The sequence below is a fragment of the Salmo trutta genome, chromosome 12, assembly GCF_901001165.1.
Source record: "Salmo trutta chromosome 12, fSalTru1.1, whole genome shotgun sequence".
Lineage (NCBI taxonomy): Eukaryota > Metazoa > Chordata > Actinopteri > Salmoniformes > Salmonidae > Salmo > Salmo trutta.
In genome coordinates this window covers 3,560,284-3,632,372 of record NC_042968.1, presented here as the reverse complement: position 1 = coordinate 3,632,372, position 72,089 = coordinate 3,560,284, and the positions used below count along the sequence as shown (strand labels likewise).

Genomic DNA, 72,089 nt, shown 5'->3' with positions numbered 1-72,089 from the left:
CAGACGCTCTTATCCAGAGCGACTTAGAGATTGGTGCATTCACCTTATGATATCCAGTGGAACAACCACTTTACAATAGTATATCTATATCTTTTTTGGGTGGGGAGGGTGAGGGATAGAAGGATTACTTTATCCTATCCCAGGTATTCCTTAAAGAGGTGGGGTTTCAGGTGTCTCCGGAAGGTGGTGATTGACTCCGCTGTCCTGGCGTCGTGAGGGAGCTTGTTCCACCATTGGGGTGCAGTGAACAGTTTTGACTGGGCTGAGCAGGAACTGTGCTTCCGCAGAGGTAGGGAGGCGAGCAGGCCAGAGGTGGATGAATGCAGTGCCCCTCTTTGGGTGTAGGGACTGATCAGAGCCTGAAGGTACAGAGGTGCCGTTCCCTTCACAGCTCCGTAGGCAAGCACCATGGTCTTGTAGCAGATGCGAGCTTCAACTGGAAGCCAGTGGAGTGTGCGGAGGAGCGGGGTGACGTGAGAGAACTTGGGAAGGTTGAACACCAGATGGGCTGCGGCGTTCTGGATGACTTGTAGGGGTTTAATGGCACAGGCAGGGAGCCCCGACAACAACGAGTTGCAGTAATCCAGACGGGAGATGACAAGTGCCTGGATTAGGACCTGCGCCGCTTCCTGTGTAAGGCAGGGTCGTACTCTGCGAATGTTGTAGAGCATGAACCTACAGGATCGGGTCACCGCCTTGATGTTAGCGGAGAACGACAGGGTGTTGTCCAGGGTCCCGGCAAGGCTCTTAGCACTCTGGGAGGAGGACACAATGGAGTTGTCAACCGTGATGGCGAGATCATGGAACGGGCAGTCCTTCCCCGGGAGGAAGAACAGCTCCGTCTTGCCGAGGTTCAGCTTGAGGTGCTGATCCGTCATCCACACTGATATGTCTGCCAGACATGCAGAGATGCGATTAGCCACCTGGTTATCAGAAGGGGGAAAGGAGAAGATGAATTGTGTGTCATCTGCATAGCAATGATAGGAGAGACCATGTGAGGATATGACAGAGCCAAGTGACTTGGTGTATAGCGAGAATAGGAGAGGGCCTAGAACTGAGCCCTGGGGGACACCAGTGGTGAGAGCACGTGGTGCGGAGACGGATTCTTGCCACGCCACCTGGTAGGAGCGACCTGACAGGTAGGACGCAATCCAAGAGTGAGCCGCGCCGGAGATGCCCACCTCGGAGAGGGTGGAGAGGAGGATCTGATGGTTCACCGTATCAAAGGCAGCAGATAGGTCTAGAAGGATGAGAGCAGAGGAGAGAGAGTTAGCTTTAGCAGTGCGGAGAGCCTCCGTGACACAGAGAAGAGCAGTCTCAGTTGAATGACCAGTCTTGAAACCTGACTGATTTGGATCAAGAAGGTCATTCTGAGAGAGATAGCAAGAGAGCTGGCCAAGGACGGCACGCTCAAGAGTTTTGGAGAGAAAAGAAAGAAGGGATACTGGTCTGTAGTTGTTGACATGGGAGGGATCGAGTGTAGGTTTTTTGAGAAGGGGTGCAACTCTCGCTCTCTTGAAGACAGAAGGGACGTAGCCAGCGGTCAAGGATGAGTTGATGAGCGAGGTGAGGTAAGGGAGAAGGTCTCCGGAAATGGTCTGGAGAAGAGAGGAGGGGATAGGGTCAAGCGGGTAGGTTGTTGGGCGGCCGGCCGTCACAAGTAGCAAGATTTAATCTGGAGAGAGAGGGGAGAAAGAAGTCAAAGCATAGGGTAGGGCAATGTGAGCAGGACCAGCGGTGTCGTTTGACTTAACAAATGAGGATCGGATGTCGTCAACCTTCTTTTCAAAATGGCTGACGAAGTCATCCGCAGAGAGGGAGGAGGAGGGGGGAGGAGGATTCAGGAGGGAGGAAAAGGTGGCAAAGAGCTTCCTAGGGTTAGAGGCAGATGCTTGGAATTTAGAGTGGTAGAAAGTGGCTTTAGCAGCAGAAACAGAGGAAGAAAATGTGGAGAGGAGGGAGTGAAATGATGCCAGGTCCGCAGGGAGGCTAGTTTTCCTCCATTTCCGCTCGGCTGCCCGGAGCCCTGTTCTGTGAACTCGCAATGAGTCGTCAAGCCACGGAGCAGGAGGGGAGGACAGGGGACATAGAGAGTCAAAGGATGCAGAAAGGCAGGAGAGGAGGGTTGAGGAGGCAGAATCAGGAGATTGGTTGGAGAAGGATTGAGCAGAGGGAAGAGATGATCCCTTACCTTTGATTATCTTCATCCTTAGGCACTTCCAGGTCCACAACAAATGTATTTTCGTTCGAAAAAGTTAATCCTTTATGTTCCATTAGCTTGTTGTTGTTAGCGCGTTCTGAAGGCTGCACCAAAAGTTCCGATGTGCGCGGGGCTACTCTTTCAACAAAATGCATTTTTTTCTTATTTAGGTTCGTTCAAACATGTCAAACGTTGTATAACATAAATCTTTAGGGCGTTTTTCAACTAGAGCTCCAATAAGATTCGAGGGGGACGATTGCATTGTGTTTCAAAACGTTTCGAAAGGGGAGGGTAGCTAGGGGCGCCGGCGTCATAATGGTGATGGCCCTCTCCGTGTGACCACGTTCCACAGCGTGTCATTCTGTCAGTTTTTACAGTAGAAGGCTCAAATCACTTTGTAAAGACTGGGGACATCTAGTGGAAGCAATAGGAAGTGCTCAATGAACCATAGCTCACGGTGTGATTAATAGGCAACGTGATGAAGTTGAGTCCGCAATTCAGAATTCCACTTCCTGTTTCGATCTGTCTCGGGGTTTTGACTGCCATATGAGTTCTGTTATACTCACAGACACCATTCAAACAGTTTTAGAAACTTTAGGGTGTTTTCTATCCACAATTATTAATTATATGCATATCCTAGCTTCTGGGTTTGAGTAGTAGGCCGTTTAAAATCGGCACAATTTTTTTTCAAAAATCGCTGTAGTGCCCCCTATCCTAGGGGAATGCCAAGAGGTTAACCTGTTGGGGATAGGGGGCAGTATTTGCACGGCCGGATAAAAAACGTACCCGATTTAATCTGGTTACTACTCCTGCCCAGTAACTAGAATATGCATATAATTGTTTGATTTGGATAGAAAACACCCAAAAGTTTCTAAAACTGTTTGAATGGTGTCTGTGAGTATAACAGAACTCATATGGCAGTCAAAACCCTGAGACAAATCCTGACAGGAAACTGAAATCTGATGTGTGGATATCACTTCAAACATTTGCCATTGAAACACACAGGGGCTTGTGAATCATTTAGCACTTCCTATGGCTTCCACTAGATGTCCCCAGTCTTTACAAAGTGGTTTGAGTCTTCTATGGTAGTAACTGAGCCAAAGAGAGGCTGTTGATATTGGTCACAGGGGATGGGCCATTACCATTGTGACGTCGGCGCCCATGGGTACTCTCGCTTTTCGAAACGTTTTGAAAAACAATGCAACCGTCCCAATGGAATATTATTGAAGCCCTGGTTGAAAAAGCCCCTAAAGATTTATGTTATACAACGTTTGACATGTTTGATCGAACTTAAATATATATTTTTTGCTCATTCCTGACGACAAGTCAGACGCACACGGTACATTTTCACTAGCCTTCGGAGCGCGCTAACACTATTGGGACATAAATTATTAACTTTTTTGAACAAAACTACATTTGTTATGGACCTGGGATTCCTAGAAGTGCCTTCTGATAAAGATAATCAAAGGTAAGGGATTATTTACAATAGTATTTTTGATGGTTGATCGTTCCAAGATGGCTCCAACATTTATAGCCTAGACTTTTTTTCTTTATTGCAAAGTGTGATTTCCCAGTAAAGTTATTTTTAAATCTGGCAAAGCGATGGCATTCAAGACATGTTAATCTATAAGTCTTTGAATGACAATATTACATTTTAGCAATGTTTTCGAATAGTAATTTTGTAAATTGTAGCGCTAATTCACCGGAAGCATTTGAGGGAAAAGATTTTCTGAACGTCATGCGCCGATGTAAAATGCTGTTTTTATATATAAATATGAACTTTATCGAACAAAAAATGCATGTGTTGTGTAACATGATGTCCTAGGAGTGTCATCTGATGAAGGTTGTCAAAGGTTAGTGCTGCATTTAGCTGTGTTTTGGGTATTTATGATGCATGCTAGTTGCTTTGAAAATGGCTGTGTGATTATTTCTGGCTGGTTACTCTAACATAATCTAATGTTTTGCTTTTGCTGTAAAGCCTTTTTCAAATCGGACAACGTGGTTCGATTCAGGAGAGGTGTATCTATAAAACGGTGTAAAATAGTCATATGTTTGAGAAATTGAAGTTAATAGCATTTATGAGGTTTTGCATTTAGCGCGACGCGATTCCACTGGCTGTTGATTAGGGTGGGACGCACTGGCCCAGACAGGTTAACTAACATTGAACCTGCAGATTCATGCAAGGTAGTAACATTATGAGTTGGGATTATGATTGATTGTTTCGCTAGCTAGCTACATGTCTAAAGAAAAGACTCCACTATTCAAGTAACTACACTACCGTACTCATTCAAGAGTTGTTCTTTATTGTTACTATTTTTTACATTGTAGAATAATAGTGAAGACATCAAAACTATGAAATAACACATATGGGATCATGTAGTAACCAAAAAAGAAATTAAACAAATCAAAACATATTTTATATTTCACATTCTTCAAATAGCCACCTTTTGCCTTGATGACAACATTGTACACTTTTGGCATTCTCTCAATGAGCTTCCAGGAAGTCACATGGAATGCATGTCAATTAATAGGTGTGCTTTGTTAGGTGTTAAATGTGTAATTTCTTTCCATCTTAATGCGTTTGAGCCAATCAGTTGTGTTGTGACAAGGTAGGGAGGTATACAGAAGTCAGCCCTATTTGGTAAAAGACCAAGTCCTTATTATGGCAAGGACAGCTCAAATAAGAAAAGAGAAGAGAAACGGCAGTCCATCATTACTTTAAGACATGAAGGTCAGTCAATACGGAACATTTCAAAACCTTTAAAAGTATCTTCAAGTGCAGTCGCAAAAACCATCAAGCACTATGATGAAACTGTCACTCTTGAGGAATGGATGACCCAGAGTTACCTCTAATGCAGAGGATAAGTTCATTAGAGTTAACAGCCTCAGAAATTGCAGCCCATATAAATTATTCACAGAGTTCAAGTAACAGACACATCTCAACATCAACCGTTCAGAGGAGACTATGTGAATCAGGCCTTCGTGGTCAAATTGCTGCAAAGAAACCACTACTAAAGGACACCAATAATAATAATAACACTTGCTTGGGCCAAGAAACTCGAGCAATGGACATTAGACCGGTGAAAATGTGTCCTTTGGTCTGATGAGTCCAAATTTGAGATTTTTGGTTCCAACCGCCGTGTCTTTGTGAGACGCGGTGTGGGTGAACGGATGATCTCCGCATGTGTGTTTCCCACAGTGAAGCATGGAGGATGAGGTGTGATAGTGTGGGGGTGCTTTGCTGGTGACACTGTCTGTGATTTATTTGGAATTCGAGGCACACTTAACCAGCATTGCTACCACAGCATTCTGTGACGATACGCAATCCCATCTGGTTTGGGTTTAGTGGGACTATCATTTGTTTTTAAACAGGACAGGCCGTGTAAGGGCTATTTTAGCAAGGAGAGCGATGAGGTGCTGCATCAGATGACCTGGCCGCCACAATCCCCAAACCTCAACCAACCAAATTGAGATGGTTTGGGATGAGTTGGATCGCAGAGTGAAGGAAAAGCAGCCAACAAGTGCTCAGCATATGTGGGAACTCCTTCAAGACTGTTGGAAAAGCATTCCAGTTGAAGCTGGTTGAGAGAATGGCAACAGTGTGCAAAGCTGTGATCAAGGCAAAGGGTGGCTATTTGAAGAATCTATTTTGATTTGTTTAACACCTTTTTGTTTACTACATGATTCCATAGTTTTGATGTCTTCACTATTATTCTACAATGTAGAAAATAGTCAAAATGAAGAAAAATCCTTGAATGAGTAGGTATTCTAAAACTTTTGACCGGTAGTGTATTTCAATAGAATGTTTATGATGTTACTGCGACAACTGTCAATAGACGTAGCTGGTAAATTCACTCTGGCTATCTAATGTGGTAGCTAATTTCTGTATTACCAAATGAGGAGAGACAAACTTCACACACACACCAGTCAGAGTTATACTTAAACTACAATTTTAATTATAAGAGCTTTGTATTAGCACTTGACTTTCAACAATTCACCATTTCTAATGACATGTTGAGAGTGTTAACACAATGGCTACTGAGATCTTTATAGCAAGATCCACCCCCTTTTGACATGACAAACCACAGATAGTTAGGAACGGTTCACAAAGAAAGACTGTTTACTTTAGAGGAGTATCCACAGCCAGATAGCATTCGCTATAAATTATCGTTCAGTTTGGTCCCTAAGACAAGGTTTCTAATCTCGTCCCTGGTACTTCATAGTACAAAAACACCAACTCATCCAATGGTATATATCAATTGTCAACTCTAAATACTCCCATCTCATGCAAACCCCCTCTTGACCCCACTCCTGGACAAGCTCACTGGGGGGAGTGAGCCTCTAGACCATATACTATCACAGGATAAGTGCAAGATCTAAGAGAGGACATACAATGGTCCCAGACACTGCCACAAACCTCCCCACAACATAGAAAAGGAGGGAGTGACTTGCTCACAGACATTGTGGAGACAAGTAATTGGTTCCCCATTAATCACGCCATCCCTTCACATGGTTTAAGAATAGGTAAAGACACATTCACATATGAAGACAATGTTTCATTCTGTCCTCCTCTCTTGCTGATATTCTGCATAGCAACAGAGACATGTAAAAAACAAGTCTGACCTCTCCCCTCTCTGGGCCCCAAGTGACTGAGCCCCAGCTAAGGGAAACGTGCAACTGAAAGACACCAGAGTCCAGATGACACTTTCTAATGATAAGCATATTATACTAATAAAACATCTTAATTATCTATGTTACCCAACTAATTCTGATTCATCCACCACACTACTCCGATTTTAGAGCACTCTAGTCTGAGTGTACCAGAGTGCAGAATAACTGATGAATTTATGAACACTCAACACCCGTTGAATATGGCCGGTGTCAGTAAACGTTGGCAAAAAAAGCGTAATTAAATTGTTGTCAGCAGCACAGTTGCATCACCAACACTAGATAACATAAAAACAGCCCAACCACCTCTGCTAGGGTGAGTAAAATGAGCGGTTCTCTCATTTGTGTCTGGAATTAGCTAGTAAGCTAGCCAATGTTAGCCAGTTAGCTTGGGTGCTTGATGGCTGTTGTTAGGTCAGAACGCTTAGATCAACCGTACTACTCGGCCAGAGCATCCAGTATATGCTTTGAACGCTCCGAGAGTGGAATACTCCGAATTTACAAAGATGGACAATTTGACAATTCTCTGAGGTTACGAACGCCCAGAGCACACTCTGGCACTCAAGATTAAATTCACGAACACACCTGTAGTCTAAGCCAGCCTTTAGTCTTGAAATGTTTTGTTGTTAAGTACATAGCCTCACATGTGAATCTTTAAAGAGATGGGTGGGGCTAAAGCTTAAGAGGGTGTGAATGATGCCGAATGGGTGTAGACAAAGAAGAGCTCTCCAGTAGGTACCAAAACTTTCAATGGGCATATTCTCAAAAGTGAGGTTACAAGTTTTTCAACTTTGAAAGCATAATTACTTGTTCCTCAATTACTACTTGTTCCTCAATTGTAGTGTATGATATACCATTTTCTTTCTCCCGAGTCTCTACTTTTATCCAATGCAAAAAACACAATTTCAAATGTTGCTACATAAGACCGAATCGAGCCGGTCGGTCACATTTGTTGGGGGACTCATCGCATACGCTGCTGCTACTGTTTTTTCTATCCTGTTGTCTAGTCACTTTATTCCTAGTTATATGTACATATTTACCTTGTACCCCTGCACATCGACTCGGTACTGGTACCCCGTGTATATATACTCATTGTGTATTTAATATTGCTTATTATGTGTTATAATAGAAAAGTTATTTCTCTATTTTCTTCCTCTCTGCATTGTTGGGAAGGGCTGTAACTATACATTTCACTATTCGTTTACACTCGTTGTTTACGAAGCATGTGACAAATAACATTTGATGTGTTGACGTCATTTCACAGGATTTGTTTTTGGACAGAAGCCAATTATCGGATGTAGCCAAATATATTATTCATCAATTGTTTTAAGCATTAAATGACCTGGTATGATGGTGCATTGATCAGTTATACAGTTGAAAGATGTTATTTTTGTGTTTACCCAAAGTCTAACTTTAAGCAGAATAAGTAGTAATTCATGTCCTCTACTGTATGTTCAATTTATATATATTATCATATCATCAGCTTCATCGACTGAGTAAGGCCTCACACACTAGCGATGCTTTCCATGCAGAGTTAACGGATGAGTATGCACTGTGTTTTGAGTGTTGGTAGTGCATTGTTTAATGCAACCTCATGAAACTGATGCGCCAACCACTCGCCCCTTCCCCATTGAAATACACTGAATTGTCTCCGTCAATTTATGCTGCGTTGCTCAGTGTGAAAGAGCCTTAAGACCATATATTTGTAGGAAAGGAGCCATAATGAGCCATGATTTTACATATCAGGTACCTTTGCCATGCCCTGTGTGTGGAGTAACACTACCAAGTAATATTAAAAGTCATCCTTGAGTAAGTAACCACTCGCTCCGGTTCATTTAACTCCTTGATTGAAAGAGGGGAAATGATGATCCTGTGTTTTGTTTTTTTGATGTTAGCGTGCTCTGCCGGCACAGTATTTGACACATTTTGACAGTAGATGGTGCTATTTTGAGGTTTTACTGTCAACTAGCAGCTGTGTTTGATGTGAAGGACATTTTTTAAATAAACACTTTATAAATATGTTTATTTAAAATGAAATATATACAGTTTTGCTGTGATTTCATGTACAAAACAATCATAAAAATTGCAATAATTTAATAATAAAAACAAAAGATGAAGTAAATTTTACACAAAGGAGCAATGACAGGAGTAAAACTTAAGACATAGTCCAACCAACATAACTGGTTCTTTGTTGATAATGTTGAAACAGTTTAAACGGTTTAATTTAATCAGAATCTAGAAAAGTACCATAGCTGCATTTAAACAATGCTGCACTCAAGTGGTCTGGTGAAACCATTTGTGACTGGTGTAGCCTCAGAACGAGTACAGAGTTAAATTCTAACAGGCAGTTGTACAATTTTCTGGAACACACTAACCAATTTCCAGTAGTTCACATACCTGTTCTGTAGAAAGATGTGAATATAATGTACCATTTTACTGGAGATGGTGAAAGTGTGATGATTTAGGACATTTACATCTGGTGTCGGTGCACACAAAATTTACGCACTCTAAAAATAAACACTAAGATAATGTAAGCAACACTAAAGATTACACTAACACAGCCATGGAGCGTTAAGCACTTATGCTCATGAACACCATTGTAATACAACTGGGGCCATATTAGCAACTATTTTTTTTCCTCGTGAAGAAAGTACTGATATGCTCTAACAAGGTCACCTGGTATCCATATCGGATCCATGCTGTGTTCAGCACATTGGAAACAACATTCAAGAGTCAGAATGTAGAGGAGTGTGGATTCAATATGGATAGCAGGCAAATAACAAAATGAAAGGTAACATGTCAGACTCAACTGAATTTTAGTCTTACAGTATGACTGATCTTCTGGGAAGGGGAAAAAAACGCTAGTTGTGAGTAAATGGTATGGGCATCCTTAATATTGCACAACACTTATATAATATGCAGAGTAAGGTTTTTGTGCGGGGGGAGGGGGGAGCAATCGCTGTGGATGAACACGGAGGAAAACAGTGAACACTGACATTGCTGCCTCCTTGTCTCATGACTAACCTTATGCTAAGGGAGCGTCACGTGTTAACCTTGACCGCCCACATGAGTTACATTTCAGGCATTCACACCAGCACGAGCCCCCAAGAGTAAATACAGGCAGCAAGGCCATGTCCTGGACAATGCAGAGTGGGTGGCTACTGATGGGCACTTTTCCAATGTTTACATGGCAAATACGAAAGGTCTCTCAAAAGGGAGACAGTAAATAAAAAGGGAGGAGAGATTACGTGAGAAAATGAATATTGTGACTGGGGAAATTCCTTACGAAGACCGATTCAACATTCAAAAGAGGCAAGGTACCATAACATTTTTACAAAAGAATTACAGAGAAAAAGCCATGAGACAAAGTGAGAGAGTAAAAAAAATAAAAAATGTACACTAGGAAAGCAGACTCTAAACTCAAGGTGGTTCTGTGCCGTGGCGCAGAACTAGCGTGTAAGAACGCATCGCATGAATACAATGAAGGGGGCACTTATGGATATCCCACCTTTTGACTGAAATGTCGAATGGAACACTAATCCCTATTTTACACGCAAGTCTACTCTGCATTGGTTCAAAAAAAGACTTCAAGGTTTCACTTTCCAGGTTGGATTTAATTGGTTCAGGAAGTTCTCAAAATGTTATTCATGTTCAGAATTTGACCCCTAAAAGATGCAGTCAAACAAACATCAATCTCAGACATTAAAAGTAAACATGGGTTTCACTTAGTGAAACAAAGAAATGATAAGAAAACAAAGGGAGAGGGAAAATTGCACGCAAACCCACTCAACCTCTTCAAGGACAAGGGCTTGGCTCAGGTGGTCAACATTGATCTGCATTGAAATGGTTTTTACACTGCACTCATCAGTTGATGAAATTGTGCAATGAGAGACATTTACGCCAGTATGCAATTAAAGTGGGCCAATGCGCAATTGAAATGGTTGCAAAGCAGTCAACCCACCACTGTTTTGGAAAAAAGCTGAGGGAGGGGGCTGTAGAAATGTAACCACTCTTAAATTCATAGACAGAGCTATGGATACAAGGACGAACCATCCATGATATAACATAGTTTTAGCCATGTTTTGAGGCTAAAGTGTTTGTTTACATTTACTGTTTACAAACACTAGAGTAAAACAAGTTAGGGATGGGGTACGACAGCTGTTATTTAAAGTTATATTCTTCAAGAATCAATGAGTATGCACTGTGTACAAAACATGCTCTTTCAATGACAGACTGACAAGGTGAAACCAGGGGAAAGCCATGATCCCTTATTGAAGTCACCTGTTAAATCCACTTCAATCAGTGTAGATGAAGGGAGGAGACACGTTCAAGAAAGACTTTTAAGCCTCGAGACAATTGAGACACGGATTGTGTGTGTGCGCTCCATTCAGAGGACAAATGGGCAAGACAAAATATTTAAGTGCCTTTGAACCGTGTATGGTAGTAGGTGCCAAGCGCACCGGTTTGAGTGTGTCAAGAACTGCAACGCTGCTGGGTTTCAACAGTTTCCCATGTGTATCAAGAATGGTCCACCATCCAAAGGACATCCAGCCAACTTGACAACTGTGGGAAGCATTGGAGTCAACATGGGCCAGCATCCCTGTGGAACGCTTTCGGCAGCTTGTAGTGCCCCGACGAATTGAGGCTGTTCTGAGAGCAAAAAAGGGGTGCAACTCAATATTGGGAAGATGTTTCTAATGTTTTGTACACTCAGTGTATATCATTAATGTATAAGTCCAAAAATGTATGTAGCAACTGTGGATTGCCCCTTTAACAAAAGGGCTGCTTTTTCCTTCATTGTATAAATATTACAAAAAAACACCAATATGGTGAATATAAATCAAAGAAGCCAGGAGCAATCCTCTGAAAAATGTATTCACCCTTGCTATTTCCTATTAACCTTTGAGCAAAAGACTAAGGCGTCATCTCAAATTGATTGAAAAACTCAATCTTGTTTCAAACAAATGTAAGACGACCATATCTTCTGAAAACAGTAGTGAATTAATGTAGGACAACTTTATCTATACGTCCATAGGTGTCACTCCATTTAGTCTATAACCAGAAGGAGTTAATAAGTTCATAAACTCATTGTTTAAAGTAGACACTCAACCAACCAGAGGTTGGCACATTATTTGATCGTTTGAGGGAAGACTGTTCATCTTTTTTAATCACTCTGGTGCAATTTTCAAAAGCATCTATCACACTTTCAAAATTCTTGGCACAAAAATCTAAACATTTCATAAAAATGTTTGTTTCAAAACTAAGTGCATTTACAAACAAATTCACAGTCACTTGTCCACTCCAAGTATCTGCTTTTCATTACTTTTTATATGATTTTCTTGTAATTTCTTAATTTAACTATAACCGAATTAACATGCTCAAAACTGAAGACTACTGAAACAAAATTGTATAGTGCCTAGTTACTACATTGTCCATTGTCATCCTTCATCAGCCACTATTCTTCAATACGATTTATTATTCCTTCGATTCAGCACTTCAAAAATATCCGTTTTGAAAATGGTATAATGTATTTTCTGCTATTGGATTAAATGTTAGTTAAAATGACTAAACGGTGAGCCTGTTATTATCTGATGTATTGGTGACTAAGCAAAATGTTGTCATGGTATTTGAGAAAAAATAGCATGAAAGACTCCAGGACTCGGCGATGAAAGATGTGTTCAACTCCAATGAAAGGTTTTGAAGATAAGACACGGGCAATATACCACTTACATCTGAAAAAATGCACCAGAGTGATAGACATAAAACCTGTAATGTTCATTTCACAGTCTTTCATTTTAACAGAATATTAAAAGATTTCTCCTTCATTAGATCAAAGTTCAACGAGAATGTGGCTATGCCTTAAATTGTAAAAAAAAAAAATGTGTCATAGCAATGACATGAAGGATTATTCCATGTCTAGTTCAGTTCCTCAGGACTCTGTGTTGTCCTCCTTTGAATATTCCTCCACAAGCTTCTCATAAGAGTGGTCATGTTCTGATCCATCGCTGGTGAACACGGACTCTTCTGATTCAGAGCCCTGCTCCTCTTTGGAGTCAGTCTCTACATTTTCGTCGCACGTGGTGATTGACAGCTTGGCTTTAGCATCGTCATCCTCATCCTCCAGGTTGTTGTTAAGGACGTTCTCCTCATCAATAAAAGTGATGTTCGCATTCTGGAAGATCAGGGACTGGTACTCTTTGGAGTCCCACAGCCGTCGGCCACCCATACCGCAGCCTCCACCACCGCCCAGGCTGCCAACTCCGCTCTCCTGGTCCACCTCTTTGTCCAGTTGGTTCTCGTACATCCTCTCCTGGTCCCCGTCCAAATCACCCTCCCCATGGTCCTCTGTGAGCAGCATCCCATTTTCCGAGCCCAGGAGGTAGTTCTTGGACTTCGAGAAGGCCACGGTGACGCGGTCACTGAAGCTGTAGCGCCGCTTCTGCCGCGGTGAGCGGTCCAGGCTGAGGATAGTGTTGCCGTTGCAGGTAACCGTGTCAATGCAGCTCTGGGAGCGGTTCGCCTCCTTGGCCTTGTTACTGGCGTCATTACTGTCACAGTGGTCCCCGCCACCATCTTTCTTGACACCAATCTGTTTGATGAGGTCGTTGTAGCCTTCCTGCTTCTTGGACAGGAAGCTGAAGATGTTGACGTCGTTGGCGGTGGGCGGCAGGTGGAGGGCCTTGTGGCTCTCCTTGTAGTGCCTCAGCTCGTCAAGGGAGAGCTTGCGCCGCTTGCGTCGTTTCTTCAGAGCCTTGTGGGCCTCCACGACCATGCGCACCTTCCAGTTGAAAAACAGGGAGAGCCAGGCCAGACCCAGGTAAATCCACACCTCCACAAAGTAACGGTACAGAGTTGGGTAGTCTGCATTTGGATCCACGCCTGAATAAAGAAAAGCAGGAAGGGAAAGTTTGAGTATGTACAAATGTCAATGTCCAATTTTTCGAAAAAGGTACACTGCCGTTCAAAAGTCTGGGGTCACTTAGAAACGTCCTTGTTATTGAAAGAAAAGCAAATTTTTTGTCCATTAAAATAACATCAAATTGATCAGAAATACAGTGTAGGCATTGTTAATGTTGTAAATGACTATTGTAGCTGGAAAATGCAGATCTTTTAAAGGAATATCTACAGTTGAAGTCGGAAGTTTACATACACTTAGATTGGGAGTCATTAAAACTCGTTTTTCAACCCCTCCACAAATTTCTTGTTAACAAACTATAGTTTTGGCAAGTCAGTTAGGACATCTACTTTGTGCATGACAAGTAATTTTTCCAACAATTGTTTACAGACTGATTATTTCACTTATAATTCACAATTCCAGTAGGTCAGAAGTTTACATACACTAAGTTGACTGTGCCTTTAAACAGCTTAGAAAATTACGGAAAATGATGCCATGGCTATAGATGCTTCTGATAGGCTAATTGACATAATTTGAGTCAATTGGAGGTGTACCTCTGGATGTACTTCAAGGCATACCTTCAAACTCAGTGCCTCTTCGCTTGACATCATAGGAAAATCAAAAGAAATCAGCCAAGACCTCAGAAAAAATTGTACACCTCCACAAGTCTGGTTCATCCTTGGGAGCAATTTCCAAATGCCTGAAGGTACCAAGTTCATCTGTACAAACAATAGTACGCAAGTATAAACACCATGGGACCACGCAGCCATCATACTGCTCAGGAAGGAGAGACGTTCTGTTTCCTAGAGATGAACGTACTTTGGCATGAAAAGTGCACATCAATCCCAGAACAACAGCAAAGGTCCTTGTGAAGATGCTGGAGGAAATAGGTACAAAAGTATCTACATCCACAGTAAAATGAGTCCTATATCGACATAACCTGAAAGGCCGCTCAGCAAAGAAGAAGGCACTGCTCCAAAACCGCCATAAAAAAGCCAGACTATGGTTTGCAACTGCACATGGGCCCAAATATCGTACTTTTTGGAGAAATGTCCTCTGATCTGATGAAATAAAAATAGAACTGTTTGGCCATAATGACCATTGTTATGCTTGGAGGAAAAAGGGGGAGGCTTGCAAGCCGAAGAACACCATCCCAACCGTGAAGCACGGGGGTGGCAGCATCATGTTGTGGGGGTGCTTTGCTGGAGGAGGGCCTGGTGCACTTCACAAAATAGATGGCTTCATGAGGTAGGAAAATTATGTGGATATATTGAAGCAACATCTCAAGACATCAGTCAGGAAGTTAAAGCTTGGTTGCAAATAGGTCTTCCAAATGAACAATGACCACAAGCATACTTCCAAAGTTGTGGCAAAATGGCTTAAGGACAACAAAATCAAGGTATTGGAGTGGCCATCACAAAGCTCTGACCTCAATCCTATAGAAAATGTGTGTGCAGAACTGAGAAAGCGTGTGAGAGCAAGGAGGCCTACAAACCTGACTCAGTTATACCAGCTCTGTCAGGAGGAATGGGCCAACATTCACCCAACTTATTGTGGGAAACTTGTGGAAGACTACCTGAAACGTTTGACCCAAGTTAAACAATATAAAGGCAATGCTACCAAATACTAATTGAGTGTATGTAAACTTCAGACCCACTAGGAATGTGATGAAAGAAATAAAAGCTGAAATAAATAATTTCTCTCTACTATTATTCTGACATTTCACATTCCTAAAATAAAGTGGTGATCCAAACTGACCTAAGACAGGGAAATTTTAATAGGATTAAATGTCAGGAATTGTGAAAACCTGAGTTTAAATGTATTTGGCTAAGGTGCATGTAAACCTCTGACCTCAACTGTACATAAGCGTACAGAGGCCCATTATCAGCAACCATCACTCCTGTGTTCCAATGGCATGTTGTGTTAGCTAATCCAAGTTTATCATTTTAGAAGGCTAATTGATCATCAGAAAACCCTTTTGCAATTATGTTAGCATAGCTGAAAACTGTTGTGCTAATTAAAGAAGCAATACAACTGGCCTTATTTAGACTAGTGGAGTATCTGGAGCATCAGCATTTGTGGGTTCGATTACAGGCTCAAAATGGCCAGAAACAAAGACCTTTCTTCTGAAACGCATCAGTCTATTCTTATTCTGAGAAATGAAGGCTATTCCATGCGAGAAATTGCCAAGAAACTGACAATCTAGTGCAACGCTGTGTACTACTCCATTCACAAAACAGAGCAAACTGTCTCTAACCAGAATAGAAAGCGGAGTGGGAGGCCCCGGTGCACAACTGAGCAAGAGGAGAAGTACATCAGAGTGGCTAGTTTGAGAAACAGATGCCTCACAAGTCCTCAACTGGCAGCTTCATTAAATAGTACCCGCAAAACACCAGTCTCAACGTCAACAGTGAATAGGCGATTCCAGAATGCTGGCCTTCTAGGCAGAGTTCCTCTGTCCAGTGTGTGTGTTCTTTTGCCCATCTTAATCTTTTATTTTTATTGGCCAGTCTGAGATATGGCTTTTTCTTTTCAACTCCGCAACTCTTGTTTGGTAAATTTTTTTAGGCGAGCAGTCGCAAATAGATATTTTTTATGGCATGTAACACCAGTCTGATTTGCACCCGTCTCAGTGGACTAATCCATTGAGGAGGCCTTGGGGATGCCACGGTCCAATAAGAAGTGAAATGAGCTAAGATCTATAAGGCACATCTCTCTCAGGAATGCACTCTCCCACCATTTCATGCACATTCATTGTTTCATAAATTAATTGTCGGAATCATTTGCCCTTTACATGTTTGTCAATCAATTCCCCATTACATACTGTATATCACCAGTTGTAGCTTACATTGACCGTTAATTCCCATTAATAAAGTACGTTTGTTCGGTTACCGTAAATTCTGTTAATGCATTCCATATATATTAATATTAGTCGATTACCGTTCTCATATTGTCGGGACACTTTTGCAGAGCTCACAACATATGCAACACTTGAGAAACAAATGTAACTTTTTTCATTCAATTTTACGAGTTGTCAATTTATTCATTGTGTATTGTTTGGAGCACTCCTGACAATGTTAAGGACACGCGCCTGATTACGCATATAGAAGTAGGCATAGGCTACCTGGCCTGCGCGCAAATGTAGGCCTATAAACTGTCTTAACTTTGGAGCTTCAAAGTCATTTTTTTCTTCACCTCAAAACAGGAAGTAAATGAAGTATGTTTTTAGAATCCATTGAGAATGACAATAGCTTGTTAATGTAGTAGAAAATATTTACAGCTCTCTCCCTTTTGATAACCACTCGGCATGAAAGGGAAAAATGTAATGCTCTGATCGAGTGGAAACTTCAGGAAACACCTGATTACTTTTAATCCCTTGCAGAAATAGCCTACAGTTTTGTCTGTCCCAAGCTCACTGGCGCAAGAAACTCTTGATAGGGCCCAGAATATTTTATACAGTGTTGCAAATCAGGCCGGACACAGTTGATAGTTGATACAATGTTTAAAGTTTGTTACAGACAGGCAATGTGTAGCCAATGGGATTTTACAGGATATTTATTTTTAATCATGATATTTTCTACCTGCAGACTGCAATGTTTTTATTTTTTGGCTTTATGGAGGCAATTTTTTTACATAGTTGGCAATTGCAATAGAAGTTACTTTTAGATTTGTATAATTTTCATTTATATAGCATTTCAATTAACCACATGACAATGCTTTCTGAGATCCAAAGACATGAATTAAATGAAACTGTTCCACAAAAATGTGCATATAAAATTCAGAACTGGCCCTTTCCTGTTTCAGCATGACAATGTTCCTTTGTTCCTGTCCATACAGAAATAGTTTGTCGAGATCGGTGTAGATAAACTTGACTGGCCTGCACAAAGCCCTGAACTCAACCCCATCGAACACCTTTGGGATGAATTGGAATGACGACCTCGACCTAATCGCCCAACATCAGTGCTCGACCTCACTAATGCTCGTGGCTGAATGGAAGCAAGTCCCCACAGCAATGTTCCAACATCTAGTGGAAAGCCTTCTCAGAAGAGTGGAGGCTATTATAGCAGCAAAGGAGATAGCAACTCCAGATTAATGCCCATGATTTTGGAATGAGATGTTTGACGTGCAGGTGTATAGTTGATTTTATTGAAACACATAGGGTGTGTCTATATGTGGAAAAATACACGTTTAAAAATATAGACCAATTGATTGGTCGAAAGAAAAGACGACTATTTCGACCAATTTTTTGGGAGGCGGGGACAGTCCTAATGCGAGTAGACTGCTGACTGGCCTCTATGAGGTAATTTTTTGAAATGGTCTGTTTGAGATACAAGTTTGAGTTGGGGTTTAAGTGTTTTCTCTCCAATTTATGCTTTGGCCACAAATACGAGTATAGGACGAGTCAACAACATTATTTTTTGTATGCGTTAACAGAATATAAACTTTAAAAGTGAGATTATCACTTCACAGTTTTATTAAGCACATTTCTGAGGAAGTGGGAACATTGTTGCATGATAACTACTTTACCATATTGGGTAAAAAGGTATGATGAAAATAAGAAGTACCTTACAAAATACAAGTTGGCAATAAATTTATCACTTGCAAAATACCCATAAACATGCAAGAGCTTGATAATGCAAGGGGAGGATGAGCTTACCTGCTACAAGGTCACCAAAGCCAATCGTGGTCAAGGTGACAAAGGAAAAGTACAAGCCCTCCACATAGGTCCAACCCTCTTGAGACATAAATACAAATGGGGGGATGACCAGGTGGACCAGTACACCCCAAAGGACAAAGATTGCTGTGCAAGTGAACTGGGCCTTTCGCTGAAAAACAAAAAATAATGCAAAAACCGATGAAGTGAGTCAAATGCAGCGGAAACACATTCACTTATTTCCCTCTGATCATTTTAACTTAGACAAAGACAAGTTGGATGAAAAATATTTATAAGACAAAAAGTATCTTTCTTACCAGTGAAACCCCTCTCTTGGTTAGGTACTGACCCAGGTGCTTGGCCCTGCCTCCAAAGAACTTCCCCAGCTCACTGATCCAGGTAAGACAGAGTGGCACCCCGAAGAGCCCATAGAAGATGCAGAACACCCGTCCTGCTGACGTTTTGGGGGCAATGTTGCCATAACCTGTCAGAGCAAGAAAGGATAGGAAGGGGTTAATAGTAGTATTCAAATCAACAGCATTCAAACCTTAACACTTCTTTGTTTTGACCAATTCAGATAACAAATTCTACCAAAAGAAAGCACATTTCATAACCACAGTTTATAAAATATTTTTCAGTGATGAGAAATGATAGAGACTTGGCAAGGCTGAATAAACATGTCAAATAATCAGAAAACAACCTGTTGGCATTCAGAGTACCAAAATAAGATACATTACTCTGCTGACAAACTAAACCAACAATAAAGACCAGTTCTTTAATCTGTTTTTTCTTTACCCGATCCCATTTTATCTGTACCATACATTTAGATTATACAGACATGGACTAAAAGGGAAAGCAGTCCACCCTAAATGAGAGTTTATCCCATTAGAGTAAAGTTAAGCAGATAATTACTGAAAGATATTGAAATAAGATCCACAAATCCTTGCACAATAAATTATTATGGAATATATTCCTGACTTGTTGCATCAGTTAAGTTATTCCCTTTTCTCCTGACTATAAACCACAATTACATAAGCTCCATGTGACACTCTCAGGACAGTTTGCCTACCTATAGTTGTGATGACAGTAGCAGCAAAGATGACAGCATTGGGCCAGTTCCAGTTGTTGAAAGTCTTGCTACCAGTGATGGTGACACCTTGTCCGGCAGCATCCGAAACCACCTGGGGACAAAAACAGCAGTGTGGCAGTTAGGGAATTGAAGGCAAAACTGGGATGCATGTAATTTCTCTCGTTATAAACAGGCCCATTTCCCATACCACATCCTTCCTGTGAGCCGTTGATTTTATCTCCAGATGCACTGATGATCCAATGATTGCAGATGCACTGATGAGCCAATGATCAAAGCGCCTTATACCACCCACCACTGCGACCTGTATGCTCTCGTCGGCTGGCCCTCGCTACATAATCGTCGCCAGACCCACTGGCTCCAGGTCATCTATAAGTCTATGCTAGGTAAAGCTCCGCCTTATCTCAGCTCACTGGTCACGATAACAACACCCGCCCGTAGCACGCGCTCCAGCAGGTACATCTCACTGGTCATCCACAAAGCCAACACCTGCTTTGGCCGCCTTTCCTTCCAGTTCTCCGTTGCCAGTGACTGGAACGAATTTCAAAAATCGCTGAAGCTGGAGACTTACATTTCCCTCACTAACTTTAAACATCAGCTATCTGAGCAGCTAACTGATTGCTGCAGCTGTATATAGTCAATCTGTAAATAGCCCACCCAATCTACCTACCTCATCCCCATATTGTTTTTATTTACTTTGCTGCTCTTTTGCACACCAGTATCACTACTTACACACCATCATCTGCTCATCTATCACTCGTGTTAATCTGCAAAATTGTAATTACTTTGCTACTATGGCTTATTTATTGCCTTACCTCCTCATGCCATTTGCACACACTGTATGTAGACCTTCTTTTTTTACCTATTGTGTTATTGACTGTACGCTTGTTTATTCCATGTGTAACTCTGTGTTGTTGTTTCTGTCGCACTGCTTTGCTTTATCTTGGCCAGGTCGCAGTTGTAAATGAGAACTTGTTATCAACTAGCTTAACTGGTTAAATAAAGGTTACAGTGAGGGGAAAAAAGTATTTGATCACCTGCTGATTTTGTACATTTGACCACTGACAAAGAAATGATCAGTCTATCATTTTAATGGTAGGTTTATATGAACAGTGAGAGACAGAATAACACACAAAAAACAGAAAAACGCACGTCAAAAATGTTATAAAATGATTTGCATTTTAATGAGGGAAATAAGTATTTGACCCCCTCTCAATCATAAAGATTTCTGGCTCCCAGGTGTCTTTTATACAGGTAACGAGCTGAGATTAAGAGCACACTCTTAAAGGGAGTGCTCCTAATCTCAGTTTGTTACCTGTAGAAAAGACACCTGTCCACAGAAGCAATCAATCAATCAGATTCCAAACTCTCCACCATGCCCAAGAACAAAGAGATCTCCAAGGATGTCAGGGACAAGATTGTAGACCTATACAAGGCTGGAATGGGCTACAAGACCATCGCCAAGCAGCTTGGTGAGAAGGTGACAACAGTTGGTGCGATTATTCGCAAATGTAAGAAACACAAAAGAACTGTCAATCTCCCTCGGCCTGGGGCTCCATGCAAGATCTCACCTCGTGGAGCTTCAATGATCATGAGAACGGTGAGGAATCAGCCCAGAACTACACGGGAGGATCTTGTCAATGATCTCAAGGCAGCTGGGACCATAGTCAATTGGTAACACACTACGCCGTGAAGGACTGAAATCCTGCAGCGCCCACAAGGTCCCCCTGCTCAAGAAAGCACATATACATGCCCGTCTGACGTTTGGCAATGAACATCTGAATGATTCAGAGGACAACTGGGTGAAAGTGTTGTGGTCAGATGAGACCAAAATGGAGATCTTTGGCATCAACTCAACTCGCTGTGTTTGGAGGAGGAGGAATGCTGCCTATGACCCCAAGAACACCATCCCCACCGTCAAACATGGAGGTGGAAACATTATGCTTTGGGGGTGTTTTTCTGCTAAGGGGACAGGACAACTTCACCGCATCAAAGGGACGATGGACGGGGCAATGTACCGTCAAATCTTGGGTAAGAACCTCCTTCCCTCAGCCAGGTCATTGAAAATGGGTCATGGATGGGTATTCCAGCATGACAATGACCCAAAACACACGGCCAAGGCAACAAAAGAGTAGCTCAAGAAGAAGCACATTAAGGTCCTGGAGTGGCCTAGCCAGTCTCCAGACCTTAATCCTATAGAAAATCTGTGGAGGGAGCTGAAGGTTCGAGTTGCCAAACGTCAGCCTCGAAACCTTAATGACTTGGAGAAGATCTGCAAAGAGGAGTGGGACAAAATCCATCCTGAGATGTGTGCAAACCTGGTGGCCAACTACAAGAAACGTCTGACCTCTGTGATTGCCAACAAGGCTTTTGCCACCAAGTACTAAGTCATGTTTTGCAGAGGGGTCAAATACTTATTGCCCTCATTAAAATGCAATTCAATTTAAAGCATTTTTGACATGCGTTTTTCTGGATTTTTTTGTTGTTATTCTGTCTCACTGTTCAAATAAACCTACCATTAAAATTATAGACTGATCATTTCTTTGTCAGTGGGTAAACGTACAAAATCAGCAGGGGATCAAATACTTTTTTCCCCTCACTGTAAATAAAAAATAAAAGAATTGCACTCAAGGACGCTAGAGGCCCATTCCTAACCTGAAGGGTTTACAATAAAAAAAAATACTGCATATGCTGGTGGAGTGACATAGGAAGATGAGTACTTTTTGTCCATAAACAACCATTATGCAATTACATAATCAAAGACAAAAAGGACCAATTGGGTTAACACAGTCATCTTTCCAGACGATTATCGGCTGGTCAAAATCACAGCCTCTATAATTTTTTACATTTTTTTTTATTTCACCTTTATTTAACCAGGTAGGCCAGTTGAGAACAAGTTCTCATTTACAATTGCGACCTGGCCAAGATAAAGCAAAGCAGTGCGACAAAAACAATACAGAGTTACACATGGGATAAACAATCGTACAGTCAATAACACAATAGAAAAATCTGCATATAGTGTGTGCAAATGAAGTAAGGAGGTAAGGCAATAAATAGGCCAATAGTGGGAAAGTAATTTGAACTGAACAAAGGTTTTGGCCTTACCATAATGTCTCTGGATTTAGAGATGGGAAGTCAGTAAGGCAATAGCAGAGTTTAGTTTTGGTTTAAGTTGGGAGCGTAAGTAGAGAGCTAATGTAGAAAATGTAGGGAAACAGTCTCAGGATTGTGTGAACTCTTCCAAAATGTAGTTTTACACGTCTAAGAGTTTCCCAGGCCCACCCACATACCCAGATACCCACCCACATACCCAGAAACTAGGTCATGCTTTTCACCAAACTGCAGTGACGACTTGGTGTATGAATTTTCCTTCACTTATACATAACTAAGCATTCGTCCTCTGACATACTAAGTATGCAGGCCTTTTCAGGAATTGCAACTGGTGCAAACACAAAAAAAGAACCAAACAAAACCTGTAAATGGGAGATGAGCGAGTTTCCAAGGAGGACCTAAATAATCATTACAAGTTTAAAGTTTTATAAGTGGTATATACAGGATACCCATGGCTCAGGCACAGTTTTGAGTAGATTACCTGGATGTCCAGTCTCAGTGATGCACTGGGCCATCTTCACCACCAGCTGGAGGGACCTGCGGTCGTTTGATGGAGCAATTCCCACACCAGGCCATGACGCAACCGGTCAGGACGTTCTCAATGGTGCAGCGGTAGTTTTTGGACAGGACCCGGGGTGGCATGCCAAATTCTGACGCCTTAGGAAGTAGAGACGCTGTTGCGCCTTCTTAACAAAAGTGGTGCTGTTGATCCATGTCAAGTCCTCGGTGATGTAGACACATAGGAACTTAAAACTGCCAACTCTACTGCATCCTGCAGTCAACAATCAACTTCTTTGCTTTGTTGACATTGAGGTAAAGGTTGTTGTCCTCGCACCACAATGCCAGTTCACTTACCTCCTCCCTAAAGGTTGACTTGTTGTTGTTGGTTATCAGGCCTAGAACCGTGGTGTCATCAGCAAACTTGATGTCGTCAGCAAACTCTCCGTTTACCCAGTCATGGGTAAAAAGGGAGTACAGCAGAGGGCTAAGGACACACCCCTGGGGGGACCGTATGTTAAGAGTCAGTGTGGAGGTGATGTTGTTGCCAATCCTCACAGCCTGTGGTCTGCCCATCAGGAAGTACAGGATCCAGTTGTGAGGATCCTCACATAGGTGATCCTCTTGTTCAGATGTGTTAGGGCCATGTGAATAACGATAGAAATGGCATCTTCTGTGGATCTGTTGGAGCGGTAGGTATATTGGAGTGGGTCCAGTGTGCCTGGCATGATGGCCATAACCAGCCAGTTGAAGCACTTCATGATGACCGGGCGATAGTCATTTGGGCATGTCACCTTGTTTTTCTTGGGCACTGGGCCGATGAAGGTCTTCTTGAAGCAGGTGGGGGACTACAGCCTGGGACAGGTTGAAGATTTCTAAGATGCCTGCCAGCTGGTCAGCACTCACTCGGGGGACGTGGCCAGTGATGCCATCTGGGCCGGCGGCTTTGTGAGGCTTCACTCGAGAGTTTTCCTCATGTCAGCTTTGGAGAGCGAAAGCACCTGATCGTCCGGACAAGCGAGACTCTTCCTGGTTAGCTCGGTATTGTCTACCTTGAAATGAGCATAGAATGTGTTAAGCTCATCTGGGAGGGAGGCTTTAGTAGGCACCAAACAGCTGGATTTGCCTCTCTAGTCCGTGAAAGACTGTAGTCCTTGCCACATGCGTTGAGTCTGAGTTGTTTAACATCAATTCAAGTTTGAGTCTGTATTATCTTTTTGCGTCCCTAATGGATTTTCGGCGCTCATACCTGCTTGCCTTGTACACGTCGCGCCACCGAGTCATCGGGGTTCATTCTGCTGACACTGAATGCTGTAGTATGGGCTCTCAGCATGATACGGATATCCCTGTTCATCCATGGTTTTTGGTTGGGGTATGTCCGGATTGTTATTCTGGGTAAAACATCATCAACATATTCCCTTATGAAGCCTGTGACTGAGGATGTATATTCCTCAACGTTGATGGATGAGTCCTGGATGGATGAATATTTGATATTCCAATCAAAATAAAAAAAAGTCTGCCTCCTCTGTCCAGAGCCTCACTATTCTAAGTGTTGGGAGCTTCCTCTTGAGTTGCTGCTTTTAGGCGGGGAATAGAAAGAGACATGTGATCCAAACGGCCGAAGTGGGAACGGCTATGTAAGCGTCATGGATGTTTCTATATATATATACAAATAGTGTGTGTATGAATATAGTGTGTGTATGAATAGAAGCTTCTGATAGGTTAATTGACATCATTTTAGTCAATTGGAGGTGTATCTGTGGATGCATTTCAAGGCATACCTTCAAACTCAGTGCCTACTTGCTTGACATCATGTGGAGGTCTACAATTTTTTTTCTGAGGTCTTGGCTGATTTCTTTTGATTTCCCCAAGTCTGGTTCATCCTTGGGAGCAATTTCCAAATGCCTGAAGGTACCACATTCATCTGTACAAACAACAGTACCCAAGTATAAACACCATGGGACCACGCAGCCGTCATACCGCTCAGGAAGGATGCGTGTTCTGTCTCCTAGAGATGAACGTACTGTGGTGCAAAAAGTGCACATCAATCCCAGAACAACAGCAAAGGACCTTGTGAAGATGCTGGAGGAAACGGGTACAAAAGTATCTATATCCACAGTAAAACGAGTTCTATATCCTCATAACCTGAAAGGCTGCACAGCAAGGAAGAAGCCACTGCTCCAAAACCGCCATAAAAAAAGCCAGACTACGGTTTGCAACTGCACATGGGGACAAAGATCGTACCTTTTGGAGAACTGTTCTCTGGTCTGATGAAACAAAAATAGAACTGTTTGGCCATAATGACCATCGTTATGTTTGGAGGAAAAAGGGGGAGGCTTGCAAGCCGAAGAACACCATCCCAACTGTGAAGCACAGGGGTGGCAGCATCATGTTGTGGGGGTGCTTTGCTGCAGGAGGGACTGGTGCACTTCACAAAATAGATGGCTTCATGAGGTAGGAAAAGTATGTGGATATATTGAAGCAACATCTCAAGACATCAGTCAGGAAGTTAAAGCTTGGTCGCAAATGGGTCTTTCAAATGGACAATGACCCCAAGCATACTTCCAAAGTTGTGGCAAAATGGCTTAAGGACAACAAAGTCAAGGTATTGGAGTGGCCATCACAAAGCCCTGACCTCAATCCTATAGAATATGTGTGGGCAGAACTGAAAAAGCATGTGCGAGCAAGGAGGCCTTAAAACCTGACTGTTACACCAGCTCTGTCAGGAGGAATGAGCCAAAATTCACCCAACTTATTGTGGGAAGCTTGTGGAAGGCTACCCAAAATGTTTGACCCAAGTTAAACAATTTAAAGGCAATGCTACCAAATACTAATTGAGTGTATGTAAACTTCTGACCCACTGGGAATGTGATGAAAGAAATAAAAACTGAACTAAATCATTCTGTCTACTATTATTCTGACATTTCACATTCTTAAAATAAAGTGGTGATCCTAACTGACCTAAGAAAGGGAAATTTTACTCGGATTAAATGTAAGGAATTGTGAAAAGCTGAGTTTAAATGTATTTTTCTAAGATGTATGTAAACTTCCGACTTCAACTTTGCACACACACACACACACACACACACACACACACACACAATAAATATAAATGCAACATGTAAAGTGTTGATCCCATGTTTCATGGGCCTATGCCCTCCCAGTCCCACCCATGGCTGCGTTCCTGCCCAGTCATGTGAAATCCATATATAAGGGCCTAATTTATTTATTGAATTTGACCGATTTCCTTATATGAACTGTACCTCAGTAAAATTGTTGAAATGTTTATATTTTTGTTCAGTATACATGGTCTAGCATGTCGTTTCCTCTCGTGGGGCAGGGTACATGTAGGTGATATTTTGGAAAAATGTTGGAAAAACTTGCTTGTTTAAAATCTCCCACCACAATAAAAGTCTGCTCCGGGTGAGAGGACTCTTGCTGGCTAATGTTCTTGCACAGTTCGTTGAGTGCTAGCTTGATGTTTGCTTGAGGTGGTATTGTACACAGCTGTGATAACACACGTGAATTCATTCGGCATATAGAAGGGTTGGTATTTTAGCACCAGAAACTCCAGGTCGGGTGAACAGGAGCTCATGATGTTTTAAACTTTGGTACACCAGGAATTGTTGATGAAGAAGCCGCCGTTCGATCCATACGGAAAATGGAAAAGCCATCTGGTTGAATAGCAGAGTTGCATGTATTGTCCGTAAGCCATGTCGTGTAAAAACAACGACACAGCATTACCTGGTGTCCCGGTGCAATTGAAGCCTTGCTCTGAGTTCAAAGTTTATTTTCCAGCGATTGGACAATAGCCATCAGGATACTAGGAAGAGGAGGCTGTAACCAGTCTTTCAGCATAGCTTGGAGTCACCCTTTCCTTCGTCTCAGGCATTGACTTCAGTTATCTAGATCAGCAGCAACAAGTAAGCCTGCTGTGTGGGGAACAAAGGAGCTTATGTAGTATTCCAGTTCTGGGAGGCTGAGAGATAAGTGTGTAGCTTTCGATTCATGACCCAGAATTATTTGTCATCGTAGGAAATTATTGGACAAACATTCTGAGCAAACAAAGTAATAATTAATGCAAAAATAGCCATAAAAAAAGGTTGAGTAAGAACGGGCAAGACTGGGCACCCTCCTCAGCACCACCATCTTATAACTTTAATTACAGAATCCATCAAGCTATGCGTGTGCTTGAGCAGCCACAAGGAAAAGCCAAAGAAGCCCATTCCCCCAGGTATGAGCGTACACCCTTGGGCAATAACTTCTAAATTGGGATGGGGCAATGCATTCCCACAAACCAAAGCTCTTTAGATTCATCCAAATGTGCTCGAGGGCAAAATGTGCTTGAGCTCATAAGTGCTGGCAGTGCAGCAGATGAGGGCTCTCTCTAATAACGGGCCTGCGACAGTTGAGCTCTGTAATTAGTCAAGCACTAGAGGAGCGAATTCCTTTGCCTGCTGAATCAACAGTCATTCTTCGTCTCCATCAGGCCCCATGACAAAGGAATTGATGGACTCGTGAAAGAAGAGACACAGAGGACCGATGCTCGGCCGAAAGCAGGTGGCCAACCTATCGCTTGCTGTCGCCACAGTGTGTTATAGGGACCACTTGCATGTAGAATCGGTAAATCCGTTGGTGCTTCGTTTTCACACCCTTGTGCCAAATCAGAGTGCTAGAGAGCTTTTCCCCAATGAAAACAAGTGTTTGGCTGTTATCTGGGCAGACAACCCAGTTAAAGGCACTGAGTAGCAGTTCTTTTGGTAATTTTTTGGCTTGATGAGTTTTGAGTAATGGTCAAACAGATGGAAAAGGGGTCTTACAAAAAGACTTAATGTATTATAATTACATCAAAACACAATCAAGTCAAGTAGCTTATTTGCAGGTATTAAAAGTAATAAATAGGAATTCTTTGTTGGAGTTGAAGTAAAGAACACTGCCAACCAATATCAACACATATTTCGTTTTGAAGAAATGATTTGCATTCTGTAAGATTATAAACCTATTGCCTAGTGCCTTGTCATTTCGTTACAAAAACCCCACATATCTTTAAGATATTTTCTAATTTATCTCCCTCATGGGGGTGGATGATGAAAGTTTGCAGAAGTAACGAGTTAGACTTATCATTTAGACGGTGTTTTTATTGATATACATTATGTTTATGACTTATTAGATGATAAAACTCATCATTACATTACCAAATCGGTAACAAAATTTCTCAAAAAATGTAAAGGAATCACAGCAATTAAATTGACTACAATGGCATACTGTTCAGCTCATAACTATTATCTTTCTCTTTGTCGTCTGGTGGTCAAAGCAAGAGTGTGAAAACAGTCTGGACAGTCCCTTGCTTGCTCTCCCTTTCACCCTCTTCTCTCTCCAGTTAATATCACCTCTCCCGTAAAGCCTCTATCATTCAATTTACTGCAACCAGCATCCTCATCTTCTGCTCCAGAAAGTGGGAAATTCTTTGTTTTGAGTATATTGCAGAAAGCAAAGCCAGCAAATCACAAATATGTAGCACAAGTAACTGCCATGGAGAATGATTACTTACATGTTACACACTTCTACAAAAAGGACAGAGAAGGTCTTCACCATACGGTGTCATGTCCCTAAGTATTTAGGGTCCTTCCAACACCGGTTTCTGACAATAAAGCACATTTTCATTTTGCAGAGGCTATCCTGAGGCTACACTCAGATTGGGTGTCTGTGTGTGTTTGCACATGACAAAGGCCTACGTGTTTTTGTTCCGTTTTTTTTTTTTGCCAAAAGTCTAGGACTCCCCCCCCGTTTTAAACAAATTATTGTTTAAATAAACAGAAGGAGCTTTTACAATCATTCTGTTACCAAACTGCATCTGCACAGTTCAAGTAAATGTGGTATTGTAATTTTTTTGTGGAAATTGTTAAGAAGTCATTCTTGTGCATAGAGTTACATGGTTTGTTAAACTTTGCAATCACTGTTTATTGCTTGGGATACATTTGAAAGTGAAACATCTGTCTCAATATATTTCCGTTGACGTGGAATTGCCCTTCTTCATAAGTGGGGAAATGACTCTCTGGCAGGAACCCATGGTGAGCAATAAAGCAATTTTGATAATCTGCAATGTAATCTTATTCCTGCACTTCTTGAAAGAAATTTGACCCCCAACCCAAGATAAAGTTTTGAGTTATCATTCCTGAATGTGTTTTTTTGTTGTATTTTGTCAGGTGGGGATTATCATAAATGGCAGTGTGGGGTCTATCAGACTACCGACCGTGAGAAAGGAACACCTGCCGACAGCAGCTGAAAGTATTTTACACTAATGGAAACAAGTCAAATATTGTGAGTCGAGGGCTGCACATAAACAGGAACTGAAACTAGCCATTTCATTAGGAAATTCTGCTTTGCTCCAGACATTTTGCTCAGAAAAAGAAGAATTGAAAGGCCTGCTAGTGAAAAGTAAACACAAAGGGTATAGATTGTGTCTGTCATCTCTTCTCCAAGAAACTGTTCCTCTCTCTGGAAGTAGTTGCTTAGAAAGGCAAAGTAAAAGATCCATAATCCTCCAAAACAAACATCAATGCATTACAGTGAACCCTTTGGAGATCAGCTTGTAATATTTACTCCAGGATGTTATTCACCCCCCACCATGACACGGGATAAACAGCTGCTTTTTGTGGCTGTATTATAGATATGTTTGGGGTTGTGAAGATGACTATGTCTGTATATCCACATCTGTGGCCTGATGTGGTCAGTACTCTTGTGCTTTAACCCAAATACTTGCAGGGCATCTAGAAACTGATAAAAAGCGTATACCGCTTGAGGAAAAGTGCTTAAGTGTGGAGAGTCAGAGAAAATGCTGACTCAGAGGAAAAGGCACAGAAGAATTGTGAGGGCATAATGACAGCTGTTCCCATCTCAAGCTGAAGAGCAGCCAAAAATAAGTTTATGATTTAATGGTCGATTACAGAGCAAATTGAAAAGCAGTTGCAAGGTCGTGGGAGTGAACCTAGAGCGCCTACTCCATTTCTTCATCCTATTGTAAAACCAGGGTTTACTTTTGAAAAGCTACAGATATCCAATGGTAGGCTGGCTGACAAACACTACCCCTAAGTTGGGCTGCATCACGATTCTCCACACTTCTAAAGTGTGCATTTGTCATGAATTTAAAAGCATTGGATTTGGTGTATAGATTGGTGTAAGTATTGGCTGTGGCGAGCCTCCATGGTTACTCAAATCCATGAGAGTGCACACTAAGGGAGAGTGAAGAATTGGGATCAAATCAAATGATATTTGCCACATGCTAAGGGAGAGTGAAGAATTGGGATCAAATCAAATGATATTTGCCACATGCGCTGAATACAACAGGTGTAGACCTTACAGTGAAATGCTTACTTACAGGCCCTTATCCAACAATGCAACTAAGAAAAAGTATTAAGTTAAAAAAATATAAAAATAACAAATAATTAAAGATCCGCAGAAAAATAACAGTAGCGAGACTATACACAGGACACAGCCTTTGTTTCGCTGCACTAACGTGGAAGGTCAATGGAAGGTCAGCTCTAGCTCAACAAATAGGGCAGGAATCACCCTTCGAGGCCATAAACCCAGAGCTATGTGTGATTCACTGTGGCCAGTGGTGCTAGACCTGCTCTGTAGGAAGCTGTAAAGTAGGATAGTACATTTTACAGCCATAGGGAAGGATAGGGAATATGTATAACATTTCTGCAATATCTTTGAGTTTGCTAGCTTGAACAATGGGTCTGTCTGTAAAATGGATTTATGTAACCATAACAAATAGATGGTGACAGAAACATAATTTCACCTTATTTTAAAATGCGCAAATGTTCTACAACACCCCACGTTCATGCCGGAACATTTGCAAAAGAAAATGGAATCTAGATCTGTCAAAAAATTCACCAACACAATTAATTACAGGGCTCATCTGTAAAACAGACCGTGTCAAAATAACTCCCTATCGAAATAAAGGTTACGTTGTGGCGGATGAATCAGAATTAGTTGGGTAACATAGATAATTAAGATGTTTTATTTGCATAATATGCTTATGTGAGATACATTCACATATGAGAAGTATCTGTTAAACCATGTGAAGGGATGGCGTGATTAATGGGGAACCAATTACTTGTCTCCACAATGTCTGTGCGCAAGTCACTCCCTCCTTTGGCATTGGGGGAAGGTGTATGGCAGTGTCTGGACCATTGTATGTCCCCTCTGATGTTGCACTTATCTTGGGATAGTGTATGACCTAGAGGCTCACTCCCCTCAGTGAGCTTGTCCAGGAGTGGAGTCAAGAGGGGGTTTACTTGAGATGGGAGTATCTAGAGTTGTCAATTGATTAATGCCATTGGATGAGCGAATGGTTCTGTTCTATACCGTACCAGGGAGAGACGGTTCCAGTTTGGAGTAGGAGGACCAGACACTGGTCTATACAATGAAAACTGTTGACACAGCAGTTGCTGTCTGCTATGTTTTATAGATACCTTTCATACAAAACTTAACCTTGTGACCCATTCTATGCATCTGTGGTTCGTCATGTACGTTGAGAGGAGTGTATCTTGGCTATAAAAGATCTTTGTACTTTTGTGTAATCACTTTTCAATGGTTCATTAGAGATAGCGCATCATTGAATGTCAAAGAGCTTTTGCAAAAAGCTCTTAATTATTAAAGATGTAGTTATAAGTATAACTCTGACTGGTGTGTGAAGTTTGTAACTCTCCTCATTTGGTAATGCAGAAATTAGCCACCACAACGTACAAATACCTAAACTGCTGTGTGAGGTGAAATGGTAGCTACACACACAACTTGCACACCTTATCTTTAGTTAACATGAGCAAATTAACTTTGGGCCTGACTGACTTTTCGCAAGAGACTTCTTGTTCCTACAAATATCTTGAAAAGGTAAAGTAGAATCAAATAGATTTCAAGATGGCGTAGCAGTTCAGACGTCTTTGTCGTGTCGTGTCCTGTGTATATATATTTTTTCCTTCGGATATATTTTGTTTATTTTTAACCTCAGTTTCACCATACTCTCCTGCAACCCGCCTCACCCAATGTGGTATGGATCTGCTGTTTTCTATACTTTAGAACCAGAACCCCCAACAGAAGCTAGCCAGCTAACTAACTACTAGCTAGTAGTCAGTTAGCCACTGCTATCGGTCATCAGCTAACCTTATCCTGGTCAACTCCTGCCAGTCTGCACAGCGCAATTCAACCCAGAGCATACCGGACTGCTTTTTCGCCACATCTCCGGTTTCTGAACCTTTTCACCTGGATTATCGCAGCTACCTAGCTGCTATCCGAGTGGATACCCCCTGGCTAACGTCTCTGTCCCGAAGCAAGCACCAGTGAGCCTGGAACTAGCCTCATGCTAGGCCCATCTCCCGGCTAGCTGAAGAGGTCCATCAGCCACTCCTTGGGCTACAATACATATTTTGCCAATTGGCCTGGGCCCCTTTTACTGCCGACATGGAGCCCCACCGATTCCATCACGACTGGTCTACCGACGTAATCTGCCCGAGGGGTTTCCAAAGACTCCTCCATCGCAACGTCCCCTGAAGGCCCATCCGTTAGCCGCGGCCCGCTAACTGTCGAGAGCATATTGGACTGTTAGCTGAAGGGGACCATCAGTCAATTTCTTGGGCTACTATACCTATTTTGCCAATTGGCCTGGACCCTGATACTGCCTACACGGAGCCCTGCAGATCCAACACGACTGCTCTGCCGACGTAACCGTCCGAGGGGGGTACAACAGACTTCTTCCGTCGCGTCGTCCCCCTAAGGCCCTTCTGCTAGCCCCAGCTCGCTATCTGTCTGAATCGCCATGTCTCCAGCTTGCCTAGCTTCCCACTGGTCCCTATGATCACTCGGCTACGCATGCCTCTCCCTAATATCAATATGTCTTGTCCATTGCTGTTTGGGTTAGTGATTGTCTTATTTCACTGTAAAGCCTCCAGCCCTAATCAATATGCCTTGGCTAGCCCTTTTGTTTCAGCTCCCACACATGCGGTGACCTCACCTGGTCTAAATGATGTCTCTAGAGACAAAACCTCTCTCATCGTCACTCAATGCCTAGGTTTACCACCACTGTATTCATATCCTACCATACCCTTGTCTGTACATTATGCCTTGACTCTATTCTTCCGCACCCAGAAACCTGCTCCTTTTACTCTCTGTTCCCGAACGCACTAGACGACCAGTTCCTATAGCCTTTAGCCAGTACCCTTATCCTACTCCTCCTCTGTTACTCTGGTGAAGTAAAGGTTAATCCAGGCCCTACAGACTCTGTCAATCACCACATTCTTAATCGGCAGACTCAACAGCCTTGGTTTCTCAAATGACTGCCTCGCCTGGTTCACCAACTACTTATCAGATAGAGTTCAGTGTGTCCGGACCTATGGCAGTCTCTATGGGGGTGCCACAGGGTTCAATTCTCGGGCCGACTCTTTTCTCTGTATACATCAATGATGTCGCTCTTGCTGCTGGTGATTCTCTGATCCACCTCTACGCAGACGACACCATTCTGTATACTTCTGGCCGTTCTTTGGACACTGTGTGAACTAACCTCCAGACGAGCTTCAATGCCATACAATTCTCCTTCCGTGGCCTCCAACTGCTCTTCAATGCAACTAAAACTAAATGCATGCTCTTAAACCGATCGCTGCCCGCATCTGTCTGCCCGTCCAGCATCACTACTCTGGATCGTTCTGACTTAGAATATGTGGACGATTACAATACCTAGGTGTCTGGTTAGACTGAAAACTCTCCTTCCAGACTCACATTAAGCATATCCAAGCCAAAATTAAATCTAGAAACGGCTTCCTATTACACAACAAAGCATCCTTCACTCATGCTACCAAACATACCCTCGTAAAACTGACTATCCTACCGATCCTTGACTTCGGCGATGTCATTTACAAAATAGCCTCCAACACTCTACTCAGCAAATTGGATGCAGTCTTCCACAGTGCCATCCGTTTTGTCACCAAACCCCATATACTTCCCACCACTGCGACCTGTATGCTCTCGTTGGCTGGCACTCGCTTCATATGCGTCGCCAAACCCACTGGCTCCAGGTAATCTATAAGTCTTTGCTAGGTAGAGCCCCGCCTTATCTTAGCTCACTGGTCACCATAGCAGCACCCACCAGTAGCACACGCTACAGCAGGTATATTTCACTGGTCACCCCCAAAGCCTATTCCTACTTTGGCCACCTTCCCTTCCAGTTCTCTGCTGCCAATGACTGGAACGGATTGCAAAAATCACTGAAGCAGGAGACTCATATCTCCCTCACTAACTTTAAGCATCAGCTGTCAGAGCAGCTCACAGATCATCGCACCTGTACATAGCCCATCCAGCTACCTCATCCCCATATTGTTATTTTTTTATTTTTTGCTCCTTTGCACCCCAGTATCTCTACTTGCACATTTGTCTTCTGCACATCTATCACTCCAGTGTTTAATTGCTAAATTGTAATTATTTCGCCACTATGGCCTATTTATTGTCTTACCTCCCTAATCTGACCTCATTTGCACACACTGTATATAGACTTTTTCTATTGTGTTATTGACTGTACATTTGTTTATTCCATGTGTCACGCTGTTGTTGTTTGTGTCGCACTGCTTTGCTTTATCTTGGCCAGGTCGCAGTTGTAAATGAGAACTTGTTCTCAAATGGTCTATCTGGTTAAATAAAGGTGAAAATTAAAAAAATATATATAATAACGCTATTGTCACATGCTACGTAAACAACACGTGTAGACTAACAGTGAAATACTTACTTACGGGCCCGTTCCAACAATGCAGAGAAAGAAAATAGAGAAATAATAGAAAAGTAACAACATGTAATAATAAAAGTAATAATAAATACACAATGAGTAACGATAACTTGGCTATATGCACGGGGTACCAGTACTGAGTCAATGTGCAGGGGTATGAGCTAAGTGACATAATAGATACACAGTAGCAGCAGTGTAAGTGATAAGTCCAAAAAGTTAATGCAAAAAGAGTCAACGCAGATGGTTAAATAGTTAACCAAATAGCTACCCGGTCTAACTATTAAGCAGTCTTATGGCTTGGGTGTAGAAGCTGTTCTGTTGGTTCCAGACTTGGTGCATCAGTACCGCTTGCTGTGCAGTAGCGGAAAGAACAGTCTAGGACAGGGGTGTCTAACCCTGTTCCTGGAAAGCTACCTTCCTGTATGTTTTCGCTCCAACCCCAGTTGTAACTAACCTGGTTCAGTTTATCAACTAGAAAATTATTAGAATCAGGTGTGCTAGATTACGGTTGGAGTGAAAATCTACAGGATGGTAGCTCTCCAGGAACAGGGTTGGAGAGTCAAACGCACTACACTCTGTAGCACCTTGCGGTTGGATGCCAAGCAGTTGCCATTCCAAGCAGTGATGCAGCCAGTCAAGATGCTCTCAATGGTGCTGCTGTATAACTTTTTGAGGATCTGTTGGCGCATGCCAAATCTTTTCAGCATCCTGAGGGAGAAGAGGCATTTTTGTGCCCTCTTCACAACTGTGTTGGTGTGTGTGGATTCTTCATGATGTGGACACCGAGGAACTTGATGATCTCGACCCGCTCCCCTACAGCCCCATACATGTGAATGGGGACTTGCTCGGCCCTCCGTTTCCTGTAGTCCATGATCAGCTCCTTTGTCTTGCCGACGTTGAGGTAGCGGTTGTTGTCCTGGCACCACTCTGCCAGGTCTATGACCTCCTCCCTATAGGCAGTCTCATCATCGTCTGTGATCAGGCCTAACACCGTCGTGTCATCAGAAAACTTAATGATGGTGCTGGAATCATGCGCAGCCACAGTCGTGGGTGAACATGGAGTACAGGAAGGGACTAAGCATGCACCCCTGAGGGGCCCCCGTGTTGAGGGTCAGCTTGGCGGATGTGTTGTTGCCTACCCTCACCACCTGGGGGCGGCCCATCAGGAAGTCCAGGATCCAGTTGCAGAGGGAGGTGTCCAGTCCTAGGGTCCTTAGCTTAGTGATGAGCTTGGAGGGCACTATGGTGTTGAACACTGAGCTGTAGTCAATGAACAACATTCTTACATAGGTTTTCCTCTTGTCCAGGTGGGAGAGGGCTGTGTGGAGTGCAATAGAGATCATGTCATCTTTGGATCTGTTGGGACGGCATGCGAATTGGAGTGGGTCCAGGGTATCTGTGATGATGGTGTTGATGTGAGCCATGAACAGCCTTTCAAAACATTTCATGGTTACAGATGTGAATGCTATGGGGCGATAGTCATTTAGACAGGTTACCTTGGGAACAGTGACTATGGGGACTATGGTCTAACAGGGACTATGGTGGTCTGCTTAAAACATGCTTAAAACATGTAGTTATAACAGACCGGGTCAGGGAGATGTTGAAAATTTGCCAGCTAGTCAGCTTATGTACACTACCGTTCAAAAGTCTGAGGTCACTTAGAAATGTCCTTGTTTTTGAAAGAAAATCAAATGTTCTGTCCAGCAAATGTTCTGTAGCATTGCCTTTAAATTGTTTAACTTGGGTAAAACGTTTCAGGTAGCCTTCACCCAACTTATTGTGGGAAGCTTGTGGAATTTTGGCTCATTCCTCCTGACAGAGCTGGTGTAACTGAGTCAGGTTTGTAGGCCTCCTTGCTCGCACACACTTTTTCAGTTCTGCCCACAAATTTTGTATAGGATTGAGGTCAGGGCTTTGTGATGGCCACTCCAATACCTTGACTTTTTTGTCATTAAGCCATTTTGCCACAACTTTGGAAGTATGCTTGGGGTCAATGTCCATTTGAAAGACCCATTTGCAACCTAGCTTTAACTTGTTATGGATAGGGGGCAGTATTTTCATGGCCGGATAAAAAAACGTACCCGATTAATCTGGTTATTACTCCTGCCCAGAAACTAGAATATGCATATAATTAGTAGCTTTGAATAGAAAACACTCCAACGTTTCTAAAACTGTTTGAATGGTGTCTGTGAGTATAACAGAACTCAAATGGCAGGCCAAAACCTGAGAAGATTCTGGACAGGAAGTACCCTGTCTGAACATTTCTTGGCCTTCTTTGTCATCTCTATCCAAAACAAAGGATCTCTGCTGTAACGTGACATTTTCTAAGGCTCCCATAGGCTCTCAGAAGGCGCCAGTAAGTGGTCGATCTGAGAACAATGAGACGGGCGCGCGCATGCACGAGACGACTCCATTTTCAACTTTGAGTCTTTGAACGAAAACAGGGTTTCCCGGTCTAAATATTATCGCAATTTTACGAGAAAAATTGCATAAAAATTGATTTTAAACAGCAATTGACATGCTTTGAAGTACGGTAAAGGAATATTTTGAAATGTTTTGTCACGATACGCGTCCGCGCGTCACACTTCGGATAGTGTCTTGAACGCACGAACAAAACGCCGCTATTTGGATATAACTATGGATTATTTGGAACCAAACCAACATTTGTTATTGAAGTAGAAGTCCTGGGAGTGCATTCTGACGAAGAACAGCAAAGGTAATCCAATTTTTCTTATAGTAAATCTGAGTTTGGTGAGTACCAAACTTGGTGGGTGTCAAATTAGCTAGCCCGTGTTGGCGAGCTATCTACTCAGAATATTGCAAAATGTGCTTTCACTGAAAAGGTATTTTAACCTGTTAGGGCTAGGGGGCAGTATTTACACGGCCGGATAAAAAACTTACCCGATTTAATCTGGTTACTACTCCTACCCAGTAACTAGAATATGCATATAATTATTGGCTTTGGATAGAAAACACCCTAAAGTTTCTAAAACTGTTTGAATGGTGTCTGTGAGTATAACAGAACTCATATGGCAGGCAAAAACCTGAGAAGATTCCTTAAAGGAAGTGCCCTCTCTGACAAGATCTTGTTCTTCTTGTCTCTGTTTATTGAAGACTGAGGATCTTTGCTGTAACGTGACACTTCCTACGGCTCCCATAGGCTCTCAGAGCCCGGGAAAAAGCTGAATGATGTCATTCCAGCCCCAGGCTGAAACATTTGCGCTTTTGGCAAGTGGTCGATAAGAGGATAATGGGCTTAGGCGCGTGCACGAGTCGATCTCGTGCTTTATTTTCTTTCGTCTATTTACCTAAACGCAGATTCCCGGTCGGAATATTATCGCTTTTTTACGAGAAAAATGGCATAAAAATGTATTTTAAACGGCGATTTTTTTTGTCACGAAATGCGCCGTGCTCGTAACCCTTATTTACCATTCGGATAGTGTCTTGAACGCACGAACAAAACGCCGCTGTTTGAACATAACTATGGATTATTTGGGACCAAACCAACATTTGTTATTGAAGTAGAAGTCCTGGGAGTGCATTCTGACGAAGAACACCAAAGGTAATCAAACTTTTCTAATAGTAAATCGGAGTTTGGTGAAGGCTAAACTTGCTGGGTGTCTAAATAGCTAGCCCTTTGATGCCGGGCTATCTACTTAGAATATTGCAAAATGTGCTTTCACCAAAAAGCTATTTTAAAATCGGACATATCGAGTGCATAGAGGAGTTCTGTATCTATAATTCTTAAAATAATTGTTATGCTTTTTGTGAACGTTTATCGTGAGTAATTTAGTAAATTGTTAGTAAATTCGCCGGAAGTTTGCGGGGGGTATGCTAGTTCTGAACGTCACATGCTAATGTAAAAAGCTGGTTTTTGATATAAATATGAACTTGATTGAACAAAACATGCATGTATTGTATAACATAATGTCCTAGGTGTGTCATCTGATGAAGATCATCAAAGGTTAGTGCTGCATTTAGCTGTCTTCTGGGTTTTTGTGACATTATATGCTAGCTTGAAAAATGGGTGGCTGATTATTTCTGGCTGGGTACTCTGCTGACATAATCTAATGTTTTGCTTACGTTGTAAAGCCTTTTTGAAATCGGACAGTGTGGTTAGATTAACGAGAGTCTTGTCTTTAAAATGCTGTAAAATAGTCATTTGTTTGAGAAATTGAAGTAATAGCATTTCTAAGGTATTTGAATAACGCGCCACAGGATTCCACTGGCTGTTACGTAGGTGGGACGATTTGGTGCCACCTACCCTAGAGAGGTTAAAATCAGTCACTGCGATTGCATAAAGGAGTTCTGTATCTGTAATTCTTAAAATAATTGTTATGTTTTTTGTGAACGTTTATCGTGAGTAATTTAGTAAATTCACCGGAAGTGTTCGGTGGGAATGCTAGTTCTGAACGTCACATGCTAATGTAAAAAGCTGTTTTTTGATATAAATATGAACTTGATTGAACAGACATGCATGTATTGTATAACACAATGTCCTAGGTGTGTCATCTGATGAAGATCATAAAAGGTTAGTGCTGCATTTAGCTGTGGTTTGGGTTTATGTGACATGATATGCTAGCTTGAAAAATGGGTGTCTGATTATTTTTGGCTGGGCACTCTGCTGACATAATCTAATGTTTTGCTTTCGTTGTAAAGCCTTTTTGAAATCGGACAGTGGGGTTAGATTAACGAGATTCTTGTCTTTAAATAGCTGTAAAATAGTCATATGTTTGAGAAATTGAAGTAATAGTATTTCTAACGATTCAAAAATCGCGCCACTGGATATCAGTGGCTGTTACGTAGGTGGGACGAGTTCGTCCCACATGCGCCAGAGAGGTTAACGGACTTGCCTAGTTAAATAAAGCTTACCGATACACACACCAAAAAGTTATTTTGTTGGCATTTACGTATGTCCCCATTACCTACATAAGGGATGCAAACGGCATTTGCTGTATGATTGATGAGGATCTCCATATTGCAAATGTACGGCCCCTTACTAGACGTCCGCAAATGTTTTTAAAATTCACCAACGGCCTCAGGCCGTGCCCCAGGGCCAGATCTTCCGGGAAGTCATCAAATAAAGTCTCTCGGGCATTTGGTTTCCGTTTTATGAAATAATCAAATTCTTTCTGTGCTTGGCCCTCCTATGTTGAACATAATAAACGGCTCTCTATCCATCGGATGTGTACCAAACTCACTAAAAGTGGCAGCAATAAAGCCTCTATTGAAAAAGCCAAAACTTGACCCAGAAATTATAAAAAACTAATCGGCCTATATCGAATCTTCCATTCCTCTCAAAAAAATTGAAAAAGCTGTTGTGCAGCAACTCACTGCCCTCCTGAAGACAAACAATGTATACAAAACGCTTCAGTCTGGTTTTAGACCCCATCATAGCACTGAGACTGCACTTGTGAAGGTGGTAAATGACCTTTTAATGACGTCAGACCGAGGCTCTGCGTCTGTCCTCGTGCTCCTAGATCTTAGTGCTGCTTTTGATACCATCGATCACCACATTCTTTTGGAGAGTTTGGAAACCCAAATTGGTCTACATGGACAAGTTCTGGCCTGGTTTAGGTCTTATCTGTCGGAAAGATATCAGTTTGTCTCTGTGAATGGTTTGTCCTCTGACAAATCAACTGTAAATTTCGGTGTTCCTCAAGGTTCCGTTTTAGGACCACTATTGTTTTCACTATATATTTTACCTCTTGGGGATGTCATTCGAAAACATAGTGTTAAATTTCACTGCTATGCGGATGACACACAGCTGTACATTTCAATGAAACATGGTGAAGCCCCAAAATTGCCCTCGCTAGAAGCCTGTGTCTCAGACATAAGGAAGTGGATGGCTGCAAACTTTCTACTTTTAAACTCGGACAAAACAGAGATGCTTGTTCTAAGTCCCAAGAAACAAAGAGATCTTCTGTTGAATCTGACAATTAATCTGGATGGTTGTACAGTCGTCTCAAATAAAACTGTGAAGGACCTCGGCGTTACTCTGGACCCTGATCTCTCTTTTGAAGAACATATCAAGACTGTTTCAAGGACAGCTTTTTTCCATCTACGTAACATTGCAAAAATCAGAAACTTTCTGTCCAAAAATGACGCAGAAAAATTAATCCATGCTTTTGTTACTTCTAGGCTGGACTACTGCAATGCTCTACTTTCCGGCTACCCGGATAAAGTACTAAATAAACTTCTGCTAAATACGGCTGCTAGAATCCTGACTAGAACAAAAAAAAATTGATCATATTACTCCAGTGCTATAGCCTCCCTACACTGGCTTCCTGTTAAGGCAAGGGCTGATTTCAAGGTTTTACTGCTAACCTACAAAGCATTGCATGGGCTTGCTCCTACCTATCTTTCCGATTTGGTCCTGCCGTACATACCTACACGTATGCTACGGTCACAAGACGCGGGCCTCCTAATTGTTCCTAGAATTTCTAAGCAAACAGCTGGAGGCAGGGCTTTCTCCTATAGAGCTCCATTTTTATGGAATAGTCTGCCTACCCATGTGAGAGACGCAGACTCAGTCTCAACCTTTAAGTCTTTACTGAAGACACATCTCTTCAGTAGGTCTTATGATTAAGTGTAGTCTGGCCCAGGGGTGTGAAGGTGAACGGAAAGGCTGGAGCAACGAACCGCCCTTGCTGTCTCTGCCTGGTCGGTTTCCCCTCTTTCCACTGGGATTCTCTGCCTCTACCCCTATTACGGGGGCTGAGTCACTGGCTTACTGGTGTTCTTCCATGCCGTCCCTGGGAGGGGTGCGTCACTTGAGTGGGTTGAGTCACTGACGTGGTCTTCCTGTCTGGGTTGGCGCCCCCCCTTGGGCTGTGCCGTGGCGGAGATCTTTGTGGGCTATACTCGGCCTTGTCCCGGGATGGTATGTTGGTGGTTGGAGATATCCCTCCAGTGGTGTGGAGGCTGTGCTTTGGCAAAGTGGGTGGGGTTATATCCTACCTGTTTGGCCCTGTCCGGGGGTTTCATCGGATGGGGCCACAGTGTCTCCTGACCCCTCCTGTCTCAGCCTCCAGTATTTATGCTGCAGTAGTTTATGTGTCGGGGGGCTAAGGTCAGTCTGTCACATCTGGAGTATTTCTCTTGTCTTTTCCGGTGTCCTGTGTGAATTTAAATATGCTCTCTCTAATTCAGTCTTTCTCTCTCTCGGAGGACCTGAGCCCGAGGACCATGCCTCAGGAATACCTGGCTTGATGACTCCTTGCTGTCCCCAGTTCACCTGGCCGTGCTGCTGCTCCAGTTCCAACTGTTCTGCCTGCAGCTATGGAACCCTGACCTGTTCACCGGACGTGCTACCTGTCCCAGACCTGCTGTCCCAGACCTGCTGGAACCCTGACCTATTCACCGGACTTGCTACCTGTCCCAGACCTGCTGTTTTCAACTCTCTAGAGACAGCAGGAGCGGTAGAGATACTCTCAAAGATCGGCTATGAAAAAGCCAACTGACACTTACTCTTGTGTTACTGACTTGTTGCACCCTCGACAACTACTATGATTATTATTATTTGACCATGCTGGTCATTTATGAACATTTGAACATCGAGGCCATGTGCTGTTATAATCTCCACCCGGCACAGCCAGAAGAGGACTGGCCACCCCTCATAGCCTGGTTCCTCTCTAGGTTTATTCCTAGGTTTTGGCCTTTCTAGGGAGTTTTTCCTAGCCACTGTGCTTCTACACCTGCATTGCTTGCTGTTTGGGGTTTTAGGCTGGGTTTCTGTACAGCACTTTGAGATATCAGCTGATGTAAGAAGGGCTATATAAATACATTTGCTTTGATTTGATTTAAGCTAACCTTCCTCTCAGAGTGCTGCTCCAAACTGATGACAGCTCTGTCAATCCTGGAAGGAACCCACCGTGCCACAGCAGTGTCTGCATACAATGTCATGGCGGATCTGGTCTCTTACCTAGTGAATGGAACGGGCAAAAACATGTGGGTATTGTGCCAAGACAGATGAGTTATTGAGAAAGATGGGGATTGGAGAGAAGAGGGAGGTGCTTGACCATCTCCATGATACATTCCACTTGGCCTTCACAAAGTTCTCAAAGCACTGCGACACACATTCAGCCAGAGCGGTCTACAGGCTGGCTAGTGTGTTCGATCCTAGGCAGGCTGCAGCCATGGAAAAGCAGATTGAAGCCTACACACAACTGAAACCCATGGCAAGCCCATCAACAGAGCTCAGCGAAGAATGGATTGCCTATCAGCTCTGTGTGTCCAGGTAGCTTTGGAGCTTGCTGATTACTGGAGGGGCCTGAGTGCGAGATTCCCAAGAGTTGCAGAAGTGGCAGTGCCCTAAATCTCTTTCCCAGTCAGCTCAGTCGACTGTGAGAGGAGTTTCAGCAAATACAAGACTCGACAAGCGAGAAGCACTCACCGTGCTCAACACAAAGAGGCTGACAATCATGTAATTCAATGGAGATGTCTGTGATAGATGGAACACTTACAATGGACAGACATAAGAGCTCATAAGGTAGTTCCATAGGTTTTGCCTATTGCTGCATTATTACCTAGATTCTTGCATTAATCTTTTTTTCCACATTTATAATGAAACACTTATGTGAAGTACTTTATTTTACAAAAACAATGAATGCAGCAGGTTTTATTTTTTACACATAAGTATAACTCTAGGTTTTGCCTATTGCTTGCTGCAATTTTGCCTAGATTCTTGCATGACTTTTTTTTCATTTATAATGAAACACTTAGAAATCTGTATTGAAGCATTTGCCTTGATAAAAAAATGGTGCAATGTTGTGTTGCATGATTACAAATTTACTGTTGTATCTTAAATAGCTGACGTTTTATTCATTCACATTATTAGACACTTTTTCTGATGCTAAAATTAGCATAAATCGCAAAACACAGAATTCAGAATTTTTTTAATGGAAAAAAACGGAAATTGGGAAAAAAAACTGATAGTGCCCTACAACTGCTTATAAAATCTAGAGACCAAACTACACAACTACTGACCACAACCACACAACTTCTGACCACAACCACATAACTGCTTATAACATCTAGTGATCACAACCACAAAACTACTGACCACAACCACAAAACTACTGACCACATTTGGGGACCACAACCACTGACCACACAACAACAGACCACACCTACAACACAACTGACCACACAACTACTGACAACATTTGGGGACCACAATCACACAATTACTGACTGCAACCACACAAATATTGACCACAACAGACCACAACCACACCACTAATGACCACAATATCCCTACTGACTGCAACCACACAACAACTGACAACAACCAAAAAACTTCTAACCACAATTAAACAACTTCTAACCACAACTTCTGATCACAACCATACAACTGCTTACCACATCTAGTGACCACAACACACATCTGACCACACATCAACTGACCACAACCACACAACTGCTTATTACATCTAGTGACCACAACCACACAACTACTGACCGCAACCACAAAACTTCTGACCACACAACTACTGACAACATTTGGGACCACAATCACTGACTGCAACCACACAAATATTGACCACACAACAACAGACCACAACCACACCACTACTGACCACAAAACAACTACTGACTGCAACCACACAACATCCAACCACAACCAAACAACTTCTGACCACAACTAAACAACTGCTTACCACAACTACTGACCACAACAACATCTGACCACTCATCTACTAACCTCTCATCTACTGACCACAACCATACAACTGCTTACCACATCAAGTGACCACAACCACATCTACTGACCACTACCACATAACTACTGTTGACAACTGTTGACCACACAACTACTGACCACAATAAAACCACTGACCGCAACCACACAACTGCTGACCACATCTAGTGATCACAACTTCTGACCACAACCACACAACAACTACTGAACACATCTACTGAACACATCTACTGACATCTAACACAACATCACACCACAAGCACAGAACTTCTTACCACATCTAGCGATAACAACCACTCAACTAGTGACAACATAGTGACCAGAACCACACAACTTGACCACACAACTACTGACTACAAAACACACTACTTCTGACAACATATAGTGACCACAACCACACACCTACTGACCACAACTTCTGACCAACCATACACTTTTGACCACAACAATTGAACACTCAACTACTGACCACAATTGCTGACCACCACCACACAACTGATTACCACCGTTAGTGACCACAAAACAACAACTGACCACAACCACACATCTGACCACAACTTCAGAGCACACAACCACACAATTGCTGACCACATAACTAAAATCACCATAACTACTGACCACCACCATTACTGACCACAACCACCTGGCAACAACTGCTGACCACATCTAGTGACCACAACCACATAACTACTGACCACAACCACACAATTTATGACCACAACTATTGACCACTCAACTAGAGGTCGACCGATTAATTGAAATGGCCGATCGGTAATCAGTATTTTTGGCCACCGATTTTTTTTTTTTTACACCTTTATTTAACTGGGCAAGTCAGATTAAGAACACATTCTTATTTTCAATGACGGCCTATGAACGGGGGATAACTGCCTTGTTCAGGGGGGATTCAGGGATTCGTTTTGCAACATTCCGGTTACGGGTGAGTGCTGCTATGATGACCAGTGAGCTGAGATAAGGCGGGGCTTTACCTAGCAGAGACTTGTAGATGACTTGGAGCCAGTGGGTTTGGCGGCAAGTATGAAGCGAGGGCCATCCAACGAGAGCGTACAGGTCGCAGTGGTGAGTAGTATATGGGGGTTTGAAAAATCATAATCGGTCGACCTCTACGCTCAACTACTGACCACAACCACACAACATCTGACCACAAACACACAACATCTGACCATAACCACACATATTTTGTCACAACTACTGACCACACATCTAATCACCATAACTACTGAACACCACAATTACTGACCACAACTACTGACTATAACTATTGAACCACAACTACTGACTGCAAAACTACTGATCATTACTGTGACCAACACTACTGCTCTGGTTTGCACTAGCTCTGGTGCAGCTCTGCGCCTGGGAGTAGCTAGCTAGCACTGCCTCGCACTAGCACTAGTCTAGCTATGCTCTATAAATTATAACTTATTACATGTGCATAAATTAGCATATCATTACTACAAACAATAATTGTAACTCTTAAATCATTCCAACTACATATACCAAACCAACTATCACATGTTCAGGCTATCCTAACTTCAAATTATTTTAAACATATATCAACTATAACTATATAAAATGTGCATAAAATATCTCACCAATATGAATTCTTGAACCGTTCAAGCTAAAGACATAAAACCAACTTTCACATGTTTACACTATCCTAAGTTCAAATTCTTATTTTGATTCTCATCTATCACTATATAAATATAGATTAAGTTAGCATAACCCAACAACAGTAACTCAAACCAAGCAAAATTCAACAAACCAACTTTCATATGTTCAGGCTATTCTAACTTTTCATCTACCTACTTTTCAACTATAACCAGTCGCCACCATTACTACTGCAGACACTATCACTACAAAGTTTTCTAAACCATACATACTAAAAAACGTATTTGCTTTAAATAGTACAGTAAAACCTCTTAAACATCTACCACAACAATTCTTGAAGATTAAAGCAAATCCCATCAGTTGTACTTCATGAACAATTATCACCTAGTTTCGATTTGCTTTTATAGATATACAACTTTAGCACCCATTAGTTGAACTATCTAAGTAAGTGTAACAACTGAATATAGACATAATGTATGCACTTCAATGACCATATTGAAAAATAAGGTCAATTATTTGGTCTGTTGATGGAGTGACCACAAAACTACTGATGATGGTGTGAATGCCAATGGGGGTTTGTTTGTTGTTTTATCTGACTCGAAAACATCTGAGTCAGTAAAAAGAGCCAAACTTCCTATCACTAATTAGTTGGCACTGCTACACTCTGATAACCGAAGAGCGGCTAAACCACAATGACAAACTCTGTTATCAGGACAGCTTGCTACAGAGAGCTGGGCTCCACTACATAGGTACTTTTTCATTTACAGCATGAGTGCAAGAGGCAGTGTGGTGGAGGGGACTGGGAACAGCTGCTATCGGGGTTGATTGCCTTACAGTGGCAAACAATGGAGTCACTTATAAGCCCATCCTTGTCAGGACAACTGCTTTTAGATACAGCAATGGGGTGATTACCACTACAATCAATGCAACCAGGAACACTTGGATGAGAGTTGTCTGGTCATTCTCTCCAGAGCATAAGTAGGTTTAAAAAAAAAAAAAAAAAAAAAAGAGGGTGAGAGTCCGCGAATAGGTAGAGGTGTGAATGGTCATTAGCTAGGTTTCCCTCAATTTGATTTCTCCAAAGATTTTCAAGTGAATAATAGTCACACCAAAAAATATGCACATTTTATCAGCAGCAATGAGTTTCCATCAAAATGTCTTATTGTGAATAGAAATGAAATGTATAAAATGCACAGTCGAAAAACTTTTCATTTACCAAATAAAATACAGAAGTTCTGTGTTTCCATCCCACTTTTAAAATTGTCAATGGTTTTGGCACAAAAAAAACAGTCTGCAATAAATAGCAAATGTACCCACTATCGCATGCGCTCCAGCCAACGTCTTGCAGATGCAGTGTGTAGAGGCTAAATGATGAGATTATGGATAAGAGCAAGATACTTTTTCTTTTGTCAATTGGCAACCAAGCAAAGGTCATCATGTCACCTGCATATAAATTGAGAACCCTCAATATTTTTATTTATTTTTATTTCACCTTTATTTAACCAGGTAGGCTAGTTGAGAACAAGTTCTCATTTACAACTGCGACCTGGCCAAGATAAAGCAAAGCAGTTCGACACAAAAAACAACAGAGTTACACATGGAATAAACAAACATACAGTCAATAATACAGTAGAAAAAGTCTATATACAGTGTGTGCAAATGAGGTAGGATAAGGGAGGTAAGGCAATAAATAGGCCACGGTGGCGAAGTAATTACAATATAGCAATTAAACACTGGAATGGTAGATATGCAGAAGATGAATGTGCAAGTAGAGATAATGGGGTGCAAAGGAGCAAGATAAATAAATAAATACAGTATGGGGATGAGGTAGTTGGATGGGCTATTTACAGATGGGCTATGTACAGGTGCAGTGATCTATGAGCTGCTCTGACAGCTGGTGCTTAAAGCTAGTGAGGGAGAAGGGAGTCTCCAGCTTCAGTGATTTTTGCAGTTCGTTCCAGTCATTGGCTGCAGAGAACTGGAAGGAAAGGCAGCCAAAGGAAGAATTGGCTTTGGGGGTGACCAGTGAGATATACCTGCTGGAGCGCGTGCTACGGATGAGTGCTGCTATGATGACCAGTGAGCTGAGATAAGGCGGGGCTTTACCTAGCAGAGACTTGTAGATGACTTGGAGCCAGTGGGTTTGGCGGCAAGTATGAAGCGAGGGCCATCCAACGAGAGCGTACAGGTCGCAGTGGTGAGTAGTATATGGGGTTTTGGTGACAAAACGAATGGCACTGTGGAAGACTGCATCCAATTTTTTGAGTAGAGTGTTGGAGGCTATTTTGTAAATGACATCACCGAAGTCAAGGATCGGTTGGATGGTCAGTTTTACTAGGGTATGTTTGGCAGCATGAGTGAAGGATGCTTTGTTGCGAAATCGGAAGCCGATTCTAGATTTAATTTTGGATTAGAGATGCTTAAAATTAGTCTGAAAGGAGAGTTTATAGTCTAACCAGACACCTAGGTATTTGTAGTTGTCCACATATTCTAAGTCAGAACCGTCCAGAGTAGTGATGCTAGACGGGCAGGCAGGTGCGGGCAGCGATCGGTTGAAGAGCATGCATTTAGTTTTACTTGCATTTAAGAGCAGTTGGCGGCCACGGAAGGAGAGTTGTATGGCATTGAACCATTTCTGGAGGTTAGTTAACACAGTGTCCAAAAAAGGGCCAGAAGTATACAGAATGGTGTCGTCTGTGTAGAGGTGGATCAGAGAAACACCAGCAGCAAAAGCGACATCATTGATGTATACAGAGAAGAGAGTCGGCCCGAGAATTGAACCCTGTGGCACCCCCATAGAGACTGCAATAGGTCCGGACAACAGGCCCTCCGATTTGACACACTGAACTCTATCAGAGAAGTAGTTGGTGAACCAGGCGAAGCAATCATTTGAGAAACCAAGGCTGTTGAGTCTGCCGATAAGAATGTGGTGATTGACAGAGTCGAAAGCCTTGGCCAGGTCGATGAATACGGCTGCACAGTAATGTCTCTTATCGATGGCGGTTATGATATCGTTTAGGACCTTGAGCGTGGCTGAGGTGCACCCATGACCAGCTCTGAAACCAGATTGCATAGTGGAGAAGGTACGGTGGGATTCGAAATGGTCGGTAATCTGTTTGTTAATTTGGCTTTTGAAGACCTTAGAAAGGCAGGGTAGGATAGATATAGGTGTGTCTAGAGTGTCTCCCCCTTTGAAGAGGGGGATGACCGCGGCAGCTTTCCAATCTTTGGGAATCTCAGACGATACGAAAGAGGTTGAACAGGCCAGTAATAGGGGTTGTAACAATTTCAGCAGATTATTTTAGAAAGAGAGGGTCCAGATTGTCTAGCCCGGCTGATTTGTAGGGGTCCAGATTTTGCAGCTCTTTCAGAACATCAGCCATCTGGATTTGGGTAAAGGAGAAATGGGGGAGTCTTGGGCGAGTTGCTGTGGGGGGTGCAGGGCTGTTGATCAGGGTAGGAGTAGCCAGGTGGAAAGCATGGCCAGCCATAGAAAAAATGCTTATTGAAATTCTCAATTATAGTGGATTTATCGGTGGTGACAGTGTTTCCTAGCCTCAGTGCAGTGGGCAGCTGGGAGGAGGTGCTCTTATTCTCCTTGGACTTTACAGTGTCCCAGAACTTTTTTTAGTTTGTGCTACAGGATGAACATTTCTGCTTGAAAAAGCTAGCCTTAGCTTTCCTAACTGCCTGTGTATATTGGTTCCTAACTTCCCTGAAAAGTTGCATATCACAGGGGCTATTCGATGCTAATGCAGAATGCCACAGAATGTTTTAGTGCTGGTCAAGGGCAGTCAGGTCTGGAGAGAACCAAGGGCTATATACACTGCTCAAAAAAATAAAGGGAACACTAAAATAACACATCCTAGATCTGAATGAATGAAATAATCTTATTAAATTATTTTTTCTTTACATAGTTGAATGTGCTGACAACAAAATCACACAAAAATAAATCAATGGAAATCCAATTTATCAACCCATGGAGGTCTGGATTTGGAGTCACACTCAAAATTAAAGTGGAAAACCACACTACAGGCTGATCCAACTTTGATGTAATGTCCTTAAAACAAGTCAACATGAGGCTCAGTAGTGTGTGTGGCCTCCACGTGCCTGTATGACCTCCCTACAACGCCTGGGCATGCTCCTGATGACGTGGCGGATGGTCTCCTGAGGGATCTCCTCCCAGACCTGGACTAAAGCATCTGCCAACTCCTGGACAGTCTGTGGTGCAACGTGGCGTTGGTGGATGGAGCGAGACATGATGTCCCAGATGTGCTCAATTGGATTCAGGTCTGGGGAACGGGCGGGCCAGCATCAATGCCTTCCTCTTGCAGGAACTGCTGACACACTCCAGCCACGTGAGGTCTAGCATTGTCTTGCATTAGGAGGAACCCAGGGCCAACCGCACCAGCATATGGTCTCACAAGGGGTCTGAAGAGCTCATCTCGGTACCTAATGGCAGTCAGGCTACCTCTGGCGAGCACATGGAGGGCTGTGCGGCCCCCCAAAGAAATGCCACCCCACACCATGACTGACCCACCGCCAACCCGGTCATGCTGGAGGATGTTGCAGGCAGCAGAACGTTCTCCACGGCATCTCCAGACTCTGTCACGTGCTCAGTGTGAACCTTCTTTCATCTGTGAAGAGCACAGGGCGCCAGTGGCGAATTTGCCAATCTTGGTGTTCTCTGGCAAATGCCAAACGTCCTGAATGGTGTTGGGCTGTAAGCACAACCCCCATCTGTGGACGTCGGGCCCTCATACCACCCTCATGGAGTCTGTTTCTGACCATTTGAGCAGACACATGCACATTTGTGGCCTGCTGGAGGTCATTTTGCAGGGCTCTGGCAGTGCTCCTCCTGCTCCTCCTTGCACAAAGGCGGAGGTAGCGGGTCCTGCTGCTGGGTTGTTGCCCTCCTACGGCCTCCTCCACGTCTCCTGATGTACTGGCCTGTCTCCTGGTAGCGCCTCCATGCTCTGGACACTACGCTGACAGACACAGCAAACCTTCTTGCCACAGCTCGCACTGATGTGCACTACCTGAGCCACTTGTGTGGGTTGTAGAGTCCGTCTCATGCTACCACTAGAGTGAAAGCACCGCCAGCATTCAAAAGTGACCAAAACATCAGCCAGGAAGCATAGGAACTGAGAAGTGGTCTGTGGTCACCACCTGCCCAACCACTCCTTTATTGGGGGTGTCTTGCTAATTGCCTATAATTTCCACCTGTTGTCTATTCCATTTGCACAACAGCATGTGAAATTTATTGTCAATCAGTGTTGCTTCTTAAGTGGACAGTTTGACTTCACAGAAGTGTGATTGACTTGGAGTTACTTTGTGTTGTTTAAGTGTTCCCTTTATTTTTTTGAGCAGTATATTTTCCTGGTTCTACATTTTTTGAATGGGGCATGCTTATTTAAGATGGAGGAAGGCACTTTTAAAGAATAACCAGGCATCCTCTACTGACAGGATGAGGTCAATATCCTTCCAGGATACCAAGGCCAGGTCGATTAGGAAGGCCTGCTCGCTGAAGTGCTTCAGGGAGCGTTTGACAGTGACGGGTGGTGGTCGTTTGACCGCAGACCCATTAAGGATGCAGGCAATGAGGCAGTGATCGCTGAGATCTTGGTTGAAGACAGCAGAGGTGTATTTGGAGGAGGAATTGGTTAGGATGATGTCTATGAGGGTGCCCGTGTTTACGGATTTGGGGTTGTACCTGGTGGGTTCATTGATAATTTGTGTGAGATTGAGGGCATCAAGCTTAGATTGTAGGATGGCCGGGGTGTTAAGCATGTCTCAGTTTAGGTCACCTAGCAGCACGAGCTCTGAAGATAGATGGGGGGCAATCAATTCACATATGGTATCGAGGGCACAGCTGGGGGCTGAGTGGGGTCTATAACAAGCGGAAATGGTGAGAGACTTGTTTCTGGAAAGGTGGATTTTAAAAGTAGAAGCTCAAATTGTTTGGGTACAGACCTGGATAGTAAGACAGAACTCTGCAGGCTATCTCTGCAGTAGATTGCAACACCGCCCCCTTTGGCAGTTTTATCTTGTCGGAAGATGTTATAGTTAGGGATGGAAATATCAGGGTTTTTGGTGGTCTTCCTAAGCCAGGATTCAGACACGGCTAGGACATCCGGGTTGGCAGAGTGTGCTAAAGCAGTGAATAAAACAAACTTAGGGAGGAGGCTTCTAATGTTAACATGCATGAAACCAAGGCTTTTACGGTTACAGAAGTCAACAAATGAGAGCACCAGGGGAGTAGGGGTGGAGCTAGGCACTGCAGGGCCTGGATTAACCTCTACATCACCAGAGGAACAGAGGAGGGTTAGGATAAGGGTACGAGCTAAAGGATATCAGAACTGGTCATCTAGTACGTTCGGAACAGAGAGCAAAAGGAGCAGGTTTCTGGGCGCGACAGAATAGATTCAAGGCATAATGTACAGACAAAGGTATGGTAGGATGTGAGTACATTGGAGGTAAACCTAGACATTGAGTGATGATGAGAGAGATATTGGCTCTAGAGACGTTTAAACCAGGTGATGTCACCGCATATGTGGGAGGTGGAACTCAATGGTTGGTTAAGGCATATTGAGCAGGGTTAGAGGCTCTACAGTGAAATAAGACAATAATCACTAACCAGGACAGTAAAGGACAAGGCAGATTGATATTAGGGAGAGGCATGCGTAGCAGAGTGATCATAGGGGTCCAGTGAGTGGTTGGGCTGGCTGGAGACACGGCGATTCAGACAGCTAGCAGGCCGGGGCTAGCAAGCTAGCAGAAAGGCCTTAGAAGGACGTCGCGATGGAGGAAAGTCTGTTTTAGCCTCCGCGTGCAGTGACGTCGATAGACCAGTCGTGATGGATTAGTAGGGTTCCGAGTAGCAGAGGGTGTCCAAGTCTAATTGTTAAAATAGGTATAGTGGCCCAAGAAATTGGCAGATGGATCTATTCAGCTAACAGTCCAATATGCTCTAGACAGCTAGCGGGCCGCGGCTAGCAGATGGGCATTCAGGGGACGTCGCGGCTTTGGGGCCAGTTGAGTACTCCCTCATTCAGCTTACGTCAGTAGTCCAGTCGTGAAGGATCGTCGGGGTTCCATGCCCCGTACCGGCAGTAGAAGGGGTCCGGGTATTGTAGCCCAGGAGTGGCTGATGGGCCTCTTCAGCTACCCGGGAGAATGGGCCTAGCATGGGCTAGCTCCAGATTAATTGGTGCTTGCTTTGGGACAGACGTTAGCCAGGAGTAGTCACTCGGATTGCAGCTAGCTAGCTGCGATGATCCGATGAAAAGGTTCAGAGCTTGCAGTAGGAATCCGGGGATATGGAGAGAAAATAGGTCCGGTATGCTCTGGTTTGAGTCACGTAGTACAAACTGGCGAGAGCTTTCCGAGCTAAAGGTTAGCTGATGACCGCTAGCAGTGGTTAGCTGACTAGTAGCTAGTGAGCTGGTTAGAATCTGTTGGTGGATTCCGGTTCCGAGGTAAATAAAAATACTTTAGAAAAAACTGATCCACACCACATTGGGTGAGGCGGGTTGCAGGAGAGTATTTTGAAGTTGAGGTTTAGAAAAATATAAAAAAGATATGCGAATAAAAATATATAAAAAGATATATACATGGGACACGACAAGACGAAGGACAAAGACGTCTGACTGCTACGCCATCTTGGATCTCATTTAAATGGAAAGGAGCATCAAGCTCATTCCTGTGCACGTTCACCAACCTGTGAAGTTCATCATAACTTATTAGTTTGCTTGCTGAAGGCAGGAACACTAGATTTCGCAAACAGTCTTATGACTTCTCTGCCCACTTCAGAGCTTAAACTATTTAATCTATCAACACGAAACCAACTTTCAAATGTGCAGAATGCCCCAAAATCGATTGCATGAGAATTTTTTGTTGTTGATAACATTTATACCTTTTGTACTACAACAATATTTAAACGAGCTCCAATTAATTTCAAATGCCAAAAAAAGGGCCACTGACTCCATTTTAAACACCCTGTGGCGTACAGCAGGTCAGCCACCAGGGGGAGACTCGTCGTGGCCTGGTAACAGATAGAGTATACATCACGAGCCGATGGCTCCATCTGCTGGACGTGGGAACTTTTTGTGTCAGTAAAATGTATTATGCGATAAAGTATGCAAAAAATATTGATATAATAACCATCAGTGGTATAAAGTACTTAAGTAAAAATACTTTAAAATACTACTTCAGTAGTTTTTTGGGGTATCTGTACTTTACTATTTATTTTTGACAACTTTTACTTCACTACATTCCTTAAGAAAATAATGTACTTTTTGCTCCATACATTTTCCCTGACACCCACAAGTACTCCTTACATTTTGAATGCTTAGCAGGAAAGAAAAAATCAAATTCTCATCAAGAGAATATCCCTGGTCATCCCTACTGCCTCTGATCTGGCAGACTCACTAAACATGAATGCTTCATTTGTAAATTATGTCTGAGTTTTGGAGAGTACCCCTGTGGATCCGTAAAAAAAATAAAAAATAAAAATACATTGTGCCGTCTGGTTTGCTTAATATAAGGAATTTCAAATGATTTATACTTTTACTTAAGTATATTTTAGAAATTACATTTACTTCTGATAGTTAAGTATTTTTAAAACCAAAAACTTTTAGACTTTTACGCAAGTAGTATTTTAGTGGGTGACTCACTTTTACTAGAGTCATTTTCTAAGAAGGTATCTTTACCTTTACTCAAGTTTGACAATTGGGTACTTTTTCCACCACTGGTAACCATTATATCGAAGTAAACTTGGAGTCATAGATGATGTTGTAGTCCCGTGTGGCTCAGTTGGTAGAGCATGGTGTTTGCAACGCCAGGGTTGTGGGTCCGTTTCCCACGGGGGACCAGTACGGAGAAAAAAAATGTATGAAATGTATGCATTCACTACTGTAAGTCGCTCTGGATAAGAGCGTCTGCTAAATGACTATAAAAATGTCAAATGTAAATGTTGTGTGGTCCTCCTACTACGACTCATTAAAGGTATATTAGGCTACAGATTAAATATTTATGAATAACTTCACAGGGTGGTGAATGTGCAAGGTGATGAGCTTGATGCGCCCTTCCAATAAATATTGAGGGTCTTATTCTAGTGACATGACGATCGATGCTTGGCTGCCATTTGACAAATAATATCGTGGTTATCCATAATAATCTCAATGTAGGTAGTTTATACGCACTGTATCTGCGAGCTGTTGGCTAGAGTTCATGTGCCAAGACCAGAGTGGGCATATTTGCTATATAATGCAACAGTTTGTGACAAAACCCTCAGTAGATTTGAAAATGCAATGGAAAGTCATTTAACTTGAATTTTTCCATTCGGTACAATTTAACGGGAAAAGTTATATTTATGTAACACTGGAATGATCGATAATGAGAGACACCATGTGGCTTTTTAAACTTTTTTTTTTTTTTTTTTACATTTTAGTCATTTAGCAGACGCTCTTATCCAGAGCGACTTACAGTAGTGAATGCATACATTTCATACATTTTTTATTTTCTTTTGTACTGGCCCCCCATGGGAATCGAACCCACAACCCTGGCGTTGCAAACACCATGCTCTACCAACTGAGCTAGAGGGAACAATGTCTAAAATCTGGTTTTAAGCCATTCTAAAGCAAGAACTTGTACAGCACTGGTAGAAGCGATTACAGGAGTCACAATATGACTATTTTGTTTCCATGAACCTCATGTTTTAAGCCATTCCAAGCATGGCACTGGTATGAGAGATGAAGGACACAATATGAGAATATTTAGTGAACTATATTTGTAGACAGTTTTCTATGAACAAATCATGTTTAATGAAATGTTCAAGCTAAAACTAGTGCAGTACTGGTTGAGAGATTTAAAAAATATATATATATATATTTTATAGAGATGATATGAGAAAATTTTGTTGAGTTTCAACTGTGAACTATATTTTTAAGAACATTTAAATCACTTAGTGTTGCAACCCTAGGGTCATGCACAACTCATAAAGCAAATGTTGAACTTTTATTATTCGAAAACCTAATTCCATCATACTGCCAGAAATGTGGAAAATGTTGTGATATGATATTTTGCCCATGTCACCCAGCCATATCCTACAATCTAATGTTGAACACAGACAAATACCCTGACTGATTTAGATTAATTTCGGTATCCACATAAAAGTGCAGTTCATGCTTCGGCTATGCACAATTACATTTCATTCCTTCCACATAAGGATATCCATTACTGAGTTCAAGGTCTAGATTGTTAGTGATAAACAGATCATTTATTGGTTTGTTGCAGCTCCAGACAAGTAATCAAATTGATTCTGGTGAAAGGGGCAAAACAATAAACAAATAAAAATTCCAGTAATTATTAACCTAGTTTCATGGTTTTTGATGGCTGCTTTACATGGAACTATGATACACGTGACAGACTGTTGAGACTTATCTTACTTTTGGACTTATTTCACATAAGTAGAATTCAATATTGTTCCTGTCAGAAGCAAGCAGTGGATTCACCAAAGAAGCTTTGCAGTAGTGGCTTGTGCCAACACTGACGGTATTTTCATTGGGCACCAAACCTATGTTCGAAGTGCAATTTGTCCATTTTATCAACATAACATTAAAAGAGAACAAGTCAAAAAAGTACAGGTTAATGACTAACAAGGGTCCTTCTTGAGGGCTGGTTGGACTCGGTTCCTTGGACCGATTTATCCATGGTCATTTAACTAGTGGCATGTTAGTTAATCTGTAAATCATCAAGAATGTCTTAACCTCAAAAGCAGAAATTGAAAGTGTATTGCGCTTTAAAACCATTATTTCTACATAGGGACTTCACCTCTGTGCAGGGGAGACTTGAGGTGTGTGAATGGTTAGACCTGCAAGGGCATGAATCAAATTGCAGCAAGTTGACACGGTAGGACAACTTTTGCTATTTATAGCCAAAAGCATTCAATGTTAAAAACCCAGGACAATTGAGGCACATGCAGAATCAGCTGAACACTCAAAGGTTATCTTGATAAGAGATGAAGCACTAAGCGCCACTGAACTTACCACTGTCATTAAATCTGACTTAACTCAATCCTCCTGACACCAACAACTTTTCAAGAGACAGAGAGGTAGTCAAACAAATGTATGGCCTATTTATTAGGGATGTAAGAATTCACCAATACAGATGGGAATCCAGTTCTAATGTTTTAAGATACCAGTGCATCGGTTCTTGGGACTCCAAACCAATACGATTGTAGTATGTGTCGGTCAGAAAACATTTTATTTTCCTATTGCTTTCCTCCTTCCTTCCGAAAATACCTCATGTTTTATGACTGAACTGGTGCGTCCTCAATTGCATATGTAACTGTGTGTAACTGCATATGACAGTAATTGATCGACAAGTCATCTTGCATGCCAAGCAACCCCAATACCTGTCAATAGTTTTTGTAACAACTCTGTGCACAGTGCCCAGCTTCCCATGTTGTCCAACAAGAGGTAGGCCTATCCCTGATCAAATATTTGCTCATCTGCGCAGCACCTTCAGCATTCAAAAGCTTGTAAAATGACTTAGGCAATATTTAATCATTGGCTTCATTAGTTAGGTGACAACCAATGTAATTTGCTGGGTTATTGTTATCAAATGTGCTGTAGAAAATGGTGGTTTACTGGAATAAAAGTAGGCTACCGGACAGACAACTGCTGGGGCTTACATAATTTATATTATTGTTGCACGGTACACCGAGTTTTGATACTAGAACATGAAAAACGTTTCAGTACTAGAAATGTTGTTACTTTCGGTACTTTTGTAAAATGTGTCTCGTGTCATCTACTGATTGAGAGAAGATCAAGTCTGTCTATCAGCACAGCCAATGTCCCCTTATAGCGCGAGCGCACCATGCCTTCTCCATCAGTGCCTGCTCCACTTTCTCATTGCTAGCTCTAGCCTGTCCCGAGGAACCACTGCACTCACTGGGTGTCTGGGATGCATCACCACTTATGCAGCACAGAAGTTAACACACTTGAATAATGCAACACAGCGTTTAGAAAGGATGAAACTGATAATTACTGTTCGCAAAACAAATGTGCATTACAGGCTAGAACACTTGACAAGCTTTGTAGGGTAACTTTCCTTGCTAGCTTACAGCTGAAACTAACATCCATTCACTACCCTAGTACCTAGTTTGTGTTCATATAAACTATAATCCAAAATATTGATGATTTCAAAAACTGATTCTTATCAAAAACTATTCATTCAGTTCGTCTATCCCGCTTCACGTCTCTCCCAGTCAAGATCATCTTAGCGACCGCATTGGACTAAGGTTCAGCAATGGCTGAAGAATTGCAACATTTACCTGGAGCTAACTCTGCAAATAGCACTGTTGGGTGACTTGAAAAGCCATAGTCAATAGATCAATAATATAAAAATACTTGAAGTACAAACATCAATTACAATTTGCAATCTGGAGAAACTATGAGAATAGAAAGGCTCAGAATTTTGTGAAACATTACAGCACTGTTGAAAAATATATGGCAATTAGAAAGTTTTCAAAGATCGATGGGAGGGGTTGAGGGTAGCTGAAGGGTGGGACTAAAAACAAATTTAAAAAAGTTAACTCATGTAAAATATACCTTGTCTGTAATATGTATATAGTATAAGCTGTACGTAGAAGCCTAAGTATCGTTGTCCATTATTTTTCTCCAATAAGGGGAGGGGGTGGTAGGATTATGTTAAAATAATAAAGAAGGAAAAATAAATATTTTAAATAAAGATATTGGGTATTGGAAATTATGCAGACAATTACATTGATAGAACCTATAATCTGCAATATTAAAGCTGATCCACCTCAAAAATAACAAACGGACTGTGTGTGTGAGAATGACGTCATCTATCTTAAAGATACACTTTTATAAAAGAGATTGCTTATTTTATGCAAATGTTGTTGATCAGTATAATAAAATAAGTCCCAAATGGAAGGGAAACTGATTGTTTTTCATCTGTAGCCTCATGAAATCAACAAAAACGAGCACAATAACTCAATGAATGCACACACTCCTATTGAATATGCAGTCTCTTGTGTATTGTAAATAGGCCCAAGCTACATCTTGATTTACCCAGCTTATCAATAAAGATGTATCATTCAAATAAACTATTACTATTAAGTTATATGTAGATAGATCAGTAAGAAAAACTGTCTAATTGAAGTCTAATTGAAAGTATGATTGTATAATTGATTCATTAATGCATACATAAAAAATCTAACATTTACATATAATGATATTGAACTCAAAAGATCTGTCTGGATCAAGTGCCATTCTGTGACTGGCTGAGGAGTCTTCTTTTTTGCTGTGGTATTGTTTTGGTATCACGTATCGTGATACTAAACCTGGTATCGTGACAATCATTTATTTTGCTCAGTGTCACCGTCATAAATTATTCTGGTAGTTTTGCTTTAAAAAGTCAGTGTATTACATGAACTGGATAAAGTTGTTCATTTTATAAAAATGACAGCAATCGTTTTTGCAAGCCTCACAGCACAGAATAGTTCCAAACGGTCAAAACCACTCACTTTTGAGACGGGTAAAATCCAAAGCCGTCTAATATTCATTGGCTATGTTTAAAAAAAAAAAATTTAAGATAACGATACATTACTAGCTCAAAACACTTAGGGCTCCTGAGCTCCATTAGCAGCAGATTTAGAATGGAAAATCACTGTCTTCATGCAAATGTTAGTATATCGAACCACATCATATCAAACCGAATCGTTCTGTTCCTCTGATCAAACTGCATCGCACGGAATCGTTTCGACTGAAAATGTATTGTTCCTGTATCGTATCGGAGCCCATGCATCTGGATGCGAATCATCATTGAAAGGGAAACACCCTACTGTTTATCTATTGCTACCAGGCAACATCCTAAAGAGGAAATAAAACAGGTTGCTAGCCACTAACCAAGTCCCGCCATCCAAGACACCACCAGTATATTCAATTCTTATTTGTACAGAGGATAATGAACAGCTCCAGTCTTTTATGACTGTTTCTTGAGGACAAGCACTTAATGGGCCATAAAACGGCAATCACAAAACCTTATAAAACAGCAAGTACTTCACCACACAGCGCTCACTGTGAGCAGTTACCTCCCTGTTAATTAACTTTTTGCTAGTGTCCCAATTTACAGATTAACACTGCTTTTAAACTTTTACAAATAATTTAACAGGTCAGAGCTCACATTGGCCATTTGATGCATGTAGTTGACATGTGTTGAGCAACACAACACACATGAATTGTGTGTGTGCCTGAGTGGTAACACCCCCAACAAAGTACAAATGAGTCTAGAAGTTCATGGTTTAGATCCATGTGACTGCCTATCCTGCATTCTCTCCTCCTGCTCTATATTCTCCTCTGTTTTTGAATATATAAAAGAAAGAAGGGATTCCAGTCTCAACATGAAAAATGTACACGTCAAAATGGCAAAAATACTGACAAGGGACATTTATTTTCAAATGACAGAGCTTCATAAATTAGAGCCCATAAGCCTCCTCTGAATTATGGAAGGGGAAAAAAATCTGGGAATTGAGTCTGGGAAATGTAATTAAGTCAACTATCCTGACCCCCAGTAATAATTTTTTGAGGCTTTTGAAATCCCATGGCTGGTATAATGCATTCTTTGTTTTCTAGACTAAATCCAGTTAAAGTTGAGCCTAAAGTCCACTGGTCCCTTCCTCCAGTTACCGAGCTCACAGCACCAACTGTCCCAAAGATAGAATACAACAGTCCCTTACTCTTCCTTCTTCTCACCCTATTCATCAGCACTGAACAGAATTGTTCCTGTAACCAAGAAAGTGAGGTAAGTGAACTAAATGACTTATCGTCCCTTAACAGTCACTTCTGTCATGATGAAGTGCTTGGAGAGGCTAGTTAAGGACCATATCACCTCCACCTTACCTGACTAACTACAATTTGCATATCGCCCAAACAGATGCACAGACGACGCAATCGCCAATGCACTGCACACTGCCCTATCCCACCTAGACAAGAGAAATACCTATGTAAGAATGCTGTTCATCGACTACAGCTCAGCCTTCAACACCATAGTGCCCTCCAAGCTCATCACTAAGCTCAGGGCCATAGGTTTGAACCCCTCCCTGTGCAACTGGATCCTGGACTTCCTGATGGGCCGATCCCAAGTGGTGAAGGTAGGCAACAACACCTCCACCACGCAGATCCGCAACACGAGGGAAACCCACATGGGTACGTGCTTAACACCCTCCTGTACTCCCCGTTTACCCATGACAGCGTGGCCACGCATGTCTCAAACTCAACAATGAGACAGCGTACAGGGAGGAGGTGAAAGGCCTGGCGGAGTGGTGCCATGAAATTAACCTCTCCCTCAATGTCAAAACGAAGGAGCTGATCGTGGACTACAGGAGACAGCAGAGAGCGCACATCCACACCGACGGGGCCACAGTAGAGAGGGTCAAAAGCTTCAAGTTCCTCTGCATGCACATTACTGACAACCGAAAAGGGTTCCTTCACACAGATAGCGTGGTGAAGGCGGCGCAACAGCGCCTCTTCAACCTGAGAATGCTGAAGAAATTCAGCCTGGCCCTTAAGACCCTCACAAACTTCTACAGATGCACCATTGAGACCATCCTGTCGGGCTGTATCACCACCTAATACGGCAATTTCACCGTCCACAACCGCAGGGCTCTCCAGAGGGTGGTGCGGACAGCCCAATGTATCACCGGAGGCACACTGCCTGAACTTCAGGACATTTACAAGTACCCGGTGTCACAGGAAGGCCAAGAAAATCATCAAGGACCTCAACCACCCGAGCCACTGCTTGTTCATCCTGCTACCATCTAGAAGGCGGAGACAGTACAGGTGCATCAAAGCTGGGACCGAGAGACTGAGAAACAGCTTCCATCTCCAGGCCATCAGACTGTTGAACAATCGTCACCTCTAGCCGGCCTCCACCCAGTGCCATGCCCTGAATCTTAGTCACTGTTCTAGCCGGCAACCACCCGGTACTCTACCCTGCACCTCAGAGACTGATGCCCTACGTACATAGAGTCAGTGTTTTCAATGGATTAGCCAGCCAAATAGGGCAGTGTTAGTCTTACCAGATGTCCTGTAAAACACAGGAGAAAATACATTTTGACTGCACTTGGACTTTAAAAGAATCCTGAGGAGGATTCACCATCTTCATCAAATGTTTTAATAATTTATCTGCAATAAAATCAACAAAAAGCCACATTTGGGAGCCAAATGAAAGCTTTCTTACCAAAGCAATTCAGTAAGCTATTGACAAGTCACTCAATTGAACGTCATTGTCTGGCAAGTCTTGATAGACTTCATATCGAAAATAAATGAGATCTTTAGTATACTTGTCCGGATGCGATACCGTGGAAATAACAACTTTGTATGATTTTATTAATAGCAAGGATATACTTTATTAAGTTAGTTCTACACCTTTTGTAAACTAGTCAAGCTTGCTGTCAATCAAAGAACTCCGTGGCTGCATATGAAACACGCCAGGGTCCAATGTTAACTTTTGTTTTGTCACTGGTCCGGTTGGCCAAAAATCTACTGGGCCAAATTCCGGCTAGCAGTGTTCACATCGTCCCATCTTCTCTGGGGTTTATCAGCGGCTGGCAACTAACGTTATTGTGCATTAACGCCACCTACTGCACTGGAGTGCCCCCACCTCCCACCTGTCCTAACTTAAAATTTGACCAATAGAAGTATAAAGGGTTCCTGAATTGCAGGCCGCAATTGCACTCTTCTCCTATATTCATCTATTAAAAGGATGAATTTGTATTAAAAAGCTGTTTAGTATAATTAAGTAATGGAAGTCATAACTATTCTTTAGAATTGAATTGTATTATTCATTTCTGCATTCATTTTTGTTTCTAAAGCATGACATTGAGAATATGATGCAGCCCCTTTAAGACAAACGTTCCAAAAGAGATATCAACATGGCTACTGTTGTCCAATAGTTTTTTTTCCATTTAGCAGACTATCAACAGTAGCCAGCATATTGCTAGTATGTTCACTATTGAAGGTTTATTTTTGTAAATCACTTTGCCTAAAATAAATAAGCTTAGCGAGTAGATTGATGGGTGCTTCTTTTTGATCTGAACAGCTGACGTGTGAAGGCATCAACTCATGTACTGCTCGAGAAGATGTAACTCGTGGCAGCGTGGTGGTGCTTGAATGAACAGCCAAGAATACTGCTTAAATACAAATAGCATGACATTTACGCGTGTAGTCTTCAATGGTTATCTTTGGCAACAGAGCAGGTAAATGTTTATTTGGAATGCAAAATTGGTTGTTTTTACCAGTGGTGTAAAGTACTTAAGTAAAAATTATTTTAAAGTACTACTTAAGTAGTTTGAGTATCTGTACTTAACTTTTTTTTTAACCCCTCCACCACCACACCTCTTCGGAGGACAAATATCTTTGTTTTTTTACAGCTTTTCTGCTACATATACATACATTTTACACATACATTTTGCATACATGGTACTTTTATATAAAGAAGTCACATAACAATAAAACAAGTGATTTGTTTTTTATTATTGCTAGGTATTACTGCATTGTTGGAGCTAGAAACACAAGCATTTCGCTGCACCTGCGATAATATCTGCACATCTGTGTACACGACCAATAAACTTTGATTTGATTTTAAAAAGTACCATGGGTGGGGGAGGAGGTATGGAGCATGCATGCATGTATATACCATTTCACTCCACAGCTAGAAGGGGAGAGAAAGAAGGGTGTGGGTTAAAGGTATGGGTGTAGGTGTTTTAAATCAGCCTAATTCCTCAGTATACATGGGGCAGAAAGGGGGACATGTTAAGACATGCACTCTGTTTTTGGCCAGAGGCATTCAGGAGATAGAGAATACTATCCATGCCTTCAAACCCAACCACAACTGTAATTTTATAATATGCCTCACCTCACCTCATTTTTTAAAATACAATGTGTTTTAAGACTGTTGCTTCGATGTCATTCTCTTCCTGATGGCATTCAAACAGAAAGCAAAACAGACAGAAAACATTGTTTCTGCAATGTCTCCCATCTCAAAGAAAACCATGAAGATAATGCATGGATTTTACAATATACTTGAATGTTTCAAGGAAGGGAGTTGTAATATTCTCTCTCTCAAACTGTCTTCATCTATAAATATAATGTCTACATCCACATCCCTGACAAAAACTGAGCCAAGTCATCAAAACGCGAGGCAACTGACAGGGACTTGAGGATAACAACAAAATATGTCATAGAGGGGTTGTCAAATCACCCCACGTAATTATGGGGTGTTGACTTTGGTCATTTGAGCACAGCACACTTCTGACAGAGAGGCCATGCATGGAGTTCAATGACACTACACCTACTTTGCTGCTGGGAGCATAATATAATTTGTACAGGGAGTCAAATATTTGCCCTTAGAACAACACTGTGTACGAAAACTTATAAAGACACAAAGGTTATAGATTGGCCTACAGTACACACCCAGACATATTGGCACATTATATCACTGCTCCAGACAAGGATATTCTATAACACACAGGCACAATAATCTAAACAACATAAATGCAACTTAACCAGGTCATAAAACAGGTTATAGCCAAGTCAAAAGCAGCAGAGGGCCTGGACACTGTCTTACATAAAACCAATTAAGCCAAATTAGACAGACGAGTCTATGTGGAGAAAACAACCCATAGTGACATGTACACTCAAATCAAATTTGATTGGTCGCATACATATATTTTGCAAATGTTATCGTGGTTGTAGCGAAATGCTTATGTTCCTAGCTCCAAAAGTGTAGTTATACCTAACAACACAAAAAACGCAAATCCCAAAAATTTAAATAAAGCAATTAAGAAATATAGAAATATTAGAACGAGCCATATCAGAGTCCGGAATATAAATATGTCATGATGGCGTGTATAGACATTTTGGATGGTATATGAATAGAACAGGTGTGTACAGCAGTAGTTCTATAGGATGAGCCTTGACTTGAATACAGTATATACAGATGAAGTGGGTAAAACGCATGTAAACATGATTAAAGTGACCAGTATTCAATGACTGTGTACATAGGGCAGCAGGTCTCTAAAGTGCAGGTTTGAGTACCCGTACACAGTGCACAAAGACAAATACAAGTAGCCACAAAGCAGGATACATATGCGATCAATTTGAGTGGGATAAGCTCTACAGTGGTGTGTAATATTCTTAAACAATATCTGCATTTGGCTGGTCAACAATGGTCCCATCGGGCTCTTACATATCAGTTTGGTTCGTAAGTGGAGTCAGGAGTCACACCTGATTTAGGGTCAGATACGAGCTGTTCGCTGATGGGGTACTGAGTTGAGGATAAGGTTGGGATGAGCTGATTCTAGATCTGTGGTAAATTGCAACTTCAAGATTAAGAACAATTTTGCAAAGACAGGCTGTAATTAATTGATGAAGTGAGCATAATGACAGGTGTTTATCCTGTGAACTTGCAGGTTGACTCAATGTATTTAGGCACTATGTACCTAATATCTAATTCCCAACTGTTACACAGGCCAGGTGTGCACTCTTCTGATGATAAATATACAATGACATTGGCAGGATTCTGGCTTGATGAACTAGATTCCGTTACCTATAATCATAAACATTTTGATCACTCCTCAGGACGTTTGTAAGACAAATAGCATTCAAGCTTAGATGTGTAGTATTTAGTTAAATGCATGAATCAATCTTCAAAGGTTTACTGTTCTTATACAGGTACAAATTAATATACTACATTAAAATATCCAACAGCAAATGAGGGATTGTTGTCATACAGTAAGTGAATGATGCACCCAGAACTGTGACTTTTAGGCTACTCAAAACAACATCAGATAACACAGCTAATTACCACTTTTAGTGCAATCTCGCAATCAGCGTGAATGACATTTCGACCAATAAAATATTCCGAAATTATTATCATCATACCTCCAAAATCTTGTCCAAGTCATCTTTGGTGAGACAGGGGTAGTCTTCTAGTATTTTATCCCTTTGTGCATTGTACTGTTTTGCTGCAAGTTTCCAATTCGGTTCCTCGAGAACTTGGAATATTGCTGCCCCGATGGACAGATAAAAAATGATCGCAGATGTCAATAGAGGACCTTTATCCACCATACTTACAATGGCTCAACTTTTAAATTCGCGGGAGAGGGGTCCCAATTTAAATGTGTAAGTGTTGTACCAAGCACATGCTCAACAGTCTTTTGGGGCGGCTTGACTTTTATTCCTTACGAGTCTTTTGAAAAACTTGTCGAAAATACCTCTGGTAACATTATCTCTGGTGCAAATAATTAGAAAGTGTACATAAATGTTTCCGAACTGCGCGAATGGGAACGCTGTGCTGAAATGTCAACACAGATGCGTGTTTATTCGCTGCCGCAGTTTCCTCTCCACGTGCGCTGCTCTGTTGCAAATGATTACGGGCTACGAAATGCCTAGGCTACTACTGAAACTTGTGGGGGAGTGAGAAACGCACAAAAAGATCCGCCCATTAGAATAGGCTCTTCTAGTCACTAGTCTGGGGAGTGGGGGTTGTGCTGGTAATGACCGCTCCTCCTGCCTAAATTGACTGCATTACTTTTTATTTCGCGTTTCAGTTTTCATTTGCAGCTGACTTTCGCTTCGGCTTGCCAGTTCATTATTGTGGTGAAATTGTTTAATGTTTTTCCTTCAACTCATTTATTCATTGCGTTCGATGACGTGGGCACCCAAGGCGTTTGCCAGGGATAAATACAATAATGTATTATTTTATCATTTCGAGGCCACATAACTTTATTTTTCCCAGAAGGAACTTCCGTTGTGGCATTCAGATATTAAACACACAACATTTCACACGTGACAAATCCAAGAACATTGTGCAACAATAATTTCACTAATTACAAGGAAGCTGTCATTGTTGTTATCATTGCAGAGGCCTATACAAAAATATTCTACTAAATCTGGCAGCATGGAAAAAGTACCCAATTGTCATACTTGAGTAAAAGTAAAGATACTTTAGTAGAAAATGACTCATGTAAAAGTGAAAGTCACTCAGTAAAATACTACTTTAGTAAAAGTCAACAAGTATTTTTAAATTTTAAATGTAACCTTATTTTAACTAGGCAAGTCAGTTAAGAACAAATTCTTATTTACAATGACGGCCTACCAAAAGGCAACTGCATGCAATGTCGTGAGGGAGACACATATTTTAGTTCCTAGGTTAGGGCCCTTAATTTTGAATAAATCTAACAAGTGTGAGTTGTTAGAATATATAACGGGTAACAGTTTCTATGAAGTACATATGTTCTTTTCACCAACTACTCTAAGTAATCTCCGGCCCACTAAGAAACACTGTCCTAGACAACACATGATAACACAAGCTCCATATGACCACCCACCCACAGTTAGGTGCTTGTCCCATTGGACTCTGGTCAAAAGTAGTGCACTGTATAGGGAATAGGGTACCGTTTGGGACACACCCTCCTCTTCACTTGCTGTCCTGACTAAGAGCATATGTCAGATAAAGAGGTAAACAAACGCAGGGCACTGTTTGGATGTGGCTTCCCTTCTCAGGACAAAGTGGATGTTGTTGTGACCACTAACCTGAGGGATGCAGGCCCCTGTTTGTAACCTTGTTATTGTATCTGCCTTTTCAGGCCAAGAAAGGTGTGGGGGAAGGAAGCGTTGTGAGATGGACGTCTTTATCTTAAGCCCTTGTGTATTAAACAGAGCCTTTCTTTCATGTTGAACTTCCCAACTTGGCCCTCTGTTCTCTCTCTCTCTCTTCGTGTGCGTGTGTGTGCGTGTACGCATGTGTATGTGTGTTTTGCCCTTCCACTAATACTACTCACTCTAGCCATTACTCCGTGCCCATCCTCCCCAATTAAGGTTTCACTAACCTCCTGCGATACAGTGTTTTTTTGTGTGTTTTTTTTAACATTTACCTTGTTTACAAACAAAGGAGTGAAACAGGCTTATATTTTGCTTTCTGGTGGGGTACGACAGTTGAACTAGGTTCGTGAGGCATCTATAAGTTATATTCTAGGAAAATCAGTGTGTACTATATCATTAATTTAAACGTCTATAAATGGATGTAGCAACAGCAGATTGCCCCTTTAAATTCATGGAGGCTTTTTTAATCCATTGCCCCTCACTGATGCTCACGTGTCACAGGTGAACATGATCAGGTTATCTGGTCATCAAGTTAAACTGTTTAAACATCATCTTTGTGGCTCGGTTGGTAGAGCAACATCAGAGTCATAGGTTAAATTCCTGCTAGGATGCTTCCTATGAAAATGTATGCAGACATTACTGTAAATTGCTTTGGATAGAAGTGTCTGCTTAATGGAATATATATATTTTTTATCGCTTTGGTACTATTCTCACAAGTTTGTGGTAAAATTTCACAACTCTTAGTACAAAACTCAAAACAGATCATCAAAAAGGCTGTTTTTTCCTAACTTTAAGCACATTTTCAAGTGACTAAAGACAACACACAAAATCACACAGTAACTTTTTCACCAAACCTAATCAGTGTTTCATCTAGAAATACCTTTCATATAAAGTAATTGCCTTTCACATTGCAGTGCTCACAATACTTTTCATATGATTCTCTTCTCATTTGTTAAAATATATTTGACCATCATTTAATCCAACCGCGCTTAATGGTTAATCACTTAACCGTTTGGTAAACCTATAGATTTTAAACTGGTTTGTCTACTACATATGGATTTTGAGAACTACAGAAATAAAAGGTGTTTGTAAAGTATAAATATCTAAATGACATGTATGATACATGATAACCATACATAATGACTACTCCATATTGCTAATTGATTTCACATGGTGGTAACCACAACTGGTCACCATATAAAAGGGTGTGTGAACACTTGCAATTTTCTTTCAACATGGAGCAGGATAGACAGCAAGGGAGAGAAAGAAATCAAAAAGCTTGTGGACAAGGGGCCCATCAGAGAGGTGGGCATTGGCGCCATCAAAAAGTTCAAAGAGGTGGGAATGGCCCCCAACAAAGAGGTCAAAGAGGTGGACATCAGAGGGAGGCAGACGGCAGGGAATGGTTGTGTCTAATAGTCTGGGCCATCGTCGTTGAACATGTGGTAAATAGAGGCCTTACCATGGCAGAAGCTGCCAGATTAGTTCACCCCAATCTGAAAAAAAATGAACTGTCAATTCGATTGTGAGAACATTTCACCAAGAAAATCTAAGTCTGCAGGATATGCACTATGCTTTACATTGCATTACAATGTCATTTATTGTAAATGTATGTAAATTCACAAATGCCACGCCCTGATCTGTTTCACCTGTCTTTGTGCTTGTCTCCACCCCCCCTCCAGGTGTCGCCCATCTTCCCCATTATCCCCCGTGTACTTATACCTGTGTTTTCTGTTTATCTGTTGCCAGTTCGCCTTGTCAAGCATACCAGCGTTTGTCCTGAACACAGCCGCCTGACCACTCTGCCTGCCTGCTGTCCTGTACCTTTGCCCCTATCTGGATTTCCGACCTCTGCCTGACCTGAGCCTGCCTGCCGTCCTGTACCTTTGCCTCTGTTGCTGTAATAAATATTGTTAGCCTCGACACGGTCTGCATCTGGGTCTTACCTTATCTTGATAGTCATGGCCAGTTTGTACTGACACAGCAGACCCGGGCCAGCTGCGCGATGCCATCTCCTCCCAAGGAGCCACCATCAGGAGGCACGAGGAACTGCTTCATGGCCTTATGGAGAGGGTCCAAACGTTGGCTGAACGCCATGACCGGGCATTGGACGGTTTGCTGGAGCAACTCTGTGGGTTATCTGGGAGGCAGCCCCTCAGTAACCCTCAGTAAGCGTCGTTTCATCGGCCACTCCACCTTCTCGGGAGCCCCATTTACACCCCCCCCCCCCCCCCCGGAACGCTTCAAGGGCTCTTACCTAGGCTACTGCTGTATGGGAACCAGGAAGCACTGTTCGATATGTTCCTGCACGGCATCTTGGAGGTCAAGGACGAGCTTGCTGCGCAGGAGTTACCAACGCATCTCGATTCCCTCATTGCTTTGACCATCTGACTCGATGGGTGACTACGGGAACGACAGAAGGGGAGAATTCGATTTCACTCGCACACCCAGGGTTTCCACCTTGCCTCCGAGTCCCCCTTACCCTTTGTATACACCCCACCTTTCATATGTCCCGTATCAAGCCCATGTCTCAGTCCCTTGTCTTCCATTTCCAGGCCCACCCCTCCTCCCTGTGTCGTCGATAGCCCTCTGGCGTACACGGTGAGACGCCTCCTGAGGGACCCTGAACCCGCCCTCCTGACCACTCTGCCTGAGCCTGCCTGCCGTCCTGTACCTTTGCCTCTGTTGCTGTAAACATTGTTACTTAAACAAGGTCTGCATCTGGGTCTTACCTTATCCTGATAAAAACAAGTTACAGTATATTGTTCTACCCTCAGAATTGACAGACGACCCCGTGGTGGCCGTGTGCTGACCGACCAGCAGGAGTGGGCAGTGGTGGAAATTATGACGGCCAGGAATTACATACAGCTGTCCGAAATAGTGGGCGATTGATGAAAACGATGACACCATTGCCAATGTGGCATTCATCAGCCTACCATCAATCACCACCTTTTGAAGAGGCAACGGGTATCTATGAAACACATTTACCTGGTGCCTTTTGAGAAACAACCGGGAAAAACAACTGCGGGCCGAGTGTTCAGGTACAGCACTATATACTGTTTGATGCACATGCTGCTTCACAATATCATATTGGAACTATACTGTAAAAATAACTGAACAAAATATATTTTTAGATGGTGATTGTGCTGTGAAACACCTGGCCAAAACTCTGCACCGTGGGTGGAACCTCATCGGCCAACGTGCAACCACCCAAGTTCCTGGACAACGTGGGGGAAACGTGCACAGCTATGGTTCAGACATGGTTTCAGGCCCATCCCCAATTTGTGACCCTATACCTGCCCCCATACTCTTCTTTCCTCAACCCTATTCACAATACATTTTTTTAGCATGTAGGTGGAAGGTGTATCGCCATCCCCATGAGCATGCCACCATCCTTCTGGTCATGGATTAGGTCATAGCTGTGGGAAGTAGGAGTGCTGAGGGTGCTGACTGTAAAGGATGTCTTCATTGATCACACCTTTTGATTATACATTGGATAGATATTATGGAAATTATATCTTATGTCAATTTTGTTGGGTAATGTCAGACCTAATGTGAAAACTGCACTGTAGCATATTACTTCAGCACTTCTAAGGGCTATTGGATTAACTGGTAATTAAAATGATTACATTAAAATATATTGTTTTGGTGATTAAAACAATATTCTCATTACATTTCACAATAAACTTATTTTGATTCAATGGTTGTGGTGAGAGGTTTTGAAAGACTGGCTGCTTTACAAGTGTGACCAGTTTGGAGATCTGTGAAGAAAACGTTCTCCCAAAGTACGTCAGTAGACTGTTTGACAACAGCCAACTGAATGTCAAAATGTTTTCTATTAATTATACACAAGATTTACTTCCATGTACTTTTCTGTGTTTATGAAGATGCATTCATATCCAAAGTGTGTATTGTGTGAACAAGACATTATGCATTGATTCAAGTTATACTGTTATGGTTTTCCCAATACTGTTAAACGAGATGGCTAGATCAATTGCAATGAATGTTCTCAGGATTATCGTTTTTGTTTCTGTCTCAAATGTTTCTCAATACAATTCATTAGACCTTATTAGTTTGCAGATGGCCTAATGAGTCTTCACACCCTTTGCATTTTCCATAATTTGCTGATTCAAATCAAAATAAAAAAATGCATTACATTGGGATTTGTTTTCTGCTGATCTG

General features: G+C 42.1%; 1 protein-coding gene across 1 annotated transcript; it reads right to left on the bottom strand.

Annotated features, from left to right (window-relative positions):
• Positions 1–12,004: 12,004 nt before the first annotated feature.
• On the bottom strand, positions 12,005–66,714 carry kcnk5a (potassium channel, subfamily K, member 5a). Its single transcript, XM_029766856.1, has 5 exons — positions 66,186–66,714; positions 19,487–19,598; positions 18,735–18,901; positions 18,421–18,589; positions 12,005–13,747 (listed from the first exon to the last, which is right to left on the bottom strand). The coding sequence occupies exons 1-5, from the start codon at positions 66,369–66,371 to the stop codon at positions 12,798–12,800; spliced, it is 1,584 nt and encodes a 527-aa protein (XP_029622716.1). The 5' UTR covers positions 66,372–66,714; the 3' UTR covers positions 12,005–12,797.
• Positions 66,715–72,089: the final 5,375 nt, after the last annotated feature.

Excerpts from the sequence above, each read along its gene's own strand:
- kcnk5a (XM_029766856.1), bottom strand. The coding sequence starts at position 66,371 with ATGGTGGATAAAGGTCCTCTATTGACATCTGCGATCATTTTTTATCTG. Across the intron at positions 18,902-19,486 it reads TACTGTCATCACAACTATAG|GTTATGGCAACATTGCCCCC; the intron begins GTAGGCAAACTG and ends TTGCTCTGACAG. Across the intron at positions 13,748-18,420 it reads CTTTGGTGACCTTGTAGCAG|GCGTGGATCCAAATGCAGAC; the intron begins GTAAGCTCATCC and ends TTCTTTATTCAG.